Source organism: Cryptomeria japonica, chromosome 1 (assembly GCF_030272615.1).
Source record: "Cryptomeria japonica chromosome 1, Sugi_1.0, whole genome shotgun sequence".
NCBI classification, from domain to species: Eukaryota; Viridiplantae; Streptophyta; class Pinopsida; order Cupressales; family Cupressaceae; genus Cryptomeria; species Cryptomeria japonica.
In genome coordinates, this window is record NC_081405.1 from 531,937,133 (window position 1) to 532,009,221 (window position 72,089).

A 72,089-nucleotide genomic window follows, 5' to 3' on the forward strand; every position below is an offset into this window, starting at 1 on the left:
TTGTAGCAAACTTCACTTTATTATTTCAATTTGCCTCAACTTCAAGTTTCACAAAACTATCCTAAAATGTCTACTTTAGCTTCTAGACCCCCCATTAGAAAGGACCCTGCTTGGAAATATCATGAGGATTTTCCAGGGCAAGGGAAGGGGCAAATTAAATGTATGTTTTACAAAACAATATTCCATGGAGGTATATATAGGCTGAAATACCATATTGCTGGTGTGCGTGGACATGATGCGGAACCATGCCTAAAAGTAGTCCCTGAGGTCGTACGTGATTGTTATGTAATGGTTGAGGAGATTGAAAGAAAAAAAAAACAAAAGGAGGATCGAGCGGCCATTGGGAGAGAGACAGTTTTAGGAAGAGGGACACAGTTAGGTTGTGTTGGAGGCCCTTCTTCCTTACCTCCATATCGTCCCACTCAGTTTGCTACTGCTGGTGCTTCTGTTTCTGCTTCTGCTTCTATAAGTGGCAGTGCCACCGCCACTTCTCATGCTCCTACCACTAGTAGTTGTAGTGGGAATGTTACCATTGGACCTAGGATTCGTAAATCTAGGTTGGATTCCTTCTTTGTGCCTCGCACTACTCCTAGGTCCCAACCGTCGCTTGAGGGCATGGGTTGGAACAAGGAGGTCCATGATGCTGCTAAAATGGCAGTTGGCAGGTTTTGGAGCTACAGCTGTATTCCATTCTTTGTAGCCAGGTGAATGTTTTACTAACTTTTATGTTTGATAACTTTGATTGTTTTAATTTTTATACTTAACTTATCTCATTGTATTTTTATACTTATCTCATTGAGTTTCTTTGCAACAGGTCTCCTTATTGGCAACAAATGGTTGATGCCATTACCATATGCGGGGCGGGGTTCAAAGCCCCTAGTGAGAGTGATTTGAGGGGACCCATTTTGTCTCAAATGGTGGATGATGTGAAAAAGGATTTAGATGAACAACGCCACATATGGAGCACTAAAGGTTGCACCATCATGATTGATGGTTGGACAGATAGGAGAAATAGAACTCTCCTTAATTTTCTTGTTTCTTCCGCAGGTGATTGATTAATTTTAGTTTCATACAGTCTTTAATTTTTATTTTTTTTATCTAATGGTTTATTGAATGATCATTGACCTAGCTTTATTTTTTTATTTCAGGGGCACCCTTTTCATCAAGTCCATTGATGCCTCCGCCCATTGCAAGAATGCCACCTACCTATGTGAGCAGATAGAGGAGGTGATTGAAGATGTGGGTGAGGAGAACGTGGTACAGGTGGTGACCGACAATGCAACAAATTATGTTGTTGCGGGTAAACTTTTGATTACAAACTAATTTTGTTTGCAAATTAATTACTATCTTGTAGTTTGTACCTCCATTAATTACAATTTGCAATGCAACAAATTATGTTGCTGCAGGTAGACTATTGATGGAGAGGCACCCATCTATAGTTTGGACTCCATGTGCTGCTCATTGCATTGACCTCATGTTGGAGGATATTGGAAAAATCCCATGGGTCAAGAGATGTGTAGAAAGGGCAAGAAATGTCTGCAAATTTGTATATAATCATTCATGGGTGTTGGCTCTTATGAGACAATACACAGAGCAGAAGGAGTTAGCTCATCCAAGAATCACAAGATTTGCCACAAACTTCCTCACATTGCAGTCCATTCTTAGGTCTAAGTCTGCCTTGAGACGTATGATTGTTGGTGAGGAGTGGTCTTCCTCATCCTATGCTACTACCCCTGCAGGGATAGAGATGGCAGACTGCATTTTTGATGAGCAAGGCTTTTGGGTCCCTTGTGATGAGATAGTGAAGGTAATTTTTTTATAAATTCTACAATTTAACTTCATGTTTTATAACTTATTATATGTATTCTCTTATTTGCTCATTTTTCTAAATTACACAATAGTTTCAATTTTGCAGTTTGTTAAGCCCTTGGTGGTTTTGTTGCGAGTTGTGGATGGAGATAAGCCCGCAATGGGCTATATATATGAGGGCATGGATAGGGCGAAGGAGGCCATCAGATTCGTCTATCGAGCAGATGAGAGCAAGTATGGTCCCATTTGGGAGATCATTGATAGGAGATGGCATCATCAGCTTCATAGGCCCATCCATGCGGCAGCCTATTATCTGAATCCGGCATTTCGTTTTATCCCTTCTTTCAAGGCTGATGTGGAGGTCCTTAATGGGCTATATGCAATCATGGAGAAGATGGGACCTGCTGGTACTTCTCAGATAGACCTTTTTCGAGAGCTACAGATGTTCTCAGATGCACAAGGGGAGACCTTCTCTCGTCCTGTCGCCAAAGATGGTAGGACAACTATGATGTCAGGTAAAAATAAATTGTTAGGCTTAATTATAGTTTTATTCAATACTATATTGTAACTTGTTAAATGAGTTCATGAGTGAGACTGATTTTATTTATTTTTCTCATTTCAAACTCAGATCATTGGTGGAACTTTTTTGGCCCAGAGACACCAAATATTCAGAAGTTGGCCATTCGCATCTTGAGCCAACCATGCAACGCATCAAGTTGTGAGCACAATTGGAGTATGTTTGAGCACATACACTCCAAGAGGCGCAATAGATTATCTGTGGAGAAGATGAATGATCTCGTCTTTGTTCACTACAACCTCCGCCTGAGAATGAGAAAGAATGCAATAGTTGACATGTCTCCTATCATTCTAGATGAGGTTGATCTTGAAGTAGAGTGGGCCAGTGAGAATCAGACAGCTCCTGGGACTCCTACAGCTGTATTTAGTGATGATGACATTGATTGGATTGACCAGGTAGATATAGAGGCTGAGGCTGTAGCCATGGCAGAGGAGGAGCAGAGAGCACGAGCAGAGACAGGAAATACTGAGACTCAGAGTGACACAGTTGTTCTTGATGTTGGCGAGCATGACACAGCTGTTCCTGATGTTGGTGAGCATGGCATGGTGTCACGGGGAGCGACTATGGCTGCTGAATCATCCAGGACCTACTTTAAACGCCTTCACAGGGGGCCAGGGTGAGAGGGTGCAGTTGCACGGCCCTCTGAGCCATAGGCTTGTACACTTGTAGTTGTATTTAGTATTTACTATTTACCTTTGATATTTGTATGAAACATTTGATGATGATCATATGATGACAAGGATTTTTTATTCCATGAGTTTTGTAATATTGTATACATTTGACAATATTTATATATCTATGTTTGTTATTTTCTTTAGCTACAATTTCCAACATGTTGCAGGCACTTAGAGAGCTAAACGCCCTACAATTCGAGCCAAAGTGATGGGGTTCTTACTCCTAGTTGGATAAGTCGGAGAATCAGATCGAAGGCGAATTCAAGGCATGCAGAAGGGGCGGCTGAAGCTAAGGCCCCCGAGTGCTCGATAATAAATTATCGCCTTTAATGCTCTTCCTTCGCGACCAGAGTGGTGCCCCCCAGTATAATAAAGTATGTGATTGATGTATACTTGTGTATGTAATCAAATGAGCCGAGTTTGATGATGTTTTTGTGTCTTTAAGGTGTATTCAATAAAGGGTGTCTGAAACAAGTTTTAAATCTTTAAAAATCTCTAAATTTCTTGAGTTTTTCACTTTCCCGAGTCCAACCGAGTCTGGAGCCGAGTCTGATGCCAAGTCCCGAGTCTGAGTCCGAGTCCGAGTCGGCCTTGCCGAATCCAAGCCGAGTCTGAGTCCCGTTTCTTTGATATATACAAATCAAGGAATACGATCACAGCAAGATCGTATATGTAAATATCAACATAAGTTTGAACGATCATAAATACAATCATCATTATTGGTATAAGAAAAACCGATAATGCAATAACATGTAGAAGAGCAATTATAATTATCATCAGACAAAGGAATGATAAATGAAGTCTTATCATAGTCTATCGATGAGATAGATGATTGAATGAGAGACTTCACTTATCTCTCATTCAATCATTTATCTTACCGAAGCTATCATGTATCAACAGAGACAACCTTCTGGGTGAATTCTGCTCCAATATATAACCTATCAGCTAACAAGATATGAAATGACTTTGGCTATGACATGTGAGCTTAACATATTTTTAGAGAAATATCAAAATGGTGCTTATTGTCTGAGACAATATATATGTCATCTAGTTACAGACTATGTTAGCCCGAGTTTTCGGGACAGGGATGGCAGGGGACAGGGATGGCAGGGGACAGCAGGACGAGTTTCTGGGAAAGCAAATTATTTTGTCAATTTTAGGGATGCCGGGGGGATGGCAAAGGGGACGGCTATATAGAATATAGGGAAAATTTTAAAATATATAAGGAAATTTGAAATGTTCATATGAAAAATAGATTCAACATGTATATATACATTATATTTGTATGAAAACATGGATAAAGCAGGTTTATGTACATTATAGAAGCTTAACATACCACATTTGTGTTCAAAAATTCATTGTCAATACTCAATATGCATTCATAATTCAAAGTTCATTGTCAAAACACAATATCCATTCATAATTGAAATACATTGTCAATATGCCAACACTTGTTTGCATGTAGTTCATTGTTTCTTTCTACTTGGAGGATATTTTGATAGTTTTCCATTTCTATTATGACCTACAACCGCTTCTTTATACACTACAAAGTTTTGGGTGTTTGTGAAATTCTATACCAAATTGTTATTCATATTTTTGGGTGCTTTTGGCTATGATTCAGAACTGTTTACCTTTCATAATTGTGAAAAGTCCACCATTGCAGAGTCCAGACCTGCAACCACTTTTTTACGCACTATTGAGTTCTAAGTGTTTGTGAAATTCATTACCAGGCTGCTGCTCATTATTTCAAAGTGCTTTTGGAAATGATTCAAACATGTTTACCCATCATATAAGTAAAAATACAGTTTTATAGACCTGTAATAAAATTAAAAAATATTCTTTTTGAGCATTTCAGTCTTTTTTTTAAAATGTGCGGGGAAAATGGGAACGGCTGGCTGTCCCCGGGAAGGTTAGAGGATGGGGGGACGTCCCCTTTGAGAATCACTGTCGTCCCCAAGTTTCCGGGATATTTCCCACAAATTCTGCAATTTTAGGGACAGTGGGGGGATGTCCCCTAGCCGTCCCCAAGTTCCCGAAACGTCCCTGGTACGGGGACGGGGGATTTTAGTGCAGGGACACATCCCCGGGTCACGTAAGTTACAGATGATTACTATGGGCATGATGGCTTTCATGGGATACATTTCTCAATCATATCTTGCTATTATTATATAGTTTCCTCATTATCTTGTGCCTTGGCTTGAGAGTGAGCCTGGTTTGCAGATCTACCTACATCTAGATTGTCAAAATAAACAATGGACGATGGTTCATCAAATTTCTGTATAACACTATAATTATACCCAGTTTTCCACAGCACAAAATTGTCACACATTTATAGAGACATCCGCAACTTAGACAAGAATAATGTCCTACAAATGTGCCAGCTGCATAAAATAATTACAAATGAAAATACTAGAAAATTTGAGCCAATAAATACATTTTTTTAAGAGATAAAATTTAAATGACGATTCCCATTGTGTGCTCTTATTCCAGTTATGACAAAATGCTTGCATTTCAAGAAACTGCATCTTTAAGTCAATTGACAAAATCATATTCAATGAAAATGGGAAAGCTAAACCATTATACAAGTTTAATTACAAAATGATAACATATATTCCAGGTATATAAGAATGTTGATTTCAAAACCTTACAAAATATTGCAAAATCATGCAAATAGCATCCGATACAAAACCAAGCAGTAAAGATGAATAAATGCCTAAGGATCCTGTACATAATACTTTATCGGAAACTGAGCATTAGATGGTTTTTCAAAAATTTAGCTTTTCTTGGAATTTTCTCAAGGAAAGTTAAATGATCAAACTTTTACATTAACAGCTGCCAAAACATGATCATAAATGTCAATTGGCCTCTGAATCCACCTCTCAAAAATCATAGTTCCTGATTTTAGAAGCTGAAACATAGAAAATCTTTCTTGATCCTTGCTGTCAATTCCTATCAAAAAAATCTTGTCCTGCCATGCGGTACCACCAAATGAAACATACTCAAACATTGATGGAAAATGTCCTATTTTCCTCCACACATTTTCTTTCCAATCATATTCCTTCACTCCATTTTGAAAGTAATATAAACCACCAAATCCAGCTACACAATGATCAGGATGCCATCCGCTTATCCACATATTTTTCAATGTTGTCCATAGTCTCTTATTTGTGTCAAATATTTCAATATCACTGTTATAGTGGCTTATCACATAAAACTTGTCATGGTTGAAAAAGCCTTGACATCGAGTTATATTTTGTTGCATCTTGGGAAGAATCTCCCACTTGTCTTTCTCAACATTGTAAAACATTGTATTTTTTCTGCCATCCCTATGATATCCTCCAGCAATATATATGAGTCCATCGTGAGGTGATACTGCACAAGCAAATGCAGAGTGGAACACCGGCATATCAGAACCCTGCTTCCATATAGAAGAAGAAAAATCATAGACCAAAACAACGTGAGTAGGCTTATCCGTATCTTGCTTGTAAAGGCCAAAAAAAACCAGTTTATGGTTGATGGAAACACAACAAGAGTCCGTGTGTTCGAAACGATATCCAGTTGGAAAAGAAGGAGCTGCTTCCCATTTATCATGGACCGGGTCATATATAGTTACCACTTGACTAGGTTTACAATATTGAGTTGAGAAAGGACCTGCTTCCGATTGACCAAGTTTATGATGTGCCCATCCTCCATCCAAACGCTGAATCAAACATATAAGCTCCTCATACCTACCAAATCTTATTCTATCTTGATAAAACGTATGATTGTCAACCATGGCATTCCAGCTTTTGCAAACAGACATAAGCTTGTAATGGGATTTATATGTGACCCTTAACAGTATTTCTCGGACTACTTCTTCTGGGAATTCCTGAAATCACAAGTAAATTATTGATATTCAATTTTTGACAAAAAAAAGTACTGATTTGAAAACTGGTCAAATGTGAAATAGAAGTATCTAAATTTTTAGATTCGCTTGTGAAAATCTGTTCTTACAAATACAAAATATCCAAATGGTTTATAAATTTACAAACAAAATGTTAAAAAAAATAATTTAAAAAACATATTCTCAAGGTACGTGCATATTTATTTAGCACAAAAATTCCAAACAATTCATACTTTCCAAAGATTAGATTGGATACCCAGTAATCTCACATTTATCAATTTAATGACTGCTGCAACTTTATGGTTGTTCAATTCATGGGTTAAAAAATAATTGTTGAGAGAGATTTGAAGCTTGTTGGATCGTTGTTCATTAGCATTCAATCTCAGTTCTCTACGTGGTGAAGTGTTGAGGCGTAAACGCTTGCTGGACTGTTGCTCATTCACTTTCTCTCTCCCTTCCTCCATGTTTCTTGATCTACATTTCTCCATATTTCCAAATCTCCATTCCTCCATTATTCCTCAAAACGTCTGAAACTTCTACATTTCAAAAAAAGAAATTATTAGTTATTATACAACAGCAAATAAAACAATGATTCTTATTCTTAAAGTTGTTTAACTAGCACCTACACTGTTCAAGACAGCAGCGTAAATGTCAATAGGCAAAGCCAATGGGAGGTTATTACAAGACAGTACCAACAACAAAGGCAGTTATATCATATTTTATTGTTAGAAACAAATTATTAATTTGGTGCACAACTAACAAAGGCTCCAAACAATGCAAGTGATGCCAATACCCAGGTACAAAGCCCTGGAAAGAGAATCGATTTTCTTTGGAAAAATCACCAAAACTATCTTCAGAAATAAACTAAACGTCCAACCTACAAATTTATAGTTCAAAATATTGCAATTTGTTAACCAATATTTTCAGTTGACCAGTTAAATGGAAAAAATTGCAGTTTTTTGGAAGAAATATTGGCAGCATGGCAAGTCCTGATTAATCAGAATTTTTTCCAAACTTATACTTCAAGTCCCTTTGTGTTCAAGTTTTTGTGTTCAAGTTTTTCATTAAATTAAGTTGCTAACTCAGAGTACAATACACTAGTTGAGTAACTTAATCTAATATAAGCAGCAATTGACAAAGAGTAAATCGCTGAATATAAGTTATTTCTATTTCCACTAAGAGTTTATACAATATGGAAAAACTTTATAAAAGAAATGTATGTTGTCTACTGTTCTTACATGCTTCAATTCAGCTATTATATAACTTTACATTTGGAAACTAACTCAAAAATAGTACTAAGGGTTGAATGAAATGGGTAGTCAAATAGAAACAAACGTATCATTAAAAAATAACTTTTTGTTTGAATTCTTTAGTTTGGCACCCCTGCATTTTGGGATCATAATTCCCAGCTCATTGCTCAAAATTTAAAGTTTAGATATACATTGGAAAGCTTAGCTTACAAACTAATTAATTCACCTTGAAGCATAACGTAAGTAGGCTCCAAATGCTGTATTACCAAATTCCACAATAGAGGACCCCAAAAGTGCGAAGTACAAAGCATAAAAAATACCAAAAATAATTTTTTGGGAATTTTAGAATTCTATTTGAGACTGCGACTTAGATGTGTAGAGATGTTTTTCAAATAAGTCAGTGTTGTGACCTTTTCACACATCGCCCCATTGCAAATGGGGATCCCCTAAGTTTTTTGCTTTATAGGATTTTGCCTTGGCGTCACAACTACTAATCACCAATTTCGTCTTACGCTGAGGAGTTAGAGTTTTTGAGAGGTCATCCCAAGTCAAATGGGGAAATCATGCTCAGAATTGTGTTTGGACGTCACGGAAGTGCTCAGAAGGCCCGAAGGATGAAAATTGCAATTGCTTTGGGTCAATTCTGACACCTTCCTACTTTTTAGGGATTCTACTTTTTTGCTTTTTTTATTTTTGGCACTTTGGGACCAATCCGGTTAGCAGCTTTTTTGGCCCACTTTTTGCCTTATTGCTTTTTGCCTTTTTTGCTTTTTTCAGCTTTTTTGAAAGTTGACCTAGGATTGGGTCCCTCAAGTCATGGCAACAACATTCCTATCTTTAGAATCAAAAATTTGTGTCTCCAAGTGTAAAAAGCAGGGTGAAACTCTAGACAGGGTTTTGTTCCAAATGCTCCAGACAAACATGAATTGTTGATCAAGAAAATCATCCAAGTGTTCAGGGCAAAAATAGAGAAGACCATATCTCAGGCCAGTTCAAAGTTTCCCATCAATGGAGTTAACCATGTCCAAGAAAATGTCCGACCAATGAGCAAGTCCGCTCAAGGTAGGAATTTCCAACGTCCAAGCCGTCATGAAGTCCGCTCAAGGTAGGAGTTTCCAACGTCCAAGCCGTCGTGAAGTTTGCTTAAGGTAGGAGTTTCCAACGTCCAATCCGTCATGAAGTCCGTTCAAGAGAATGTCCAAGAAAACGTCCAAGCAAGGCTCAACTCCGCCCAACGAAAAAATTCAAAAATTCGTTGTGTTGATACCTGGGAGAATAAAATTTCGAAATTTTGTTGTCAACAAGATTCCCTAAGCAATGAGCAGCTCCGCCCAACTTTGGCTTGCTGATCTCAAAGTCCGCCCATGCAATGGGCAAGCATGGCCTGAAGTTCATAAAGTCCGCCCAAGCAATGGGCAAGTATGGCCTAAAGATCATAAAGTCCACCTTGGAGGAATGAGAGAAATGTCCTGCTAAACATAAGTTCGCCCTCCCAAACAAGGATTGTCCAAGGCAAACTGAACTCTGCCCTAGCATGAAAGGTGAAATGGCAAAGGTATCCTCAAGTCCACCAAGAAAAAGCAAGGTTGGAGAAAGCAATGTCTAAGTTATCCTCAAATCCGTCATGCATAGTGTCCATGCAGCTAGCAAAGAAGATGGCCAAACACTCATAAAGTCTGCCTTGGCAGAAGGTTAAATGACCAACCAGCTGTAACGTCCGCCCTAGCAAAAGGTTGAAATGGCAGGCCAATGATAAAATCCACCACAAAGTGGCTTGCTGATGACAAAATCCACCCAAGGGGATATGGCATAAGAAGTGCCAAGTCCGCCCAGCAGTTGGCTTGCAAATGTTGAAATCGGCCTAAGGATCAAAGCAAATATGGCACAACAATCATGAACTCCGCCAAAGAATGGCTCTTCAAGCACCAAGTCTGCCCAAGCAACATGCACAATGGCCTGACAATGCTAAAGTCCACCCAAGGGGAAATGGCAAGAGAAGTGCCAGGTCCGCCCAACACATGGCTTGCAAATGTTAAAGTCCACCAAGGAAAGACGAAGAAGAATGTCTTGCTAACCATGAAGTCCGTCGTGGCAAGATGACAATGTATTTGGCCACTCAAAGTCAAACCTAGGCATAAAGGAGAATGGCATGGAAAATATGAAGTCCGCCATGGTTTATGGCCAAACAATGATGAAGTCCGTCATGCCATGGCTTAAGGAAAGTGAAGTCAGCCTTGACATGTCCAAGAAAATGTCCAACCAAGGTTGAAGCCTGCCTTGGTAAAAGTGCAATGAACATGATGAACTCCGACCAAGGAGAAAACAAGGGCGATGTCCAAGACAAGTTGAAATCCGCGATGAGGGAGATGTCCAGCCAAAGCTAAACTCCGCCCAACATAAGGCACAACTTGGCCTAGCATATGATCAAAATTTGCCAAGAGGAGACAAAAAAATGACTAAGCATGGAGTTTTCCACAGCAAAAAGAGTAAAATTTTGACGAAGTGTTGAAAAGGAAACATGAAGAATGAAGAAGAATAAGGAGGAAAGGTAAAGAGAAAATGAATAAAATCCTTGTCCAAGGATGGAGTCTATCCTACTTAACACAAGCCAAATTCAAAATTAGAGGCAAATCCACAAGCAAAGTTTGTCTGAGCATATAGATGACCAAAATCTTGGCTAAAGTTGAAAGGTCCACAAGAGGGTGTTACAAAATGAAAATGAATAGCCAAAATTTGGCTACTTATGGGAAATACTTCACAGAGAGAATTCCAATTTCCTCCAATGTGGCAAAAACACAGGGGAGTTCTTCTCCAAATTCAAGACACTTGAAAGAACTTCAAGGCATCAATAAAGAAAAGTCCTCAAACTTGGTGAAAATATAGAAAAAAATTCAGACTTCTTGAAGGATTCCATCTCTAGAAGAATTAAAGACAAGCTCTCAATTAGAATCAGATGGTGACAAGAGGAGCATTCCAAACAAATTTCTATACTTGGACAATTTCTTGACACAAATTGGAGGAAATCCAAAGGAATAACATCAATCCAATTCAAGCAGGAGGAATTTCAAAGCAATTAGGAAAGAAAAGTTTAATAACTTCAAGTCCAGACATCTGCTCCAAGGGGAGACTTCCAAACCTCAAAGATTCAAATGCAAGTGAGAAGAAGAGATCAAAATCTCGAAAGGAATCTGAGATCGAAGCTAGGAAGAAGCAAGCACAAAGGACCAAGTCGTCGGCAAGGATAGACATTCTAAGTCAAGCACATGGAGGAAGAACACAGTGACCAAGGAAGGCATCCAACACACTGAGATGGCACCTCTTCATCTTCCAACCAATCGGATTGTCCCAAGTCAACATGTCCAAGTTCAATGAACCTGACTTATCCACAGAGGCTTCTAGAACGCACACTCCCCAATGCAACAACTTTCTGTTTTATTATTGGTTTATATTTAGCAAGACAAGTGTTCCCAAATGTAATTTTCTCATTGGTCGAGAGTTAGTTAGTTGTAACAAACCCTAATTAGGGTTTTATTTTGTAATCTCAGTCATTGATTTGAAATCAATCCTGGCCACTGAATTGTAATTGAAAAGCCTATAAATCGAGCTCACCCCTCATTTTTAAATCATGGGAGCATGTTTTTTTTTGTTTTTTGTTTTATTGGTAATTCGCTGAAGCCTAAATAGCTTTTGACTGGAGCTATGAACCAGTGGGGACACAGTAGGGGGCCCCATCCCCATTACAGATCTTTGAATTATTATTATTATTATGTTTGATTAGATTGACCCCAAGACCTTCCCATCCTATGGAAGGCCAAGAGTCACAACTTAGAGTTCCATTAGATTGACCCCAAGACCTTCCCCATCTTATGGAAGGCCAAGAGTCACAACTTAGAATTCCACTTCAGATGTCCCTATTGAGAATTGAACTTGGGTCTCCATAGTGAGAACCCAGTGTTTTAGCCAGTTAATCTCAACCCCTTGGACAATCATGGGAGCATGTTGTAAAACATGTTAAAATAAGTAAATTGTTGCTTACGACTGCCAAAGTAATAAGTAATGAATTGTTTAAATTGATGGTGATTACTTCCCTTATTTTGGAGTTTGCATGGTTCTTATCCCTCATCATAGTTTAGATTTTATTTCATGTATGTTAGACAAATACAAAATCTGATAAGTCTTGATTTATGGTGAATCTAAATAATTAAAAATTACAAAGAAGATCTACAAATTACAGCAAGTTGAAGAGTTGAACCAGCAAGGGTTCATCACATTTGCATGGATCTTATCCCTCATCATAGTTTAGATTTTATTTCATGTATGTTAGATGAATGCAAGATCTGATAAGTATTGACTTATGGTGAATCTTCGCTCATACTTTTGATGAACAGATGATTTTTTATCATTGTGTAAAGTTAGTCTAAGCTTACTTTGTGGATGCTTAACTTGTTTGGATAAATATTGTTCGATTTGATGGTAGTTGTTCATGACGTGAAAATAATAAGCACATCCCTTGAAGATTGACCTACTTTGTGTAGTTGTCCTAGCGTGGTGAAGCAAAGTGTGGTTATTGGTTTCACCTAGTCAGTAGCGTCTCTTGAATTCTTAGGAATATATTAGAACTTCTAAACCTATATCTCTTTTTCAGTTTTCTTGAAGTCCATGATCCAAGACCTAAATGATAGAACTTCATTGTCTAGACCTTCATTGTGAATTGAACAAGCCAAGCGTAAGTACCCCTTGTATTTCAGCAAACATCACCAAGGAAGCTATCCAACATAAAGTCACTCGTACGCACATATAAACCTTGGAGTCGCGTGGTCTTTCTTGCAATCTTGGCACACGTAGTGATTTTGTTCAAGAGAGGGTAGAGTGTCCTTGACATTTTATTCTAATGTTCGATGAATGATAAAAAGTACACCAATAGTTAGGTAGCCTTATTTAGTAAGGCTCTTTAGGGTTTTTACTTGTAACCTATTTTTGGAGATTCTTTCCAATCCTCTTTCTATTTCTAATTCTACTAGATGTAATTTCGAGTCCCATCAACCTATTTTGATCATTAATGGCTTTAATAATATAACTTCAAATTATCAAGATCTTATGAAGACAGCAAGTAGAGTAGGGAAGAAAATCTATCAAAAAAAACAAGCAAGCAAATTTGCAATAAGTACATTTGTAAAATTAACATGCAGAAAATAGTCAGAGCTAAATGGAGAAACAAAGGCAAACTAGAAAGTCTACATATTGTCCTTTCTAATTCTACTAGATGTAATTTCGAGTCCCATCAACCTATTTTGATCATTAATGGCTTTAATAATATAACTTCAAATTATCAAGGTCTTATGAAGACAGCAAGTAGAGTAGGGAAGAAAATCTATCAAAAAAAACAAGCAAGCAAATTTGTAATAAGTACATTTGTAAAATTAACATGCAGAAAATAGTCAGAGCTAAATGGAGAAACAAAGGCAAACTAGAAAGTCTACATATTGTCCTCTCCTAGCTACTAGCTACTACATTTGGAGGAGCTAAAGGGTTCAGTAAATTGAAAAATTCACTAATAGTTCAAAAAGAAAAACTTGGATCTACTTTATGCAATCCTCTTGAAACATCATTTAGTGTATTTGTCACCATGTTCTTACCAAAAACTGTGATATTTCTGCTGCTATCATTGCAAAAAACAGAATGATAATCAGATTTCTAGTTGAGACAAATACCTAAATTGGTTGTGAAAGTGGAAATCAAACTTATCTCAGATATGATTATTTGAGCAGTATTAATATACATCTCAAACTTACTATTTTACACATATATTGTACTACGAAAAAACTGCATACATTGAACTCTAGGAGAATGCCTCAAAAACTTGCTAATTAGTACCCTTCTCTGGTCTTCAACACTTGACAAGGATTTACATTAACTCTGGATTAGAATTCATCTAGGCCACCTGTTGGTGTCATTTTTATGCACGTTCAACACAGAATAAAGTACCTAGAACTATCCTATTCTCTCTTGATCAAAATCTTCTATGTGCTAAATAGTTGAACTCTGTGATCACAAAAACGACTCCAAGGTTCCCAAATGCGGACGGATAGTCTCAGTTGGTTCGTTGTAATTTGCTAGTAATCTCAAGGGAAACTTACATAATTGTTGAAGGAGTAAATCAATCTAAGAATTCTACTAATTGCCAACACTTGTAAAAAAAAAATTCGGAATGATTTTGCAATAGGCTCTTTCCAATCCTACTACTAAGACTTGAAAAAAAGGAAAAAGGGTGAGGGTTTAGGAAGATAAATCTAATCTTAAGCTAATCCTATGAACTTTGGAGACAGAAATTGCAAAAGTGGAACCAATTCTTGTTTCACCAAATTCAACACCTACACAAGAACGGTGCAATCTTCTAGGGAATTCAATAGATTTTCATATCACTGATATTCACCAACATATTGAACAGTGATTTTAGTAGTAGAAGTTAAGTTTTCATTTATTGGTTTAGGCCAACTCTGCAAATAATTTAAAATAATCCAATTATAAAAAAATATGAAAACATCCAACTCCACATTAAGCAATTTTATCAAACCTTAATTCAATCTATCAACTTGGAAATTAAATCTATTCTAATGAGAGCTGAGAAACCATGCTAACTTGCAAAAGTGGACAAAGATTCACCAACATATTGAACAATAAATTATGTCTATTACTTATAAAATATAAATACAACAAATTCTCCAAAATCTCTCCCCTTACAAATGAGAGGGAGGAGCCTTAAATAGAAGTACAAAATAAATGAAGGGCTAGGATAAATTTAGGATCAACTGCCAAGATTAAAACATTAAACCCTAATTAGGGCAAGCTACAACAATTATCCAAAACAGACAAATGAGAAATAAACAACTATTAAATCTAGCTTTCTTCTAGAAGTGGACATCCTTTATCTTTGTCTTTGGCGGTAAATTCAATGAACCTAGTCACTATGGAGTTGATCTCTTCCATTGGCACACTTGGCAAAATGTCAATCTTGTATTCCATCAAGTCCATCACATCTTCACATGTGGCAAAAGTGGCTATCCAATCTATTTCCAGTTTTCAAAAACCATCCTTAATGGACAAAAATGAGGATGCCTTGCTAAAATATTACTTCTGGGTTGGATTTGTGGAAATGAAAAAGTTGCTCTGAACTTTGGCCTTTCAGATTCTCTACATCCATGTCCTTGTCTCGGACTACTTTGATTGTTTCATCTTTTCTTCTTCTTTCCTTAGCCTTTCCTTGATGTCCTAGACTTCCTAATCCTTTGTAGCAAGACCTAGATCCACAGTCATCAGCTTGTAATCTTCAGAAGTGATGTCCTCTTTGTTTTGTCAACTTTTGGAATGGCCACCTATATTGAATGAGATCCCATACAAAAAGTCAGACAGCTAAATTTTGGAAATTGTGAAATCATGTCTAATTATGAAATTGCAACTAAAAATCAGACTTGTGAAATTTTGGAAAAAAATCAGACTTAGTGGAACTTTTGAAATTGTGAAGTTAAGTCTGATTGTGAAATTCTCTGCCTCCAAAACTGTAAAAAGAATAAAAAAAAGCAACATTGATCTGGAGTGAAATTTGAAGAATCTGAAATGAAAGTTCTCATACAAGTCTGGGAAAATTCAGAGTAAAAGAAATCTTGAAGTCTGAAAGAAATTGGAATTCTGAAAATCTGCCTTCAATCTTTTTGTAAACCTGAAAATTTTGAAGAAATTCCTTAATTGCTTTGAGGAATTGCTTTCAACTTCATTTCCAAATGTAAAAATTAACCTGAATTCTCCAAGGATTGCCTTGCACCTGCAATTTACTTCAAAATTTTCCTTGAAGCTTGAGAGAAATTCTTTCCTAAGCTTCAACTTTCAACCTTGAAAAACAATTTGTGAGTTGAAAGAATGCCAATGCTCATGTTTTTTTGTTTTAATGTTTTATTTGGAAACGAGTCCAGTCTTATTTTGAGCACCAAGTTGAACCGTCCCTTTCTTTTTTGCTTTAATGAGCTAAAAAAGCGATCTCTTGCTTTCCTCTAAAGTTTCCTCACATACCGAAGTTTATCTTGATTTTGAACTTTCAATACTTAGCCAATCTAAAAAAACTCCTTATGGCAAACTTTATCCATCAACACTGTGCCAAAAATTTCCTTATCCTCTTTGGCGAACTTGCTTCTTATTTGAGGAGTTTTCCAATCCACCACACTTAGCCAAATTTTCTCAACCTCAACTTGGGCAGACTTTGCTCTGGGTTGGGATTTTTTCTTGTTGCATAGAGGGCAGACTTTGCCTTAATTTTTGACTTCCATGCTAAGCATAGGTCGGACTTCGCATCTTTAAAAGGATTTTTCTAATGCTTGAGTGGACTTGGTGATAGAACAAAGACTTTTCCAAGCATAGGGAGGGCGGACTTAGCCTGCAAACAAGGAATTTTCCCTAAGGAAGGGCGGACTTCATGTTTGGACAAGGAATTTCTTCCTTGGAAAGACGGACTTCATGGTTGGCTAAGGAACTTTACTTAATTCCCAAGGCGGACTTCATGTTGAAACAAGGAATTTCTTCCTTTCCCTGGGCAGACTTCATGGTTGGCTAAGGAATTTTCCTTAATTCCCAAGGCGGACTTCATGTTGAAACAAGGAATTTCCTCCTTTCCCTAGGCAGACTTCATGGTTGGCTAAGGAATTTTCCTTAATTCCCAAGGCGGACTTCATGTTGACACAAGGAATTTCTTCCTTTCCCTGGGCGGACTTCAAGGTTGGCTAAGGAATTTTCTTTAATTCCCAAGGCGGACTTCATATCGAAACAAGGAATTTTTGCCTTGGTTGGAGAGCGGACTTTCCATGGAAACAAGGAATTTCTTCCATGTCCAGGCAAACTTCACCTGGAACTAAGGATTCTTGGTCAAAATTCCATACTTAGCCATTTTCTTGTGATCTTCCATTAAAATTCGTTACAACAAACTCTCCTGGCTTGACACCTCTTTTTCCCTAGAAAAGGAACAATCGTAACAAGAAATGAGTGAGCAATCACTAAAAAAAACAGTTAAATGCCTTGACAACACCATGGACAGAACAGACAACAGTACAACCCCTTTGGGAAGTTGATCAATAGCTAGATAGAAAAATAACTAAGTTACTGATTCTTCCCAAAAAGCCCTAGATCCTGATCCAGATTCCCCCCGGGTCCTGGTCCGAGCCTGATTCTCGATGGATTCCTCCTGGGAAGGACCCAGGGGGAATCCACGAGGAACCCAGGCGGACCTGGGCAGACCAAATGGCTATCATTGCAAAAGCTTCTTGGTTATTAATTGCACTTGTCCACTTTGTTTTGTCAGCAAATGGCAAGAATAAGGTCAATAATCTCACTGTACTTCATGCTTTTTACAACTATCAACAATGAAACAAACAATTGAAAGTCACATTGTATATTTCATATTTGTATGGATTGTATCATTGTAATAATCAATAATGGTAGTGATAGTTTATAAATTATATAATTATATTTTATAATTTTGATGTTTATATATAATTAAAATATATGTATGTATGTATGGACATACCCGTACCTAGACCCAAGGAAAAAAAAATTGCCAAATCTGCGAATCCATACCAGATTCTGTATCTGTACCAGAAAACAAAAATTGCCGAATCCATGAATCTGTACCAGAAAAAAGTGTTTTACTTCTGATATACTTATTAAAGTAATGGAGCATGTTAAGGAGTGAGGAGTGTGCACATTCTAGAAGGGTGGTTCTACCACTCAATTCTTCTTTGTGAGAACCATGCTCACAAATTTCTTCCTTAACATGTATAATGCAAGAGTGTCCAGGTTCATGAGCAATGCTTTCGTCACCAAAAACAGTAGTTTGTTATGTTTTCAACTTTATTAAGTATAAGCTTGTTGCTTTGAAGGTTTTGCTAAATATGATGTCTTGAAGTCCTCTACATATATCCCATAGGCTACATACCTACGTGTATTTGTTCTTCAGGTCGCCTACAGGTTGCTACAGACCTACGTGTATTTGTTCTTCAGGTCACCTACAGGTTGCTATGGTGAGCTGCTACAAGTGTGAAATGGGTTGCTATAGTTATTCTCTAGTGTGCTACAGGACAACAGGTGTTCTATAATATACTACAAGTTTCTTGGTGACCGATTTTGATGTTTAGAACCTGCTATTAGTATGTTGGGAACTGTTACAAATGTTATTTAGCCTGCTAGAGACAACTTGATGACATGTTACAGGTCTTTGGAGACAAGTCATAGCTCGGTTAATTGGCATGCTTGCAATTATTTCTCTATCTAGCTACCAATTAACTTCCACAAGGTGTTGCACTGTTGGCTTTTCTGCCCATGGTGCTGTCAAGGCATTTAACCGTTGTATTTTAGTGACTGCTCGCTCATTTCTTTTCACAATTGTTCATTTTCTAGGTTGGCATCATTTATTTCTTTGGTTGGATTGTCTTCTTTGCTAGGGACAATTTGCTGGGCTGCATGATTCATTTTCTTTTTTTGATGTCTATTCTTATATTCTCAATATGGTAGGCTGTTAACTCGGTTGTTGGGACTTCTTTATTGCTGTGGACCACTTGGCATTTCTTTGATGGTTTGGATGATCTCTCTAACTTGCTTGTGATCATCTGCCTGTAATGTCCCCTATTTTTATTCACAAAGGTTAGAACAAATTTAATAAAGGAATATTGAGAATAAATGAATAATTGAAGAATGAGCCCCAAAAAAGCTAAAGTCTTGTGCAAACTATTTTAATTATTCGTTATGACTTAAGTTGGGGCCATTTTTAAGTTATAACATTCTCTCTCCTTGGAGACCATACTTAGGGGTCATTTAATAATTAATACAACTTATAATATTTGCCTAAGTTGCTAATGAGGAATCTTCTAGAGGCATTTGATGGCTTTTTGGGAGTGGCTGGAGTTATCATTTAAAGGGATCGACTTCCTTATGGATTATTATTGATCAATGTTTATTATTTTCACTTGCTCTGCAAATCGACCTTCAGCTATTATTTTTCAGGATGGAACCCCTGGAGAGGAAATATTTCTGGACGAAACCCCAGAAGATTCTCATAGAATCAATACTGCAAATCAGTTCTTTCCCCAGCGATAAGAGGAGTTATTCCAGCATTGAAGGCAACAAATTTATCTACTGGAAATCGCAGGCCAGCTACAGCAGATTGAAGGCAGATTTCTGTGTGTTTTGGGACAGCTTGTATTGAAGGTATTCACAACCAAACTTCTTAAGGTGTAGACTGAATTATTCCAATTTCCAGTCGCAGTGAATTATTGCTACAGAAATCGCTGCATACAAGGATGATCTGAGACGCCAAAAGCAGTCTGAAATATACAGCAATTAATAACTGATATCAGCACTTCAAAATAAATTGATACAAGTATGTAATACTTTTGTTATTTTAATAATAAACTCAGAAAGTATGCATTTCTGCTATTGCATGCACAATCAATTTATGTGGTGTCTATGGTGTATGCAAGGTATTGCAACTACTAATAAAACACCATGGGATGTCCAAAGACTAAAAACATCATGATGTGTTTTTATACAATGGAGGAGCTTTTGGAGGTGGATTTACTGAAGGATGCTTGGATAAGTAGTGATATGCAAAGTATTGGCAATGGCAAAGAAGTAAAGCTGTCAGCAATGCCTATGGCAGACGAGTTGGGATGTACTTAAAAACCGATAAACCAAGTGTAAAAGAAGCTCCAAAATAGAGAGTATGACAAAGGCCAAAGCAAATGGGAGAGCTAGAGAGTGAGTTCATGTGAGGATCAAAATGCAATTTATAACTAAGGCATCCATTTGAAGAATATAAATAGGCCAAATGGTTTGGATTTTGAACATTTGAAAATGGTTCATGACCATGGTCATTAGCCCAATTGTGGTGACAACCTAGGCCACTACCATGATTGTGTTAGTGTCCCAATGAACAAAAACTACAATGAAAGTCAAAAATGGATAGCAATTGAAAAAAGGACTGAAATTGATATCTCAGTGAGGGGATTAGAGCTCAAGAGCAAGCTAAACACATCCTTAAACAAGAAGGGAATGGACACTTAAATGAGTGCTTCATATAGAGTAGAAATTGCTAAGTATGTGGAATCCAACTCTTAAATAAAACATTTAGTTAATAGTTGTGATTCCTATCCATACTAATACTTTGACATCTTATATTTTTATTACTTTTGGCAAATTGCTACAAAGGGGGTAGCTCCCAATATATTAAAATAGAGAAAAAGCATCGCTAAATGATGATAGATAAGTTACACAATCAATTCCTTCAACCTCAAAAGCTGACAAGTAGAAAGAAGATAAGGATGATCAATCATAATTTTTTGAAATGGATAGAAGTCTCTTAGAAAAATGCCTTGCCTCTCTCATACTATTCCAAACAAGTACTCAAATCTATATTGATTTTCAGCTCTTGATGGTCAAAGATCCGGTCACGGGCCCAATAAGTTTTCTTGCAGTTGTAAATTGAGATGGTCTTGTGGGCTTGCAAAATCCATAATGACTACAAGAAATTACTTGCAACCAAATTTCACTAGAATTTTCTCACCAGTTAGATCAACATAATATCCCAAAAAGTCCTCAACCGTACCATGATCATGAATATGGCGACTAGCCAATTGTTGGATGCCAATCACCTCCATAATTGCCACTTCCATCTATATAATCCTTAGATGGAACAATTGACACAACTGTGTTGAAACTTCTTTGTCTCTGTATTCACAAACAACATAAGGAAATTCCACCCACTACACTATCAATGCCACTAAACAAAGGAGCAACTCGCCTTGTATTTATCAAATGAAAGGAGAACTTAGTAGGCCGAATGTCCACCATCAAAGGGAACCTCAACTAGGTCTAAGTCCATTGAGCAAGATGGTCCCTCTTAGTACTACACTGATCTGACACAAGTAACTCCACAGACTGTTTGATGCCATGGTTGGCCAACAAATCTATTGAGCAATTCACTTCTTTAAAAAATATGTCAAACAATAAAATCCTTTAACTAGCAAATCAAGAGATTATCGCCTTAAAATTGTCATACTTTCTAGTTCATAGTACTTCTCTTCTGCACAACATGAATACCTAGCATTGTGTCTCCCTCGATATCAACATTGTCTAGATTTTTCTTTTTGCAAAGTTCTAAACCTTGGTATAATGCATCAAACCCTACCTCATTGTTCAAGTTAATTGAAAGCTGTTTCGAAACAGCCTATAAAAGGCATTCCATTTCATTCCTTATAATTCAGCCACTTCCAATGACCCCAAGATTGCCACACGAGGCCCCACCAAGGACCATTCCTTGGCCTCTTATATTATTAGAATTCCAATTCGGAATGAAGACAAGAATGTAGAGGCAAATGTCATAGTTCAGCTTCTCCTTAACAAAAATACACAAAAACATTTCTTAGACTATAATTGAAAAGAAAGGTGAGTAGCCATGACTAAGGTGATTAGCATGTTAAGCTATGTTAAGACCTTAAAAAATGATTTTTAAGGAGCACTACAATGGAAAGGAGTAACAAAGGAATGGCAAGATGGTATATAAAATGTTCTAGAGAACCTAAACAAACTTGAGAAGACCTTGACAAAGAAATCACCATAGGATTTGCGCCCCAAAACACTGGTGAAAAGTATTCCACATCTGAAAAAAATACCAAAATAGGAAATGGAAACGAATATAGTTTCCAAACCACCAAAGTATAATATTCTGGTTAAGAATAACTAGCTACACAAGAAAATCAAATTCTGGCAGCAAGGTTCCCAATGCCAAGATACAAATATAAAATCAAATGTAATGTCCCTTTTCTGAAATAGGGTTTAATAATAAATAATAATAATAATAATAATAATAATAATAATAATAATAATAATAAATTAAATATAAATAAATAAATAATAAAATATAATATACTATAATTACAAGTTCATTTGAAAGAAGACAAGGAGGGAGAGAAAAAAAGGAATGGAGCATAGGAATTAAGGAAAGGTAAATGGAAGGAGGAGGAATGGGAAGGAAATAAGGAAGTGATTCTCTCAAAAGGGCAGTAATAATGAAGGGTTGTGATTCTTTCAAAAGGTGATAATTATAAAGCCTGTGACCATTGCAAAGGGCAGTCATGATGAAGAGGTGTGACTCCTCCTCACTTGAAGATATAAGCGGGAGGACAACTTCAATTAGAGAGGGGGAGAAAAAAGGAACAGAATAAGAGGAAGCAGCATTTAAACTATAATCAGAAGTGCAGATCTGATTTGAATGATAAGGCAAGCAATGAGGAGATACGACTCTTAAAATAGGTGTCTCTTTTCAAAGGGATGTGTCTCCTCCTCAATATAGTATGAAATTGTAAAAGGAAACAGGCAATTGAAGAAGAGCATAAGTACTCATAAATCAAACAAAATCAGGGAAGAAACAATCAGTTTCAAAGTTAATAAAAATAGTTGGCAGGCTTATATATTTTCAAGTGATGGGATCTAAATCAAGATTTAAGGATTGGCAATTTGCATTTCCTAAATATACTTCATACCTTTTTGGGATAACTAGGGCAAAATATAGGAAATCCCAAAAGGGGGCATTACATCATAAAAACTTTTATAATTTGATAAAAAGAAACTCAAAAGATTCTATGCAATATTCGAATACAAGCAGATGTACACAATATAGCTATGTGTTATGACGTATTCACACATCACCCCATTGCAAATGGGGACCCCTACTTTTTTGCTTTCTAGGGTTTGCTTTCTAGGTTTTTAGGGTTTGTCTGTTAGCCTTTGCATAGGATGGCAGGCTCTACTTGAGCTAGGGTGAGTCCACAGGGCCCCAGAATTAGGGTTTCTTTGAGAGTCTTCCTTAGGGCATGGTTTTGCTCTTGTTGCTAATTGTGTCTTGCTTGGTGAGTGAGTATCATCCTTGAAGGTCTGAGTTAGGTCAAATTGGTGAGTGATGAAGTCTGGAATGTCATCCTGATCTTCAAATACCCTGAAATTTGGCTAAGTCTGGAATGTCTTCCTAATCCTGAAATTTGACTAAGTCTAGAAAACTGAAGAATCCTCCCAAAACTAGATTTTGCATTATAACTCCTGGTGCATTATAACTCCTGGAGGTCCAAAACCACTCTCAAACATCCTGACAGTATATATGGAATATAACTTAAAGTATAAGTGACATTTCCTTATATTCCATACATGAATCCTGACGGAGAGACCAAAATGTCAAATTTCGCTCCTGACTCTTCCAAAGGGTCCAAAGCGAATTTCGCTCCTGACCCTTCCAAAGGGTCCAAAGCAAAATTCTCCATAAGACATTCTAGTTTGACCCAAACTTAGAACTAACTCATTCCCAGGCATTATTGAGGGCAAAATACTTGTTTGGATGAAGAAATGTGAGAAATGAAATCAAGATTTGAGCCTAAATGTGAGTTTCGCTCCTGACCCTTCCAAAGGGTCCAGAGCGAAATTCTCCCTAGACACCTTTTTTCTCCTTGTTTGCATTGGAAACCTTGATTCCTTGGGCATGGTAAGGGCAAATTGACATATTCTTGCCTTAGGAAGTGATTTGAAGTGTTTGAAAGTGTGGATTTTGTCTAAAGTATGAATTTCGCTCCTGACCCTTCCAAAGGGTCCTGAGCAAAATTCACCTTTTCCTTTATTTTGCTCTTTCATGTGGCCAAGTTTTGGATTTTTGAGGCATATTTGAGGAGACTTGGATGCATTTTTGCCTTGGAGAGGAGGTTTAAGACTACAAAATGATGGAAATTAGCCTAGAGGAGGAATTTCGCTCCTGACCCTTCCAAAGGGTCCAGAGCGAAATCCTCATCTGACCCTCTATTTTGCCTAGGACACTGGAAAGACCTTGCTCTGAGCCAAGTGAGTGGTAAACGGACTTGATGGTGGTAAGGAGAGGCAAATTTGATCAATTTTAAAGATGGATTAGATGGAAGAGGTGTGAAATCAACCAAGATTGTGAATTTCGCTCCTGACCCTTCCAAAGGGTCCAGAGCGAAGTTCTTGAAAACACCCATTTTCTTCCTTGTTATGGCCAAGTTTTGGACTTCTAAGGCATGGTTGCAGTGACCTTGAGGTGTTCTAGCCTTTGAAAGAAGATTGAGGCGATGAAATGGTGAAAATCAACCTAGAATGGAAATTTCGCTCCTGACCCTTCCAAAGGGTCTAGAGCGAAATCTTCCATTTGACCTTCTAGCTTGCCTAAAATGATGAATAGAGTTTGAAAGGACCTTGAAATTGATTGAGTTTGAGAGAGAATTGGATAAATCAAGATTTTCGCTCCTGACCCTTCCAAAGGGTCCAGAGCGAAAATCCTCATGACCCTCATTTCCTTCCTAATTTTGGCTAAGTGTTGGTCTCTAAGGCATGTTGGAAGGTGGATTGGTATGTTCTTGCCTTGAGAGGGAGTTGGACGCTTTGAAAGATGAAGATTTTGCCCAAAGTATGAATTTCACTCCTGACCCTTCCGAAGGGTCTAGAGCAAAATTCATTATAAACCTCATTTGCTCCCTTGCTTGGGCTTCAAACCTTGTTCCTTGGGTGGAGAATGATGTAGTTTTGCCTTACAAAGAAGATTGGAGTTGAAAGGATGAGATGTCAGGCCTAGAGTGTGAATTTCGCTCCTGACCCTTCCAAAGGGTCCAGAGCGAAATTCCCCAAAACCACTCTTTTCCCTCAAGTTTACGCCAAGTCTAGGGTGGTTCAAGGTGAATTAGGATTGGGAGTGTCCTTAGGTGTAACTTTGACTTGCCAGTGATTATCAAATTTGAAGGAATTGAGCCAAATCATGAATTTCGCTCCTGACCCTTCCAAAGGGTCTAGAGCGAAATTCCTAAAATCACCTATTTTCCTTGCAAATCAAGTCAAGTTTTTGTTTTTTATGGCATGGATGGAAGTGAGAAGGTATGTCCTTGCCTTTTGAAGTTGATTGAGGTTGAAAGAATGAAGAAATAAGCTCAAAACAAGATTTTCGCTCCTGACTCTTCCAAAGGGTCCAGAGCGAAAATCCTAAAACTCATCCTATCCTCCAGATTTGTGTCAAGACAAACCTTGATCAAGGTGAAATTGGCTTGGAGATACCCCTGGGCATGCCTTTGAATGGCTTGTGGTAGCCAATGATGAAGATGTTTGAGCTTAGACTAGAATTTCGCTCCTAACCCTTCCAAAGAGTCCAGAGTGAAATCCTAGATAGGTCTTGTCCCTGGCCATGTTTTTTTAGCAAATTTCTCCTAGCAAGCCATTTTGAGGTCAAGCAAGTGTTGAGGTGAGAAGCAAGGTGGAGAGAAATGGAGTTGAGTAAGGGAAAACAAGCAAAACAAGAAATTCGCTCCTAACCCTTCCAAAGGGTCCAAGGGCGAAATTCTTCAAACCACCTATTTCTCCTTGAGTGAGGTCAAAACTTTGAGCCCTATGGCATGATTGGAAGGAAAGACATGTATTCTCACATTGCAAGATAGATTGGAGTGAAGGAAATGAAATATCAAGTCTAAAACTTGAATTTCGCTCCTGACCCTTGCAAAGGGTCCATGGCAAAATTCACAAAAATATCCTTTTTCTTTCAAATTTGTGCTAGGCCAAGACCGTGATCAAGGTAGATTGGGCTTAAAGATTGTCACTAGCATGCCTTAGAGGGGATTGTGAGTGAAAGAAGTGAGTATTTTGAGCTAAGGGAAAAAATTCGCTCCTGACCCTTCCAGAGGGTCCAAGGTGAAAATCCCAAATAGGTCATGTCCTTGACCAAGGTCCAGGGCAAAATTTTATGGGGCCTGTCCCTAGGGAAGATTTCAAGTAAACTTCATTTTGATGTCTTCTTGTTGATGATTTAAGGTAGAAAATGCTATGTTAAGATGAATTTATTATGTGTCCTTAATCATCTTTTGGTTTGTTTTGCAGATGAAAGAAGACCAGGCCAGGACAAGGACGACCTCTTCCAGTCCATCATCATCAAGGACGTTCCACATAACGGAGGATTCAAGGTGCTTTGAAGCGTTGGAAGGCCAGGGGTGTTCAAGGAGTTCAAGTTAGCCTCAAGACCTCATTCTACCACAATATGACAAAGAAAGGTTTCGCCAACACTTCAAGGCAAGGTATGCTACCGGAGAAGGAAGACTTGACAATATCAAGCACTTGGGAGTAAAAGAGGTACACCATTCATCAAATTGAGACAGAGAAGAGGATCAACCAAGTCACAAGCGTTTGACAAGGTGGCATCCCAGTCATCATTCTTCTAGTTGGATTGGTCCATCTCAGCATGACCAAATTCAATGTACCTAATTTACCGAAGGCGGCACAAACTTCGATGTACCTACCCCTCCTTCCTATTGGTCCTCGCTCCTGAAATGTAATTTTCTAATTGGCTAGGGAAGTTTGTTGTAACAAACCATAATTAGGGTTTCTATCTTGTAATCCTAGCCATTGGTTTAAGACAATCAGAGTCGTCTGTTTGTAAAGGGTTCTCTATATAAAGCCCTGGCTTCTCATTTGTAAAGGGTTAATAGTCGGTGAATAGGTAGTAGAATAGAAAATAGAATAGTAATTAGAGTAGATTAGGAAGAGAAGGCAAGAAATTGTTGCCTTTATTGTAAATGAACCCCCTTTTCATTGAAGATATGGTGAAATGTGTCGTTTCTTTGCAATACGCATGGTCTCTTGTTGAATCTTCATTGTAGATGATAAATGATTAGATTGAATGAAAGAATTTATTGAATGCACTCGCGTGGAATCCACCTAGTCCAAACCACTAGCCTCTTGCTAACTGTAAGAGCGCCTTGCATGGTCAACTAGCATAGAATGAGCTTAATCCCGAGTCATAATACCTCTGTTGTTCATGCATTATCTTGAATGGTGATCAATATCTGATGGTGTATGATTTGGACATATTTGAAACATCCCTTAGAAGATCGCACTGCGTTGGTGTCGAATTGTTCAACCTGATGGTGAGACCCAGCCCAGTAGGACTCCATCTAGTCATTCATCCATCTTCTTGCATTCTAGGTCTTAGAGTAGACTTCCTGAACCTTGTATCTTTTACCCTTTCTTTATCTTCCAGTTTGTAAATAGGACTTGTGATTCCAGCAAATCAGACGTTCAGGTCATCCAATGTAAGTCCCCTTGGGATTCCATCAAAATCACATCGTACCGCAAATAGCTTATCCACACGTAGAGAACCTACATAACAGAACCTTGGAGTTTCTCCGACTGATCCTTCGGCAAGATCTTCAGTAGTCGGGAAACTTTGTTCAAGAGAGGATAGGATACCTCTGGGTATTTTATTCTATGTTTGGTCGTGTACAAAAGACACATCAACACTATGTTACCCCGAGTTTCAGGGATGGGGACGGCAAGGAACGGGGGTACACATTTCCGGGACGGATATTCTATTTTCCAATTTTGGGGATGGCAAAGGAGACTACTATATAAAAATAGGGAAAATTAAAATATATACGGAAATTTAAAATATTCATCTGAGAATATGGATAAAACATGCAGATATGCATTACAGAACCTTACATATAAGAACTAGCAGAGTTCTTATGGCAAATTTGAGTTAAATTGAGAGTCAAAGTCAAATTGCTTATATAATTCGTTGTCAAAATTCACTGTCTATATGCAGAATTTATGGGGACGCATCCCCAGGTAGCGTAGCAATATAGTAGTTGACCCATATAAAAGATTATATTATGCAATTTCAAAGGTGAAAATGAAAAGCTGATGTAGAAAAGGTTGTAGTAAACATACTATTAATTTTTTTAAATTCAAATTAAAAATGTGATGTCCCCGATTAGCAAGGTCACCTCTTTTCTTTGCTAGTGTTTGTTTTCATAAATAATGAAAAAGTAAATAAATTAATTAATATAATAATAATAAATGAAATTATTATTAAATATTAATAAAACATGGACATATACATTACAGAACCTTAACATATAAGAACTAGCAGAGTTCTTATGGCAAATTTGTGTTAAATTGAGAATCAAAGTCATATTGCTTATAGAATTCCTTGTCAAAATTCACTGTCTATATGCAGAATTTATGGGGACAAGGCCCCAGGTAACGTAGCAATATAGTAGTTGACCCGAATAAAAGATTATATTATGCAATTTCAAAGGTGAAAATGAAAAGCTGATGTAGAAAAGGTTGTAGTAAACATACTACTAATTTTTAAAAATTTAAATTAAAAATGTGATGTCCCCGATTAGCAAGGTCACCTCTTTGTTTTGCTAGTGTTTTCTTTCATAAATTATCAAAAACTAAGTAAATTAATTAATACAATAATAAGAAATGAAATTATTAAATGTTTTAAAATAAAGTTTACTGGGCAGACTTGTGAGGAAAATCTTCAATAAATAAAAACTTAAGGCCGACTGTACAGATCTGAGTTTCATTGAGTCTACAAGCTGTACAGATCTGAGTTTCATTGAGTCTACAAGCTGGCTGGAGTTGACAACTGTATGAAGTTTTGAGTATGAACTTCTGTTGTAAAATCTGCTAGAAATTGTCTGTTGAATTGTAAGGCAGATCTGATTTCTGTAAAAGATTTCTATCGTAATGATAAAACTAAGTAGATAATGCCCAGACATGTTCCTGTGTATTTTCATTATCTATTTGTAATCTTGATGCAAGCAAGAAATTAGTTTTACAACTGCAATTTGAATTCTTTATTAGATTGCAAGTTATGTTTGGGTATCTTTCAGTGGTATCAGACCCACCTTTTTGCCAACCTGTGGATTGATGAGTGACAGGGATCAAAGATATAAGCAAAGAGAAAAGAAGGCCATGGGTGACAGAGATGAGGCAAAGCCCTAAGAGTTCATTAGGGAGATCATAGAAATCCATAGCAGCATAAGGGTTAGTATGAGGGAGATGGTTCACCTTTTAAGATGAATGAACCAGCAACTAAGTACTGATAGGCCCGTTCAAAATGATGTTGAAGGCAGCAGTTCTGGTGGAAGAAAAAATTCAGCTGTTGATGAAAAAATTTTAGCTAATGGGGGGACAGCTACAATTAATACAATGACCTTTAGGGCTAAATTTCTTGACAAAAAAGCAGTTGAAGGTATTGGGGAAGAACATCATAATCCAGAAGAAGACACTAAAATATTTCATGATGCATACTATGCCCTCAGCCCTGTCGCCCATACAGATCTGATTTTCAGGGACTATCATGAGATGAAGAAAGCAACTAGGCATGGGAGGAGAAGGTATAAAGAAAGAAAAAACATTTAGCACCATTTGAGAAAAATCACTGTTTTGACTTTTGATGTTGCTGGTAATTCCTAAGAGAGGGCTTGGTTGCAAAAATTAGATACATATTTCTCATTGAACCCAATGCTTGAAGAAGAGGCTATCAAACTTGCCACCTTGCATTTTGAAGGAGTAGCTCATGAATGGTGGTACCATGGCATGATAAACCAAGGGCATGATTCTATCACCACCTTGAAAGACTTCAGCCAAAGATTGATTGAGAGATTTGATAAGAAGGATCCAGGGACTCATTTTAGAGAGTTAGCACATCTGAAGCAAGAGGGAAGGATGGAAGACTATGTAGCAAAATTTCAGAGGCTACCGGTAATGATTTCTGATGTATCAGCAAAAAAGCTTAGTATTTTTTATAGAAGGCCTAGTCGAACCCCTTAAAGGGTTAGTGAGGGCACATGATCCAAGCTCATTGCAGAGGCCGTCAGTTTTTAAGATTCAGTGACCAAGGACACGTTGAACTTCAAGCAAGCGTCACCTATGCAATTAAAGAGATCCTTTCAAAAGAACACACTACCCCCTAAGCCCAGTCCAATGGAGGTGTCTAAGAATGAATAGCATGGAGGAAGCTATGCTTCACATGCAGACAATTTTGGCAGCCTAGTCATCAGCGTTTGGGAAAAGGACAGATTCACTACATAGAGGTAGTCTCCAATGAGGATGCAGAAGATGCAACTTGGAAAGGCGCACCGGCTGGACATTCAAATCAGAAGTTGCTTGATGAAAAGCAACATATGGGATGGGTGGACTGCGATGTCTCCAATTAGGAAGGTCACCTCTTTTCTTTGCTATTGTTTGTTTTCTAAACAATATAATATTAAAAAAATTAATTAATAAATGAAATTATTATTTATTTTTAAATAAAATTTATTGGGCAGAATTTTGGGGAGAATCTTTAATAGATAAAATCTTGACCCCGACCTGGGTTTTTATGGTGATTATTTCTTGTAGCCAACCTAGCTAGGAGTCATATTTATATGGGTATTGTTGGTGAAGATGGGCACCGAAGAAGTTTATTATCTGTGCATTACACGAATGCAACCACTTCCTCAGATTTAAACCTGAGAGGTGTATGCTGGGGGGACAAAAACCCTGCCACTCGGAGAATATTCCATTCTCAAGCATTACGTGAATACAGGAAAGGAGCTTAAGTTTCTCATTCCTGGATCGACCAACAAGAAGCTACAGGAGGACTGTTAATAGCAGTTCTGTTTATTTCACCAGCGAGCTCCACGAAAGGACAACATTACTCCAGCAATCAGCATGGATGCAAATGTGCAGGTCTGAGTTTCATTGAGTCTACAAGCTGCTGGAGTTGACAACCATATGAATTTCTGAGCATGAACTTCTGTTGTAAAATACGATAAAAATTGTCTGATGAATTGTACAGAAGATCTGATTTCTGAAAAAGATTTTTATCCCAATGATAAAACTTAGTGGGTAATGCCCACACATGTTCCTGTGTATTTTCATTATCTATTTGTAATCTTGTGCAAGCAGAAAATTAGTTTTACTACTGCAATTTGAATTCTATATTAGATTGCAAATTCTGTTTGGGTATCTTTCAAAAAACTTGGCTAAAAAGAACAAATTATTTTTGATCCCTCATCAATCAAAATGGTGAAAAGATGAAAGAACCTAGTATATGCATCAAATTCAAACCACTCATCACGAACAGTTTGACACAATGAGAAATGGAAAACGCGGTGCAATACTAGGTTACACACAAAAATAATTGTACAATACTTAGTCCATCTCAGCGATCATATTCTACAATTATAAACTGATAAAGGAGACAGAGAAATAATTATATATATAAGAAATCAAGTTGACATACACAGTTAAAGAGCAGCTGATTGTCAAATAAGGTTCACGTTACACAGTCAAACAAAATCAAAAACACCCTAGTGACTTGGCAAAAAAACAAAAGAAATTAATAAACAACTCAAGAAACTTTTGAAAGGCTATTTCAAAGCAGCCTACAGCGGTCCAACATTCTTGCATAAAATAAAGATGGCACTATCACAATGTGTAAAGACTATAAATCTCTTGACAAAATCATAACAAGAGACAATCATCTACTTCCAAAAATGGATAATTTCTCAGACACCCTCACAGGGGAAACAATATTTTTTTCTGAATTGATCTCCTATGTAAATAACACTACTAATCAACAATCAACAAAACAGGATAGTTGAAAACGGTACAAATTCTTAGGTATGCCCTCTTTACTTGATATGCATACAAATGAATGAAGGAAATATTCAGTAAGTGGATGAATTACTAGGAGTCCTTATTATGAAGGTGCAAGCTATTCATCAAACCCGTTTGCTAAGCATTTAGAAATATAAAAATTGTAATGGATCAACAATTTTATAAAACTATTAGAATTTATAAAAAATTGTTCAAACTATTTGAACAAAGAGAGGAAAGCAATATATCACTCTCAAAAGAAAATTACATCACCTTCCAAAACAAGTGAAAATATGAATTCTACCCATCTCTTTGAAAAAGTTGGCCCAGAATTTTAAGAGGGCTCTTTTGTATTCATAATTTAGAATCTAAATTTATCACAACTAGATGGAACTCAAGAGTCAAGAGTAAGGCAAACTCCTATTAGTGTATTGTTGAATGCAACGAGAAGAAATTCATACCAACATTTTAAGCTGCTGCGTGCTACAACTTTCTATACTCCAGGGGTTGTTCTAAAGAAAACTGCAAACAGAAGAAAAGAGGTTAAGGAAAACAAACAACTCAGAAAGCTTTTATTCCATGACCACCATAGCTATTTTTTTACACTAAGCAGCGTAGAGGCGTCTACAGTGACATCAAAAACGTGTGTCAATTTATGCTTCAGTTTTAAATTGACATCCCAATGATGGTTTAAACTTTAAATCTACAGCTAAAAACGCCAAGATAGTAAATACAGTTGTTGACTTCATTTGGAACTGCTGGAACATCAACATTTCATAACTGAACCGCGAAAGAATTGCCGTGTAACTGCAACTGAGAATTGAGAGGGCACACCAAGTGCATATTGAATAGAGATTACAGAGAAAACGTATTTAATAGGAGGTATCACATGTGTCCTTTCTTGATTGCTTGGTTTCGCTCAAAATGTTGTAATTATTTTTGCTTTGTTTCACTGAAATTTCAAGTGTAAAGTGCACACTCATACCAGGAGTTTTCAGAGCAATCGAGAGAGCGTGGCATGTTGGAGGAAGGGGATGCAGTGGAGAGTGTAAAGGAGGCAGTGGATGGGATTGTTGGGTTTTGGGGAGAACGCAGAAGTGTTTTCAAGAAGGCATGTGCTAATCTTAACATGTCGATAAAATTGCTCACACCCATAGGTTTGTCTAAGGACCTCAAGGACAGGGAGCCGTTGCCACATGAAACATTAGAATCCCCTCACGTGCCTGCAGGAAGCTCTCAATTTTGCCAAGGAACTGCTCAGGTTTGGCCATAAAAGCAACAAGTTGTATCACGTGTGCCCCCAGCCCCTCCCCCTTTTTGGGTGTTTGTTTTCTGATGTTTTTATACAGCTTTTAAAAAAATTGCATATACATATTTTGAAATACAGATCATTTCAACTGCTTTATCATGTTTCCTGATATATGCACCCTTTCAATCAATTGTACCCTAATCCAGCTTAAAATCTAATCATGTTTCTTGATATGCGTTTTGACTTGGTTGACTTTTTAATTGCCTTGGCTGGTGGTTACTAATTTTGCAAGCAGCTTCATGTTTGCCAAGTGCATGTGGCACGAGTGTTTCCAAGCTTGATTGGTCAGGTTTCTCTTATAGTTGCTTGGTGGGGCCTGCATGTACTAGGCAGGGCATATTGTGTGATGTCCTCATCTCTAACCCAGAAGTTAACAACAAATAAGCAATCTTGATAGCATTTAAGCAATAATAAATAGTTTAGAGTTGGGAATAAGTACATTGTGTAGCATTAATCATTTGGGGAATTAATCAGCAAATCAAAAGTATAAGATTTGTTGAAAAAATCGTATTTACAAAAAGTCATTAAGAATTAGAGGAAAACAATCGAAAACTATTTTTTGTAATATTTAAGGACATTTCCATAGCATAGAGATATTGTACGCAAACAAAAAATAGACTTCAACACATGGATTGCAAAATTACATGATCAAGAATATGTGTACAAGAGTATCCGTTTCAAGACTCTCTAATATGTATAAGACTGGTATATATGTGTGTGTGTCTATAGGTATGTATATACATATATGTGTGTGTCTATATATATGTGTGTGTATGTGTGTGTCTATATATATGTGTGTGTCATAAAATAGTTTTGAATAAAAATAAAATAACTAATATAGCTAAAATAAAATTATAATAAAATAAAGTACACCCTGAGTTGTCCTAGTGGTGGAAAACTTATGCTATTGAAACAGAGGTCACAAGTTCAAATCCAACAAGGGGGTAGGGTATGTACATCTTATCGGCTTTGGCCCATTACCAATAAAATAAAATAATTCATATTTTGCATAAATATATATAAGTTTCTAAAAGTTTTATTTTACTTAGAAATATTTTAATCTTATTTTATTTTATGTACATTATTTATTTTATTTATTTGTGAATGTATATAATTAATTTTGAAATAAATTAAATTCTCATAAAATAGTTTTGAATAAAACTAAATTAAATAATATAATTAACTATTTAAATAATTTTAAAATAAAATAAAACAATTCATATTTTACATAGATGTATATAAGTTTCTAAAAGTTTTATTTTACTTAGAAATATTTGATTCTTATTTTATTTTATGTATATTATTTATTTATTTATAATGTTGTAATATTTTGAATTTTTTAAAAATATGAAAATTAATTTTAACTAAAAGTATAATGTATCTTAATTTTGTAAATATTAATAAATATTTTAAATTTTAGTTTTTTTTGGAGTCATATTAAAAAGATACAAAGCTTATATCATATCTATAAAAATAAATAGGTAATTAAATAGTTTAGAAAAATACAAAGCTATTTTCTTTTATTTTAGAACTAATTTATTTCATAAAACTACACTTGTAAAATCATTATGATAAACAAAACAAAATATTTTTACATACTCTATATTTTATAGAACCAAAAAAAAAATTCAAATTGATATATTTTTTATTTATTATAAAATGTTAATTTTATGATTTTATTTAGTTAGGAGTTATTTATCAAGAGTTATTTTATTTTTATTGTAGAATTGTTTTATTATTTCTAGATGTTTTCTTTAATGACAAGCTTGAAGTGTAATGGTCTGAATGGGTTAATAAAGAAAACATCTAGAAATAATAAAACAATTCTATAATAAAAATAAAATAACTCTTGATAAATAACTCCTAACTAAATAAAATAAAATAATTTTTAAATCAATAATTAATATCAATTAATTTTTTTATCTTATTTAAAATTTATTAATATATATTTTGTATATAAAACAAACATCAATTACTATTACCAGTAAATAAATATTAATAATAGCTTTTAAAACAAATCAAAAATACTTTAAGGACCAATTTATAAATTTTCCTCTAATATACCATTTAACTTTAGAAAATAGGCTTTTTCGTGAAAATCAATCTTGGACCATTCTGTTAATTACATTTGCCCTGTCAAAAGCCTACTTCATGACGCATAAAAAAAAACCTTGCGTATATCACTATTCTGTTGACTTTTCTTATGGGTTGAAGTCGTGTTTTTATAGAGAGGCGTAAACCCTACTTCGCAGCGCTAAAAAAAACCCTCGAAATTCATAAAATATGCCAATGAAATCTGTTAAAAACATTAAAATCATGCGTAGATTTTAACCTTCAGAAGAAACAAGTTGAAATCGTGTTTAATCGTAAGCAAATTGAGTAAAAAACCAGTCAAAATCGTGAGTCAAGCATTTATTTTTAAAAAATGCGATTTTAACAGGGAAAAAATCGGCAAACATCCCGATCCGCGATTATTTCCGTATAATCGAGATTTTTTCGCAATCTTTGCTTCTTTGCTTCATCTACAATAGACCAAATAGATATGTTATCCGATAAAGATTTGCAAGCATCCTGTCATTATCTGTGATAACAGATCAGTATCATAAAATAATTGAAGGTTAATATAAACAATTAGAAGATAAACATGAGCTTTAGAGTTATCATGATGCTTGATCTTCTTAGGCACAAATGCCATGTTGGGAGAGTGACCTATAATTGGGTGTCTGAAGCTACCATGTTGATCGTTCGACATATAGGAATCCAATATTAAATCGAAGTCATCATTATGTACCTACAGCTGGGCACAAGCTATAAGGAGAAAAATAGATTATAACGTTGATGTTATCGTTGGTATGGACCCGAGAATTAAAGGAAACAATGATATTGTTATTAAGGTAGTGATCTCATTATCTCTAAAACAGGTGAATATATTCTATCAGGGATTAATCGTCATCAACCAAGGAGATTAATGACAAAAGAAGCAGCGATATGCATTTAGTTGTTAAGAAGGATTAATCAAGGGACATCATCCTAGAACCAGAAAGGATCCTTAAAATGAGGGAAAAGAGATTGAGGAATCAGCTCATTCCGAAATATTTGATCAAATGGAAAGGCCTACTTGAAAAGGATGCAACATGTGAAGGAGCAGAAATTTTTGAGCACCCAAACCTTAAATTGCTTGTTGACAAGCAATCTTAGGGAAGGGTGGATTGTAATATCCCAACATTAATATTTTCATAATATCATTATTACCATTCTTTTCCTTGCACTTAACATATGAATTAATGATGAAACAATAATTTGTAGATGAATTACTATATATTACAAAATGATATTAAATTTTTATCATTTAACATATATTACTTTGTACAAAATTAAATATTTATCATTTAACATATATATTACTTTAAACAAGTACTACCAATTAAAAGGAAATGGTGCCCAATATTTAGGTTGGGCTCTTACTCTGTTGGTTAACATATTTTGTCCCTTTCTTGAAATTGTAACATTTGTTTTCTCTAAATAATTATATGACTTCTGCACACCCCTTAATGAAAGGACACAAATAAACCAACAGTTGGATGAACTAATCAAAATCCATCCTCTGCATTAGAGGGCACCTCCTCATATGATTTGCAATGAATTCTATACTGAAAATCTTTGAAATGAAGATGCTTTTAACCAGAAAGCATAGAAAGGCTTTAGCATTCATCTATCAACACAAAGGAATGCCATTAACATAAAACAGAGAGAATATTTTGAAAATTAAATAAGAGCTCACAAACTCTGTTTCTCCCACAGGTTCATTTCATAAATTCAAAGCAAAGCAAGTACAAAGCAATATTGATTCTGATCGATACTCTCACATGCCTCACAGGGCAAGGGGGATCAACACAACTCAATCCACAATGAATCTGCTAACAAGTAATAATAATAATGGATTCTACAAAACATAGTATTAATTGATATGAATAATGGTATCATGCACATAGCAGATTTTCTAGGAAAGATCGCCAATCTTTAAATGCACAGATTAAAAGACTGCACACCATAATCATTTTCATTCATAAATCAGTCATTCCAGTTCCAAGGAATTCAAAACATAAATAGATATTGTTTGTTGCTCGAAAAATCACAGTTTTTCGGACCCTTCTAGAGTCTCAAAAACATAGTTATATAGCCACAACCTGGCCAATGGTTATAACGGGAAACACGGAAAGCCAACAATTTCTACCTCGCAAAATCAGTGAAACCAATATTAAAAGAAAAATAAAATTGTCTTGCAACTAACAAGTGAAAAGTGTTAATGCATGGTAGCTTTGGTAAGATAAATGATTGAATGAGAGATAAATGAAGTCTCTCATTCAATCATTTATCCTATCGATAAACCATAAAGAAAACTTCAAGCTATTTCATTTCATAATCATTCCTCATTTATATATCAAATCTACTTAGTCGATCAATATCGATAATCATATTATAGCATGGCATATCGGTTTGCATTATAACTGTGATCACCGATGATTATCAGGTTAACCATGTATCCCGATTAATATCGGATGTGTTCTCAGCAATAAACAAATAATGATTATCAAGTTGTTATCGAGTGGCAAAATATGCACCGCTTGATATATATAACCATTAGTTAATGATCGATATCGGTTAAGACACCGATTGACAATAGTTAATATGCCACGCAAACACCGATTGGCATACCACGTGAATACCGATTGGCATGAACACTAAGTTAAGTAGACCCCGATTAGTATCAAGCTGGTGATTAATATAAACACAGATTGATAGTATATATCAAAGGGTGCGATCAAGTAGTGTCTTGATCGGTCATGTCCATAAGACATGATCGGTCAAGGCACTGCTTGATCCTCCCCTCTTGCATATATATATCAATTGATATTTGTGAAGAGGATATTGAAATCGATAAATACTCCTTTCACCTGCCAAACAAAGAAGATAGTCAGATTTATAATAGAGATAGATAATACATAGATATAGAGAATACAAATTAGAATACATCTTGCATATTGAATTGAAAATTGAACATCATTTATAAAAAGGACCTATCATCAACGAAAAATATTACTATGCAGTTTTGGTAACTGCTTCTTTCTTCCAATCCGCATGAGCAATGGCAAAGTGTTGAATGATTGTGTTATGAGGTAATCCCATGTGTGCCATTCGTTGCTTCCAGACCTCTTTTTCCCTATGAACCTGTGCAACTTTGTCAGAGTGACTATCCAGATGTCCAATGCATAAAAACAGGAGCGATTCAATCTTAGCAATAACACTTAAGTCATCTGGAACTAAACCCTTAACTTCTTTCACATAATTGATTTTGCCCTTAAATGATTCCGTTATAACCTCAATCACCTCAAGGTTTCTTCCATCATCTTTCAAACATTTTATCCCAATGCACACGAGTTCATTTCTCATGGAGGTAACTAATTCTGCGAGTTGATTTATCAATTTTGCGAAGTCCTCATAAGCCTGTTTTATCAGGGAATTTCTCCATTCAATGTTCCTCTGGCACACATACAAAATACTATCATCCAAGCCTCCCACAGGTTTTTCAGCAAGAAACTTCAATACCCCATAATTCTGCACTTCTTGCATTTGTACAGCTTTTGATGCCCATTTAGCTTCCTCATTTTTCCAATTGATGATTTCGACCTCCAACTCCTTCATCACTTGTATCGCCCCATCATATACTCTGCTTAAATTAACAAAGTATTCTGCGCCAGACTTTTGAATTCTTTCTAACCACTCCATCACAATTTTGTGATCAACCTACATTTTTGTATTTGTTCCAGAGTCTTCTGATTTGCAAGGGACTTAGGATCGAAGGACATTAGAATCTGTGACAAAGGTTGAGGGTTCAGATCATTGATTGCTTCAATATACTCTGCCATCCTCCGTAACATCTCTTTCATCTGATGCTTATCTTTTTCGTCTTTCCAGGTCCTGGTTATGATCTCCTTTGTTGAAGCCTCAAGGTGAAGAACATTTGTGGCTCGAGAAGCAGGTCCAATGTTTATCTTTTCAACAGCGAAGTCCTGAGTTGTAGGATTTTTTGTCTTTCCATATGTTAATGGACGTGAAATCTCCACGATCTAGTTCCCACTATTTGCATTAAAATCAATTTTCGACATAGTTTTTGATTTCTTCGCTTTAGGAGTTTTTCCCAGGCATTTACTCACCATGTCTTCGATTGGAATCGAGGTTGGAACAATGTTTCTCTTCTTGTTGCTTAACATGTTTTCTAACCATACTGGTCCAGAAGGAACTTGAGACTTATCTGGATCAGTTCTAGTTTCTTTTCCATCCCTTACTACCATAGTAGTAACTTCATTTAAGGCTTCCTGTTCCTGCTAATTATTACCCTCATCAACCAGGCCTTGTTGTTCTTTGTTTGGATCAATTGAGGTGGCATCCATCTCAAGGTCAACCACCACAGTATCAACATGCAAGGATTGTCTTTTGCCCCTTGTTCTGGAGCGGGTGACTCCGACAGAAGTTGTCTCCTCTTTGATTTGCACTGTCTTTGCTCTCTGTCCTCCTTTTCCTTGTTTCTGCGAACCTGCAGCACAAGATGGGACAAGAGAATTAGATACCAAGACCTCAGTGGGTGAGGTTGAATCTTTCCTTGAGCTTCTGCTCAGCCTTCGCTTTTTAAGCCACTTCTCTGTTCTTTGAATGACCAAGATTGTCTTGGTTTGAATTTGTTCTTCCTCATCTTTTTTCCAGTCAATCTCTGGTATTACTCCTTGCTCCCTATCATCAACAAATTGGGGATCAAGCAAATCATTTTCATCATCCACAATATTTGCAGTGTTTATCTTCAAATCATAATCCCTAATTTGTTGCACTGTGAGTCTCAGGTGAGCTCTTTTTCGAACTTCATACTCATCCACACAATCCGCCCAAAAGCCTTCTAGATCAAGTACATGTCGAAAATTCTCCCTGAATGTAAAGTGTGTCATTGCAAATCCTTTAGTATCAAACTCAGTGCGGGGAAAATACAACTGAAAGTTGAACCTTTTGAACTCTAATTCCAAATTCAAAGCATCCGAAACATTGTTACAAGTGTAATGTGTCAGTTCAATGGGAAAAGAAACACATGTTTGGTGTTCTTCCCCATATTTCTTATCTATATGAGCAAGTTGCCTGCAAACTTCAATTAACACTTGCCTATCAAAGACATATCTCAGCAATTTGTAGTGTTCTCCTTCAAAACCACCAACCCTCAAATAAGTGAACCTGGAGAACTAAATATAGAAGCTGCCATTTATATTTATAAATTGCATAGCTTCCTCAATTAATCTCTTATGAATATCTCCTTTCAACTCAAATACTAACCTGCCAAGGAAAATATTATGAACCTTGTAATAATTTTCAGTGACCCTGTGTTGTTGCAAATGCGGGTGATATTCATATATCCTCGTATCATTCTGCCAAGTTTCATGATACAAACCTACCCATTGACGGGTGCAGGCTAAACAGTATATGAGGTAAGAGGACATATGGAAATTTTTGTTTCCAAAACAACTTAAACCCTCATGCATTCTTTCTACAATTAACTCTGCCCAATCTATGTATCTTTTTTCGCCAAAAATGACCTGAATAAAGAAATACATCCAATCCTCCCAATAAAAGGCTATATGATTTCCCCACATTCTATGTAATAAAATGACTATGTCCCTCACTTCTTGAATTAGATGCTCTGGGGATAATGGGCTTGGAAATCTTGAACCCCCCTTTTGAAATTTCAATAACCAATTTCTTGCAATGACACTCCTATAACATGACTTCTTCTCAGAGAAAAGTCCTTGCGACTTGCATACCGTCCAGTCCTCATATTGCTCCTTCTCTGGTATTTTCATTACGGCGGAAATAACCTCCCAACTAATTGCAAACAAAACCTTACCCTCTGCGTCTCTTATACACCTTTCTACAGGATCATATCTGCTCATACATTCCAAAACTACTTCTGGACATGACACAGCTAGAGGAAATGCTGCATCTTCTACCAACCCACAATCTGAAATTTTCTGCATCAAAGGGGAACTAGCAAAACTTCGCACTCTTTCATGGAATTCCTCTAAGTCTACTGACGGCAGAAAAGTATCTCCTATGTGTTGTGACCATTTCACACATCGCCCCATTGCAAATGGGGACCCCTGCTTTTTGCTTTTTAGGGTTTGTTTTCTAGGTCTTTTAGGGTTTTGTCTATTGGCCTTTGCATTTTGAGTGTCGCCAAGGGGATCACCTGGATAGCAGGTCCTGCTTGAGTGATGTCTTGATCCTGAAATTTGGCTAAGTCTGAGAATCTTGATCCTGAAATTTGGCTTAGTCTGAAAGTCCTGATCCTGAAATTTGACTAAGTCTGGAAACTGAAAAACCTCAAAAAACTAGATTTTGCAATATAACTCCTGGAGGTCTGAAACCACTCTCAAACATCCTGAAAGTATATATGGAATATAACTTAAAGTATAAGTGCACTTATACTTAAATGTTATATTCCATAAAAATTATCCTGATAAAGAGTTCAAAAAGTCAAATTTCCCTCCTGACCCTTGCTGATGATCCAGAGCGAATTTCGCTCCTGACCCTCTTAGGAGGTCCAAGGCGAATCTCGCTCCTGTCCCTCACTAAGGGTCCAGGGCGAAAATCAACCTAGGACTCATTCCTGGCCTTATTTGACCAAATTTTGATTTGCAAAGCATTTTGTTTGGACTTTGGAATTGATTGAACACGTTGAAGAAAATGATGAATTTTGGCCAAGGTTAGGAATTTTGCTCCTATCCCTTGCTGAGGGTCCAGAGAAAAATTCATTGTAGATTTCATTTGCCAACTCGCTTGAATTTGAAACCTTGTTCCTGGCCTTGAAAATGATCTTACCTTGCCCTGTGAAGTGATTTGAAACTAAAAGATTGAGCAATTTATCTTAGATTGTAAATTTCGCTCCTATCCCTCTCCAAGGGTCTAGGGCGAAAATGTTGTTTAAGTTTATTTCTCGCTAATTTTGGCTAACTCGTTTTGTGCAGGGTTTTCCGGAGAGAAGATTGGACGTTACTGGATGCATTTGAAAGTTTGAAAGTTTGAAAAATGGTGAATTTTGGGCAACAAAGACAAAATCGCTCCTATTCCTCATTGAAGGACCAGAGCGATTTTCTTTATATACATATTTTTAGACCTTTCTTGGACTTGAACTCTTATTCATGGCGTGTAACAAGATGAAATCTTCCCTAGCAAAGACATTCCATGATGAAAGACGAAGCATTTTGGCCTAGAAGGCAAAGGTTCACTCCTGTCCCTCACTAAAGGTTCGGAGCTTGATTTTCAAATTTGCACTATTCTTGTAGGATCAAAGTGATTTTATGATCAGAAGAGATCAAGGCAAGCATGTTTTGTCCGTTGAATATAATTTGAGTAGTCCACAAAGGAGGAAATCAACCCAAATGACTAAAGGCGCTCCTGTCCCTCTCCAAGGGTCCAGAGCGATTTTCTAAAAAGTGCAAATTTCTTGCAAAGACAAGGCAAGTTTTGTGATTGAAATGATTGGAAGAAGGCATGTTTAGCCCATTGAAGATAATTTTGAAGGCTAGCAAAGGACGGATAAGCTTGAAATTGCAAAATCGCTCCTGTCCCTCACTGAAGGACCAGGGCGAAAAACCTAATATCCAGTCCTTCTCGCCAAGTTTGGACAAATCTAAGCCAAAGCGTAAGTTTGAAATGATGTTTAAAATGCCTTGAAGTGGAATTGAGATGCAAGGATTACAAATTTTGATGACAATTTGCAAATTCACTCATGTCCCTCTCTAAGGGTCCAGGGCGAAGTTGGTAGCATTTTTTATTTTCACCATATTTGAGCATTGATATCCTCCAAATTGCATTAGATTCCAAATTGCTAAATTCAAAATATTTGGAAAAATTAAATTAAATTGGCATTTAATAAAAGACACATTGACATTTAATAAATTAATTTTGAGCCTTAGAAAATCGAATTTTTATTATAAAGGCATTTAAAATTAATTTTTGTGAAATTAAAATTAAAAATGGAGCGCTTGAGGTATTATTTTTATTTATTTTATCAAAGTCGGCCTCTTCTTTTTGCAACTTTATTTATTTTTTAGGCCTATTTTGCCAAGTCGGCCTATGGGAGGCAAGGTGGTGAGCGCTCTATATATTGGAGGTGTGTTTTTTCATTATCCAAATCATTCACTCATTGCTTTAAGTGCGAATTTGGAGAGCTAATTGAAGGTGCGAAATCTAGCTGGAGTGGAGCAAATTTCTACTAACTGTGGAGACTAAGGAGGGCGAAATTCATTTTGAAGGCTATTTGAGAGGCGAATTTCTTGCTAGATGGGAGGATAATTTCCAGATTTTTGAAGAGGCTAGTGGAGTTTATTCTTTTCCAAGCTAGGGGAGGTGCAATTTGTTCAAGAGAGGGCTTTGATCTACACTTTGCCTAGCGAAATCTATTTTTTGCATCATTTCTTAGAGTTTAATGCTCAAAGAGGAGGTATGGCGAAATCATCTTGACACCATTGTTGAAGATTTGAATTTTGAACTTTTATTTTGAAAATTCTAAGTTTGGCATAGTTAATTAGGAGATGATGACTCAAGATTTATCATGAGGTTTCCTAATTAAAAACTTAAATCTTCCTTTTAAGTTTAATTTCTACACTTCAAGATATATTACTAATTGTGAAATGTTGTGTAGGTATCAAGATGGCGATTCCAAAGCCCGGAGGATCTACAAGTCGGCAGGTTCCCATCAAAGACGATCAAGCAAGGATAAGGGCGACCTCCTCCAGTCTAGCATTGACAAGGACGACTTTCTTCGGTCAAACATCATCATGACTAACCTCTTCCAGTCCAGTATTCCAAGGCGGGGTACATCATCATCCTGCAAATCAAGGACACAAGAAGTCAAAGCAAAGGGTTCGTTGAAGAAGCAGATAGTTTCAGAAGAGTCAATTAAAGCTAGCTTCCCAGCAACATCAAATTGACATCAACCAAGTGTCAGATGAGTTGGCATCCCAGTCATCACTCCTCCAGTCCGATTGGTCCACCTCAGCATGTCCAGATTCAATGTACCTAACTCATGGAAGGTGGCACAAACTTTGATGTACCTACCCCGGCTATCCATTGGTCGATTTTTCCAGAGAGGACATGTGTCCAAGCAATACAATTTTATCATTGGTCAAGCATTAAATGTTATGTAATGGTTGTAACAAACCCTAATTAGGGTTTTCTTTGTTGAATCTTGGCCATTGATCTCGAATTGATCTAAGCCATCGAATTGTATTGAGGGCACTATATAAGCCCTGACTCTTCATTTTGTAAAGGCAGTTGGAAGCAGTTAGAATAGAGTTAGTGAATAGAGAGTAGTTAGAAGGTGATTAGCAGTTGATAGAATAGCAATTAGAGTAGAGTAGAGAGAGAAGGCAAAGATTGTTGCCAAGAGGTTGTTGTAAAAGACTTGTGAAACTTCATTGAAGAAATGGTGAAATTTATGGGTCGATTCAACAATTTGCATGGTCTCTATACTTCTCATGTTTGATTTTATGTTATTAGATGAGTGGAAGAAATGTGTTTGATTGATGGTGAAATTCGTACATCCATACTACTAGCATTTTGTTGATTGCAGACTTGCCTTGTGTAGTCAACTGGAATCATTTAGCTTAAGCTTAACTTCAATTGTCGCTTCTTCATTGATATGCATCAACCTGATGGTGTCTATGCCTGCAGTGATGATTTGAACATCATAAAACTTTCCTTCGAAGATCGCACTAACCTTGTGGAGATGGTCCTGGGATGTCAAAACAAGACTTAGTTAGAATTTCATCTAAGATCATTCATTGCTCCTACATTCTTAGTATTAGGATTAGATCCTTTCCTCGCCCTCGTCTTTTTTCCTTTTTTTCAAATCTAAGGCAGTAAAATCCTGTGTTCCAGCAATATTCAAAGCAAATTAGAAGTTCAATCATCAAGTGTAAGTCCCCTTGTGATTCCAGCAAAATCACATCATACCACAGAGAGCTTATCCACATGTAGAGATCCTACAACGAAGAACCTTGAAGTCACCCTGATTGATCCTTTTCGCGATATCTTCAGCATTCGGAGGCTTTACTCAAGAGAGGATAAGGTACCTTTAGGTATTTTATTCTGTGTTCGCATGTGCGTAAAAAACACGTCAACACTATGTCAGGCAGGGAACTAACTAACCAAGACTTCTAGTCTATTTGAGGTACTTTCGGTCTCATTTTAGCTTTACAATTAGAAAATGCACAGCAGGAAGAATTGATTGAACCAACTGAAGTATCAAATAACACTTTCAAATAATGAAAACCAACGAGAAAAGAGGAAGAACTTGAGCTCACCTTTCATGCAAAACTGAGAATTCACAGAGTCGGGAGCAAGAAATGCCGCTTGTGCTAATCTTCTACTTACCAAATTGGGCAAATAATAAAGGCAAGTAACTTGTTTTAAATAAAACAGATCTTAGGGACTGGCCTAAAATATTGGTCACACGATTCGTCGTGATTTGAAAACTGCATACTCATCCGTGCCAAATCGTGTCGAAAAGATTAAATTCTGACAGTTTATTAATAACAAGTCTTTTCTCCTCCATATCCTTTACTTGAAATGATTACTTGGAATGATTATTCCCAAGTACGGATTTTCATCACAATTTATTTTCTCGAGGTTCATCTTTTAAATCCAGAATATTCCCTATATGTTGACACTTGTCCACTTTATCTCCAAAGTCACCAATCCTCGAACTTTGAACCTTGAACCACTCTAAAGGTTCACGGTTCAAGTTCAATGAACTATGACCACCAAGACCTTTAGCGCCTTATTAAAAACAAAGCCGTTATACCACATACCACACTTGAACTTGAACCTTGAACTCTAGAACGGTTCAAGCAAGAGGTTCAGTTCAAGAAAAATTGCAAAGGGGAAAACTTTAAAGAACGCAAAAAAGACATAATACAAGCGCGGACTAACATAGTCTAATCAATCAACAAGGAAAAAAAGACATCCCTTGGCCAGGTAAACTTCTCCTTATGAAAAGACGTGTTTATTTGCAAACACCAAAAGGTATTTAGGACTGGGCAAACCTCTATCAAAGGCATCGAAAGGAGGAGAATATATATATTATCACCATCGATCAGATCAGAACATAATTGTTATGGAGTTACAAGCAGTAACATCCTTGTTCTTGGCAGTATGCATAGGAAATGTGCTTAATACGTATACCTAATATAGGAAGCCTGATAATGCATGTATGCAGAATTTATCAGTAATGTTAAAATAACATGCAATAGGTATGACTATATGAGTCATGTTAATTTTATATAATGGCAGACCAGATCTGATGCATGTCAGATCTGTCTGAATTTACAGTCACAAATATACTAATAACTAATATTTAAAGTCAATAGTGGTATTAATAATTTGTACAACAGGTAATTAGTAAATAAATTTATAATTGATTATATATATATATATATATGTATGTATGTATATATAAAGAATAATTGTAATCTGTCTAAATATACATACAAGATTAAATCAGTAATCAATTCTGAAGAACAAGTAGACAGTATTAACTAGATTCACAGTAACACAAATTCATCAAACATAAATAAAGTAACGTATCAAGAACGTGACTACAATTAATTAATTATAACAATCCAAGATAACAAGAGTGAATTAACAATCAATAATTCCTGTAACAGAAGGCCATAGAACTGTCCTAAACTATAATCAATTCCATATATTCCTATTCCCCAAGGGAGATGGGTGCTGCTAGGGAAGTGCAGAGTAAAACCATCCAATAGAAAGCCCCAAGGGTGAAAGACTCCTCCTGAAATCTAGGCTGCAGGCCACAAGGGTGAATGGACTGAGTCCGGTAATCTGGGCTACATTAAAGAGGTGGTGTCAAGCGCCCTAGGCAGCCAAGCCCTCTTCTGGGAAAAGGATCGGATTGGTTTAAGTTTAGGCCTAGTTTTAAGAAGTTATGTTGCAGGGCATTAGTTAGTTATACTTAATTAATAATGGAAGGCAGTAACATAGATTTTGCTTTTGATAATTGACAGTGTATAACTAGGGGACATTACATATTGCAGTTCTTGTGGTCAACGAGGAGTTTTGTGCACAGGGTTGTTAGTGGTAGCACCCAGCCCTTAAGCACCTAGCACCTAGCACCTAGCACCTAGCACCTGGTGCCATGTGCTCAGAGCACTTACCAAAGCCACACCGCCCTCTACCACTCAACACTACCACTGTGGGTGACACCTCTTTTAATAATAATTTTGCTTCAGCGCCCAAGGAGATCATGTGGTGACCAACCGTCAGACCCTGGGGGGCTATTTTGTCCCCTAAGCCCGAGACAAGAGGGGTTTTATTTCTTTTTCTCATAACTTGGGCACATGGAGGACATTGTTCAAAAACGAAATTTGTTTACCAAACATTTCAGTGTTATGGTGCTGCATACAGGCTGAATATGCTTAATAAAAAAACCTAATATCTTATAAGGATGATATTATTGTTGTGGTGCTGCATACAAAAGTTGAAAATGCTTAATAGAAAAAACAATCATCTTCAAGGGTTGAAAATTTTGTAAAAGATCTGATTGACGTGTTTTTTGTGCCCGTTGAAATTCTGTTTTCCAATCTACGTGGTGGGCTTCAAATTAGCTGTATGCTATGTTTTCTTTGTCATCAATGCTTTGGAAAGTTGAGTTATTTTTGGCATTCTCATTCAATGGAGTTTACTAGATGTTGCAGGAAATAATATCATCATGTTGTGTCATACTGTTATTTTATAGATAGTTCTGCCAAAATGTTCTGTTTGAATTTGATTCCAGCTTGTCATGTTTCTAATGTTTGAAGATTTTCTAAGAACTATAAATCCTCAATATAGTCATTTTATTTTTGTATCTGCCTGTTTTTTAACAATAATTTATCTCGTATTGCATATGAATATATGATTCTACCTTGGACTGACGATCAATCTATTTCAGGATCTTATGAGCCCTTTTATTACTAAGCTAGTAAGCTTTGAACTCACAGTCACATTTTAATGTGTGTGGCAGATAGAGGGAACAATGACTGTTTCAACAACTTGCAAGACTCGTGATCCATACATCATTGTCAAAGCCCATAACCTTATAAAACTTTTGTCAAGGAGTATACCAGCACCACAAGTAAGTTTGCTGTATAATCTAGCCACAAAATAACTTTATCTTCTTTCAAGCTTATGTCTCTCACATTCTAGAGACAAGTATTGCATTAGAGTTATTATGCATTTGTTGAGAAATTCAAAATTTTGCTACTGGCCTACACATGGTGTTGAAATTGGGAAATGTTTGAAAATGTATTAATAAGTCTATATAATATCACAATTTTTGTAAATTTCTTTAGTCTTCATTGAACTGAGATTCGAGTTGTTATGGTTGGTTAGGCAATTAAGATACTAGATCATGATGATGAGATGCAGTGTGATATTATCAAAATTGGTAGCATCATCCAAAATAAGATCTTACTTGGTTATTTTACATGGGTTTGTATTATTGTTACTTATATTCTGTGGCTTATTGGAAATTCAATTGTTCCTATGCCATGTTTGGTTATAATTGGACATCCATAATCTGCCATCCCTAATCCAGCTTAAAATTCATAGTAACCCATCTCTGAATGCAATCCATGTAATAATGTATTATGTTCAGTTTATGGATAATTTTTACAAGACAATCCTGGTTTTTAGTGAATGCAACACCTTTGATCATTGTTGTGTTGATTCCATGGATAGTTGTTATAACCTTAATGTTTAGCAATGCATAAAGGATCGTCTTTTGTTTTCTTCTTTTCTTGTGATTTCATGGATAAATGTTACAAGGCAATTAAAATATCATTAATTGCATACTTAAAATTAACTATATAGTATAAAGAATAAAAATATCATTAATCACAAACTTGATAAATTTTATCTTATTTCTATAATATAATAATAATATTGTTTTAAAATATTAAATATTATAACAAGTTAGGAGATATATCTATTATGAAGCTTGAAGAGAATTCAGGTTTTCTAATAGATACATTAATCTTTTTCCATGATTCTACTTAACTGTATAGAAATAACATGACAAAGTTTCAATGTTTTTAGGACAATGTTTCTAGTTGGCAAGCTAAAAGTATATGCAATTAGTAAGCTAAAAGCTTATGTAATTAGTATTTATTTAAATTAATCATTAGAAAACTTACTTCTATACAATCCTATACAATCCTATGATTAAGGGCATAAATATTTGAATTTTTCTGATATCTCTCAGTGTACTATACATAAATTTTTAAAATACAGGTATGCTAGTAACTATAGAACAACAAAAAGCAACGAAGATAGAAAACTCAAGAAGTTGTATCCAGGTCACAAGCTATGTGAGTCAACTCCCATTAGATTGGACACCTATTTGTTTCCCAGCATATGTTGCTCCTTTAAGTTTTCAAGCATAGATGCATACTTAATTTTGAGTTGTAGAATGGCTTAGCTTTGCTGCTATTTATCATTTCTATTCAGAACATCTAGGGTCATGCATACAAGCAACTCCTCATAATCGATCAGCACAGCCTGATCTCTTCGAAAAATATTCAACTCCCCCAGCAAGAGGAAAGAAGGATCCTTCACTAAAGTTTGCGTTCCATCCTTTTATCCAAAAAAATTGAAATGCGGACAGTCTTGTCTTACACCACAGCCCTTCATAATTGACTCCAATAATCCACTGTAAGTGCTATTCCCTTCTTTTTTTTAAGGGTGAAAATTTACTTCTTTCTGTGTAGATGCTTAAACAACATTATGCCATTCCAAGCTGCATGCTTTTAGAACCATTGCCACTCCTGAAGCAACCTCATAAAATTGCAAAAACCCACATACCCACCTTAGAAATCAAAGGGCACAGCAAGGCGTAACGAATAACTACCCAGGGCACCCTCCAGCAGCAATAAATGAGCCGGACTCCTAACATATATAGTCCTAAACATACAACTGACTTACATATATCAAAATTAACATACCCCACATATACTTAACTTAATACAAATCTAAATTATAATAAACACATACAGTCCCAGACATGCAACTGACATGCATTCATAAAAGCACTCACACTCACATATTCCTCGCACTGATGCAGAGCTTATAGAAAAATAATTAGTTTTATAGTTATTGCTCACAAAATTGAGAAATAAAAACAAGGTGTCTAACAACAAAACGAATGGATACTAAAGAAAAAAGACGGATTAGCGAGTTGCAAAGGAAATTGACCTGAAAATCTTCGCAGGCGGAGCTTCAGAGCATTAGAGGCGCCCAGATACTCTTCTTAGCAACCGACTATCCCAACACACAGAATTTCAGGCTTCGACAAACTGTAGTAAATTACACCTAAAAATCTCAAAAAAGAGAAACCGAAAAACAAAGAATGCGGAAATGGCTGTACCTTTTGGAAAACTGAACCAAATCGGTGCCGTTTGCTTTGTTAAAAGAGACATTATCAGGAAACTTACGATCTTGGTAAAAAAGCATCCACCCAGAGATAATGTCTAACACGATACAGTTGAATATATTTATTCCAACGTCAGACTGATATACCCCAAACCATGAAAATGAACTTTAGGAGAATACAGCGACCTTTACACGTCCAACGATTTGAAGGAGTTTGCACTATTAATAGGGGTTAAAAAGGTCAGAGAAAAAAATTACAATTGGGCATACACTATTAGCATACCTATATTTAAACCAGATTAAATCCCAAGCTAGCCATTAATGAACGCGCCCAGAAATATTCAGAGGAATGAACGTGATTTTCATGGTTTAGCGCTACGACACACTGGACTGCATAATGCAGGAAAATGGACAGAGGTTTATCCATTAATGCTGCAACCTCACTTGCACGACAGATGCCTCTGCATTTTCTATCTTGAGAGGTTGGGTGACTGAATGCTGATTGTGGTTGCATTTTCCATTATCCATCATGCATTTGCTTATTTTAAATCCGTTTGAACTGGGAAAACATAAAGAGGGGCGTTACAACAGTACTGTAGCATACATCTGTACAAACACCGACAGATTTCAAAATATGATTTATGAAAAATAGTTTCTAAGCTGGGGTCTCATGGCAGGGCCTTTCTTAAAAATAAAAAATAGAGGTGTTGTTGAGATTTTAGGAAAAAATTTAAGTTGGTGGTTCCATAAATTTTATAGTGTAGTGTAGCTGAAAAATTTAAATTCTTAAAAAATATATTTTTTATAGGATGTGTATAATAAAAACAAATAAAATTAATTCATTTTTTTTCAAAACTATTTTTAATAGAAATTAAATTTAAAATTTTGGCAAGTGGTAAATAACATGTTAAGTTGGTGGGGCTATTTCATTTTTTTCCAAAACTATTTTTTAATAGAAATTAAATTTAAAATTTTTGCAAGTGGTAGATAACATGTTAAGTTGGTGGGGCAATTTGTAGCCCCACCCCTTTGGCACCTACTCAAATTTGCATGCCTAAAAATAGGGGATGCTATTTCTTCATGGGACTCCCTCTTCCACAAAAATAGAGCCCAAGCCCCTCCCATGGAACCCCAGCGTAAATAAAATTATTTGCATATATAATATTTTCAATTGCATTCTATTAATTTTTTAAGTATCAAATTTAAAATTAAATTTTTTTGAGCAAAATTAAAAGTAGAAAATAAACATTTTCAATTCAAATATTTGATTGAAAATAATGATCTTACAAGTAGAAGTTCTTTGTCAATGTTTGCTTTTGGAGCACATGGACAATAATATTTAATCTCATTTACCACATTTTTCTATATAATTTTTAAAATCAAGTTATATCTTGTATTATTCAAATAGCAACTTATTGTCACAAATAATGACATCTATCAATAAAATTAACATATAATAAGAAAATATTATAGATTAACATACATTAATAATAAAAATATTAGTGTTAAATCATCAAATTCTAACATAAAAGTTTTAGGTTAAAAATACATCCTAAAAGAATCATAAAACAAAAACAAAATTGAAAAAAACTAATAAAAAAGAAATACTCAAGCGCTCCATCATTGTTATCGATTCTCCCAATGCCATTGTAAAATGGAGATATGTTAGGCAAATAGATATCAGCATTGAAGTGCCCACAAAACCTAGTCCAAAACCCATCATGTTGCATATGCAATAAAACATTTTCTAACTGGTCAATGCCAAATTCACTTATAAAGAGTAGCACAAATTGTTGTTTCATGTTTGATATCCACTTTTATGGTGGTTTTTTTAAGAAGGGAGATCATTTTGTAACTGTAAAAGTTGTCTTCTTAGATTCTTCTGGGTCTCCCTTGAATGCTTCTCATCTATTTTTAATACTCAATATCTACTTTGAATCAAAATGAAAATGTAAGACATTGTCTCGATGAGATGGTAACTACAAAATATGACATTTAACATGAAAAAAACATGTTCAAAATATGAGTATTATCTCACTATGAATTAAAACCATCTCAATGAATTTGAAATGATAATTTGATAATTTAAAATAAACATAAAAAATGTTTATAGATTTAGAATATTTTACACTTCCCATTAAATACTTTATGTAGGCGTCTAAAAATGGCCAATGTTTGTGGTGTCATACTTTAACCTGTATTTTCTTCCTATTATTAGGTTTCGCACTTACTAACACTTTCCTCTACGTCTCGCATTTGATCCTTACAATTTGTTGGCATTGTGTCATTCTTTTGTATTATTTTCCTATTTGATTCCATCTTCTCGAGTTTGGGTTAGGTCTTGACAATATCAATTTCGATTCTTAATCAATGATTGCGAATAATCTTTTGTATCAATTGGACATCATTTTAACCCTAATCGGTTCAATTAGGGTTTTGTCCTAAATCTTTGTCATTTGCAGTATCAGTCATCTTTTAATCAATTGTTAAGTGATTTGCATCATTTCCAACTTTTGACCATCTATCATTATTAATCTTGATCGATTTGTCATCGATCTTTGTCAATTATCAATCAATTAATCATCAATCCTTATCAATCATTGGTTGATTTGTCATCAATCTCAATCAATCAACAATTCCCATCAATTTTGATCGATTCATCATCAATCCTTTATCAATTATCATTTATCAAATCAAGTTTCTTTTTCATTTTCGATCGATTTGTCATCGGTCTCTATCTTTATCAATTCAATCAACATTAAATTCTCTTCAATTATTTCCTTGATCATGATCATCATTACCATTCATTTATTGCTTTAATTGCATCATGACATTGTTTTGACCTATTTCATTTCTTTTCTCTCTCTTAAGGTTTGTGATTCTTTGATCATTAAATCCTCACTAACATCTTATCTTAGGTTCAATGAATTTATTCATTCATCTTATATCTTGTGTCACGATTAAATTATTTAATTTAATTGGCAAATGTCCTTTTGTGAGGGAAATTAATAAATGAGAAATTATTAGTTTTTTTTTCCACCTGTTTCTCTCCTAATTTTCTCCTCTAATTTATCCTCTAATTTGGCTCCTCTTTTTGTGCTTAATTTGTCATAATCAATAAGCATAATTTTCTCCTCAATTTTTCATAAATTGACATAGTAATTTGTCATATCATGTCATAGAAATATGTCATAAAATTGGCATAGCATTTGTCATAATTTGTCCCCCAATTATAATATTTTTGAATCAAATTACCTCTTTCAATTGTTCATGCCAATTTGGCGATTAAGTCTCTAATAAATTGAACCCTTTTCTCATTGATTTTCAACCACATTTCGAGTATCCTTACACTATCTAAATCATCTTGCTATCATCTTGCCATCATATTACCTACAAAATACAGTTGCTTTCTAGATGAGATCCACCCACATTTGAAGGAAAAAGAAGAACAATGGAAGGGAATGGAAGGAATGCTTGTACTGGTTTGCAATGATTTTATGAATTTTGTTTTCATACTTTCATTGATTTTGATTAGGGTTATTTTCATGGCATTTGTGCTTTTGTGGTTGGCTTTATGTTTTTCCCTAATTCCCTATCTACATTTTATGGTGAACCTAACGTGAACATGCATAACTTGTGCCTTTTTTAATATTTTTTATTGATCGCAGGTCCAAGTACCATCAAAGAATCTTTTTTGTACCTTAATTAGGACTTCTATGCAATTGTATCTAGGAATTGCACATTTGTAGCCCAAAATTGTGCAATTGCTTGAGATTTTTGAGAAATCGCTTGAGATTTTTGAGCAGTTGCTTCAACTTGTTCTAACTTTCAAATTGCCATATAATCTTATCTTATAGGGTTAGAATAAGGTTTTTGACATGTTAATTAAGGCTTAAAATCAACTCACATAGCTTTAACTAGGTCTCGAGCTAAAGAACGGCAATCTTTCACCTTTCCTTTCATGCAAATGGTTGTTCAATCTTTCACCTTTCCTTTCATGCAAATGGTTAAAATGAACAACAAATTTCACTAAGTATTAGCTTAAAACAAATCCAATTCATGCAAATATAATTCAGTTTGGTCATATTTGGTTTAATTTGGTCTTTGAGAGGACAAATGAATTCAAATAGTCTAAATAGGGATGGAAATGAACAACAAATGTGCACTTTAGCTTGATTAGGGTTTCTAGAAAAGTAACTTGTGCATTTAGTCTAAGGACATTCAAAAGCTTTCAATTTCTCTATCTAGGCTTTTGAATCACTTTTATAGGCATAAATTGACCTTTGGATGTTTGGAAAATTAGTCTTACATTGAATTCTAAGGTCAAATAGGAGTCATTTTTGTCAAAATTGGGGTTTTTAAGGTCAAATTAGGTCTATACTTGGCAAAATTGGTTTATTTGTTGACTCTGCATGTATAATTTGAAAGTGATCTTTGAAATTGCACAATTGCAAGACCTTTCTACAAGATTGAAAGAGGAAATTGTGTAGTTGCAACTCTGAACTATGCAGTTGTACCCTTTGCACTACATAGTTACCATATCTATTCTACACAATTGCAGCTAGAACCTGTGCATTTGCAAATGCAGAGTGTTGCGTATAATTTCTCAAATCAATTTTGAATCATTGTTGAGTCATTTAATTATCAAGTATTAGGGTTTTCTATTATTGATGATATGTGCAACAATTTGGCTCTCATTGGGAGAAGACATATATCAAACTACTAATGTATCCTAATGTAGGACATTGTTAAAGATTGAAAACTTGAAATAGAGTGTCTTTGTTTTAGCAGTTAAATCACAATTCAATGTGGTCTTTAAAATGAATGTATGTTTTCTTTGTTTGGCACACTTGTGTGTGTGCGGACCCACTACTAACACACACTATCCTATCCCCTTGGATTTTGTGGTCCTAGGTGCACAGGAAAAGTGTTAGAAATGGTCAAGTTTTCTTTCTGTTAGAGGGTTTGCCTCCCGAGAAGCCCTTAAGACCAAGTGAGAGGGAATGACCCAAGTGGTAACAAATTGAAGCCAAGCTACTTTCGAGCCACTATAAAAAAATGTGTTTGTGACCAAAGTCACATGCAATAGGTGCAGATGTGTCATGTCAACGTAAGTCTCCCTTAGGTATCTGTGTGATATGTAAAAACTTGTAACAGTTGGAGGCCTCTTAATTGAGAGAAACATTGGACATATGGCCACTTGAACAAATGCCCTTACTAAGAGCCAAATTGTTTTAGTTGTCAAAATCCCTCTATTTGTTGGCGTAGGAGGTCGGACCTCTGAAGTTGTCCTACAATCTCGTAGTTCATAATTGAGATAGCAAGTTCCCCTAGATCTTTGGATCTTTGGGAATTCTAATTTTGGTGTAATAGAGAAGTGAGTGTTGTGGTGGGGGAGACAGCATCACCAAACTTCTAAGCTATCCATTCTGAATAAGTGCAGCTCAAACTTATTGATAGTGGAAATCCAACAAATAAATTCCTTGCCAAACCTTAGGATTGTAATTAATTATGCTTTTATTTCATGCAACAAGTCAAATAGCCAATTCTATCTTTTGTGTTTGTGGGCATATTAAAGCATCATTTCAAAAACAAAGGTCACATTAAAGAAAAGATTCGCAAGTCATAAACAACCTTGGTCATAAAATTCAAACAAAGATTTCCAAAGCTAAAACCTGTCTCAAAACAATTGAAGATATCATCCAACATTCAAAATATCTCAATAACATGGCTTATCAAACAAATGGACTGCTTGGGTTCAAAACCCATGTCATTTCAGGTTAGGTTTTGCATTGTCCAAATCTAGGTCTTGGGACATATTTATTGCTTTCATAATAGTCCTTTTGCATTATCATTATCCCTTTCACATCTAGGTTTCAAAATCATTTTCATTTGTCATATCATATCTTTGGTCCTTATAATTATCATTTCCAACTTGCATTTAGTCTCAAAATTAGGCTTTCCAAGCTTGAAAATCAAATCTAGATTATACCCTAAGTTGTTGTTAGGAAGCTTTGACCTTGTCCAAAGTTTATCCTTTTATCAACATTATCTCGTCAAACCTAGCTTAGTATCCAAGCAATAGGTGAGACATTGTCCTATCATTTTGTCCTTTGTCCTTTTAAGGTTTAGACTTCATTTCAATTCCAAAGGTTATACCTTTAGACTTGCATTCCAAAAGTTAGTCCAAATCTTCAAAAAAACAAAAAAAAGGTTGCATTCTTATCCTAGATTGTATTATTACCCTCTATCATTGCACTTAGTTGCATCTCATTATCATCTCAAAATAGTCTAAAAACATAAGTTGCATTCTCACTTTACGATTGCATTTGTTATCCCTTTAGTTGCATCTCATTGCATTCTTAAATCCATAACCCCCCCAAAAAAACTGCATAGTGGCATGCCTATTGAAAGAAGATCCCAAGTTTCTTGGAAACAAAAATATTCAACATACCAACCCATGTTTATTCCAATGGATGATACCCAGTTGATGCAATCACAACAATAGGGCAATACCATGCAACCAAGTCTTAATTAAAATGTGGGTCCATTTATAAACACCCAACCAGAATATGGTATGGTTCAATTAGGATCACCACGAAATTTTAAGCTAGTCTTCATACCAATGCTACCAGCTTGTTGGTAAACGGATTTGTTGCTTTAAGAAAATTTCTTGAAAAACTCTGTTTTGCCCTGTAATTAGCAACAAAGCGTTCACAACAGTTGAAGAATCACAAACACAAAAGAATGGTAATTCTTCTCTGCGTTTGAGAGGGGCAGCTCCCTCGTATAATGGGGGTATTTGGATTTTTCAAAAATCTAAAGAACGAACAATAAAGAAGGATTGAATGCCATATAAGGTATGAATCTAGATTAAAATAAATTCCATATAATCAAGTTTGAGATACCACAACTTGAAATAAACTTCTTCACATTCAATGTTAAAGGGAAAAGCATTAGGTAATCATCGATCAAACATAAGAACATTGATAATAACCCATGAGAATAAGTTGAACACACATCCAAATTGATCTCTATTGCTTAATTGCTTGAATAATACTATCCAAGTCTCTTATACAAAGCTTGCGAAAAAGTGGAATCCCCTTTCATTGAATAATAATGAGGTATATATAGGAGAAGTGGTAACCACCTGAGGTAACTACCCTAACTACCTTTACAACTACTTTATAACTTCCTCAACTACTTGAAATAACTTCCTCAATTTTGGGAGAAATAACTACTTAGAATAACTACCCAAAATGAGAACTTAGGATAACTACCTCATATGAAAAGAGCCAAGATTATCCTTTATTACAATACAGAAATAGAGATGAGAGAAAAGGAAACTCGATCATGAGAGTTATTTACAAGAAAGACAAAAACATGATGCGAGTAACACAACAAAAATAAAGGCTATACAAAATGCAACTCTGCACTTATTCTAAGCTAACTCCTTGCGCTGCCGATGAGGTTGTCGCTTCTGTAGGCACATTATGTTGTTCAGGTCCTTTGTCTCTGAATATTCTGAAAAGTCTGATGGCTGAAGTGATGGATTTTCCTTTGGGAATTAGGATGTTAGCTATCCTCATTTTCCATGTCTTCAAGTTTCTATGAATGCCACTTAGTTCTGTCACCATGCTGAGTGTCTGAGGCATAGAAATTCTCAAGGAAGAGTAAATATCAATCAACCTTTCGATGGTATTTTCACTGAAGTTTGTCTTGTTAAAAAGCTGTTGATCTACCATGTTCTGGAAGCTATTCTGTAACACCTGCGAATCTTCCATCAATGTCACATCTGGGAGAAGAGTAGTGAGTTGTCCTTGGAGTTTGGTACACACTTGATCACATGAAAGCATGAGATTTTCTAACTCTGATGAAACTTGATCTATGATCACTAGTTTCCAGTTAATGCTTTCCATCCATATCTCTAGATAATCTTTTTCATTATTAGGCAAGATTTTCTCGGTTGCAAGGGTGTCCATTCCAATTTCTATCATTTGTTTAAAATCATTCACAATTTCTTTCCAGGCTGCCTCCTCTTTCTTGACATTCCTCAAGTCTTTCTCAATAGTATTTTTCTTTATTAAGGCTTCATCATGGATAGATTTTGCTTGGACTAGGAATTCACATGCGAGAGTTTTGACCTTTTCTACCCATCCTTCAGTTACCTTTCCATAGGCTTGGTACTTTTGAAGATTATCCATAACATTCTTTTCAATTACTCCTTCTGGTGTAATTGGCTGGCGATCTACACTTAGTGGCATAGTGGAGGTATCAACTATGGATCTCAAGTAAGAAGACAAAGTGTGCACCTGTTGTTTCAATTGATCCTTGGATTGCTTATCCTTTTCACTTCTCTCCACCATTCTGGCTGCCATCACATTAAAGTTCTGAATATCAGACTCATGAGAAGAAGGTCCCATATCAATCTTTGTCACAACAAAGTCCGCAGAGGTGGCTTCATTTGTATCTTTCTCAGATATGGGTTGAGCAATCTCTAAGCACATATTCCTTGAATTTGGATCAGTCTTTATTCTTGAGGATACTTTGAGTTTCTTCGGTTTCTCAGCTCTTTCAAAAAGATCAGATATGCTACTAAATTCAGGTACCACTAGCTTTTCTACCCTCCTCTTCTTCAATAGACTTTGTTCTAACCATGGGAATGAAGAATTTTCTGTGGACTCTTGGATGTTTTCCTGCCTTGCTACCAGTGTTGTAGTCGCCTCTCTGATTTCTTCAAATTGATCGCTTGGATTGCTTGGAAATGATGAATCCATGACTAAAGTATTTTGCTGTGCTACTTGTCGTAGGGATTCAAAAGGAACTGAGGGAGATATGGAATGCATTCCATCATCAAATCTTGTGTCATCTAGAATTTCCACTGGAACTTGATCCTTTACTTGACTTGCAATAGAATTTTCTTCTATGTCTTTTTCTCTGGATTTCTTCCTCTTTTGTCGGGGTTCATCACCACATGTGTTTTGAAGATTGTTCCTCCTTGGAGGGTCTTCATCTCCATCACTTCCTTGAGTATTCTGGTAAGAAGGAGTATCCCTAGCTGGAGTATAGGAAGAATGCAGCGACGTAGAGCTCTCAAGCTGACTTCCTTTCTTTCTTGGAGCTTCCTTTGTTGGTCTAGTAGCAGTCATTTGAGTAATCTTCTTCTTAATCCAGGCTTCAGAATTCTTGATTACAAAACTTGTTCTTTCTCTAACATCTCTCATTTCTGGACCTGCCCAATTCAAACTGGGAAGTGGCTGGGACTGGACTTGCTCAAAATAGATAGGATCAATCAAATCAGATCCATCATCTTCAATGCCTTCTATGGTCCAATCCATCTTGAAATCTTTCATTTGCTTCAAAGTTAACCTGGTCCAATCTCTTTTTCTAACCTCAAATTCGTCTTCGCAATCCTCCCAAAAGTCTTCGAGATTAGGAAAATGAAAATAGCCAGGGCCTAACTTTAAGCTGCTCTTGACATAATCCTTACTATCAAAAGGAAACCTCATCTGATATGGATACAAGTTGACCTTGGATAAAGCTTTTTCTGTCTCATCTGCTCTTGAACTTGACTCACATCTATAGTGCCCGAGACAAATGGGAAAGGCTACCCCTCTATTCTTTCTATCTCTGCATTTCTTTTGAACTGAAACCAATTGCCAACAAAGCTCAACTAAAATGAGCTTATCATCAACATATCTGGGTAGCTTGTGTGGATAACCTTCAAATCCTCCTACTCGAAGATAGGTAAATCTCGGAAACTGGATGAAGAAACTTCCATATTTCTTTATCAATTTAGCAGCTTCCTTTGATATCCTGGTGGCGATGTCTCCTTGTAATAACCTTACTACCCACATTGTGAAAGCATCATTCACCCGCCTGAAATACACAAAGCTTTCTTCAAGTTGCAATTGCTTGTAATAATGGTAAACTTGAGTTTCTTGATTCAAGACACCATTAGTACTCAACCCTGGCCATGACCTCAAATTAGCAATAGCATATATCAAGTAAGAGATCATATGGAAACGTTGACTTGTTTTAAAGTGCACTAACTGGTCATGTATGCAGTTGCTGATGAGATGGCCCCAGTCAATGAATTGTTTACCAGCAGAGATGACTGTTATGAAGAGATACATCCACATTTCAAACTCAGTGGAGTCAGGACTTCCTGTCACTCTATGGAGTAACAAAATCAAGTAACAAATCTCTTTGATGAAAAGAGAACGATGGAGTGTTTTTGGAAGCTGAGACTGTCCTCCCCGTGGTGCAACCATCCATTCTTTAGCCAGATCGTTAAGGCATTTGCTTCTATTGTCGTTGAAGTATTTATAAGCTTTTTGCTTATCAATGTGAGTGAACTTTTCCTTATATGGCAAACGAAGAATAATAGCTATTGAAATTCCGTCTAGTTTGGCCATTAAGGATCCATCTGCAGCTCTTATCTCTCTCGCATCGGGATTATATCTTTTTGAGCATTCTAGTACCAAATCTGGACATTGAATTGATATGGGAAAACATGCTGCTTCAATCAAGCCACTTCCCGCCACTCTGCAAGACAATTTTGATCTGTCACCTTCCATGAAGAACCTTTTGATCTCCTGCAAATTTATGTGCCCAATCTTGGTATCATGAGCCTCTGGAATCATGGTGGTGATCATCGGAGCGTACTCGTACTCCTGAGCTTTGTACTTCATGATGGTATTTCCACAAACCCTTTGTATTGAGGTCCTCTATGTCAATGTTACTGGAACTTTGAGACTTTGAAGATTTGTGACTGACTTGATTAAGTGACTATGTCTTGCCCATAAGCAAGATCTACCTACTGTCTTTATCATGGATGATCCATTTGTTCCTCCTTGAATGGCTGCTCATGATTAACCTGACAATCAATGACAAAATGTTACCTTCTTCAAACCGAGGTTTGTGATTGACCTCTCTGTCACTTCTTTGAATGGAAAAATGACTTTTCTTTTGGTTCCTTGGGGCTGATTATGACAAAGACTCAGACCATTATCTCCTCACTGTTTATTGAACTGCGCATTAGACCTATTGGGGTTGTTGTGATAGCTGTGACCATGCCTGATAGATTCTCGTCTCATTGATGATTTCTATCAACCATCCATGTTGTCAATGTCTTCAGTGTTGTGAGTCAATTGTCCAATAGCTTGGACTGCACTACCACTGTGTCTTGGTTTTGTTTTCTTTTTGGTCTGAGCCTCTTATCACTGTCTTTGCAACTTTATTAGGCTATTCCAAACTATCTTCTGTGTCTCACATGATGCCTATCGATGTGTCTCTGGGTCGCTGCACTTTGCTACCTGTAGATTGCTCACACAAACCCTTGTTCTTTCTCGTGGTGCTAGAAGTGCTATCTTCTAAAGATCCTAGGCATTCTCACTGAGATCTTCCTACATTCCGGTGGGCACCATTGCAACCATATTCGTTATGCAAAACGTGCAGGAAACTCTACAGCGCGGGTATTCTGCATGAACGATTATCGTAGTTGTTTTGGCTGCAGATAACATGTTAATAGTTACGCGCAGCATATATCCCTGATCTTTCATCAATAACTTGCAGAATGCACCACGAAAAGCAATACTTGATCCTTAAAATTTGAAAGTGCGAGTAGAGTTAAGGGAAACGATAGCATGCAAGTTGTCCAGAGCATTTGTAACTGCGATATCTGATATACATCTTCCTCCCAGCGATGGTTTGGTGGATGTTTGCAACCTATTCCATGTTTGCAGAGCCTGGCGCTATGTCTGCAATCCCATTTACTTGGAGATGAATACCTTTACACCTGCGTGAAAGGAGCCATGCAGAAATAAGGCATTTAAACACTTCTTATCCAACCTCTGCGAGTGGTCTTCAACTTGCGAGTGGAGTCTAGAAAGCACGATAGCAGGCATATATATCGGTAAAACAAACGGTGAAGGTAGTTATAAAACCAGCTTTCACATTCTTTTCTGGCCACGCGGTAGTTTTCTTTTGCCAAATGGACGTTCGAATGAGTTTGGTGGAGCGATTTCCCAGTTGTAGAAGGATCGGCATGTTAGCCAAACTAACCAAGCTGCCGATAGTAATCCGATATCTTTCATGCATAAGTGAGTTCGTTGCAAAACACTTGGTAACTTGATAAAGTTAGCCAACTCACCGATGAAAAGATGTCAATGTGAAAACCTTGCATAAAGAAACATATTGGTCCCTTGATAATTTTACCAACTTGATGATAGTTTCTCATTCGCAACTCGAAATTGGTGTTCATTGGTCCTTTTAACCATTTTACCATGTTGCCGCTAACACTTGGTCAACTATCAGCATAGACCGTTGATGATCGTGTTTACTTTAAACTCTTCGAGAATGCCAACAACAATCCTAGACAATACAATATTTTCATCCATTTAATGGCGATTCGAGGGATCATTTAACTTGGAGTTTTAGAGGTCAACATGTTACTTTGAATTATATCCATTACTTTGAAAACGTTCATAGGATTACAAATACAAATACAAAGAGTTTCTCGATTTTCTCAAAAACATGATTTGCAACCCTTCACCATCATGATGTGAAGTACAATTATAACTTGGGCGAATTTTGGGAATTCACATATGGTCCTCTTTTTTTTTTACGAATATATCCAAATATTCAATGAACCATTCACACTAAAACGACCCGTTATTACATGGAAACGAAGAAGAATCATAGTTGTCAAATTTACAATTAGGATCAACACAGCTTTTGGTAGTGTTCAAATTAGATCAAATCAAACAATCATTAAAAACCAAACCTCTAGTTTGCATCCAAAACATCAAAATCCTTGTTCGAACAAGATTAGTCCTAGCCCACATTTAGTTTGGTTAGAGAAAATGATAAGATAAGTTAACACCCTAATACCACCAATCATAAGAGAATCAGACTCAAAATCAGAATCAGAATTGGAATTTGAATTATACCAACCTTCATTTTCTTATGAGTCTAGACAAACATATCGACCTTCATATTCCAATCAAATCATTTCCCCTCCAATTCAATCAACATCAACATCATACAAACCTTCATCTTCTTATGAGACTCAACCTTTGCAAGTAACCTATCCTTCCTACCAGTCCAACTTATACATGGATCAAAACTATCCAATCTCCACGTTCCCATCATCCCAACCTCAAACACAAAATTTACAATTCACATCCTTTCCACCAACCTCAACAAGCGAACATGTTAGATCAATTCAACCAAGTCCCAAATCAAATCCCATTCTACCAAACCCTAATCCAAAAATCGAAATGTAACACCAAAACACTTTCAAACAAATCCAAAATCAAAATCCAACAATTTTAAAACCTCACAATGATTCAAATACCTCTCCAAAGAAAGATAGCTCTCTAAAATGTCTCCTAAAGGTTATTCTAGGCAATCTTCCAAGAAAGTGAAAAATCATTCACCTATGTCTAGCAATGGCTCATCCTCCCCTCGGGTAATTGCTCCTCAATAATCCTCCATATCCCCCATCATTCCTTCATCTTTTTAAGTTTCCCAAGAGCAATCTACATCATCTCCAACAAATCATACATCCACTAACACCTCCCAAGGGCTATCCACAATAAATCTCCATGCTAATCCAATTTATGATGCAAGTCCTTGCCATGCTTCAGAAATGATAGACCCAATACCACTGTGTGCTTCATTTCCCATCAAACCTATCTCATAGGATCCTATTTAAATTCCATCTCCCTCATGTCAAAAAATCCATTCGTTGCCAAAACCCCTTTGTGTATATCCAAATTTTGACCCCATGTCAAGAGAATAATTTAGAGAACAAAGGAATGAGTCCTAAAACAAATCAAGTTTGAAATCCTGAAACCTTATCATTCCATCCAATTGTTGATCAGAATCCCATCTTCCCATACACTTATTATGATCCCCCTATTCTTGTTCATTCTATCCAAGAATACAACACTTTTTGAATTCCCATTGGCATTCCACTCCCTAAGCAAGGTCAATATATCCCTACCATTTTTCTCAAGAATCCCATTGAAAGTTCATGAATCACCTACGTGCACAATGTGTTCCTCCACTTTGGTCTAATCTGATACACTTCATGATCCCACCATTTCTTTCATATTATATCCACCTCATAATGGACTAATGTCTTCTTCCTGAATAAAAGAGTATCTTATGGGTCAAAATATTTATAAAGGCAAAGGAGTAGACTTTCATAAGCAAGAACCCCTCCATATCAAAGGAAATATTAATGGTCATGGCCTCAATGGCATTCCTCAAGACATTGGTATCCCTCCATCAAAATTCAGACATATGTCTTCCCCTTCATCTTTTCCATCCATCTTAAGTCCTTATATCCCTCCACTCACTATGTGGGATCAACAAAGGCTAGAGAACCTTCCATCCATCCAAATGACCTCCATTTCATTCCTATCCATCCATACATTCCTTTCCTCTCCCAATAAATTTGGATTCCAAGAATAAAATTCATGTCCAAAAATCCACATACATTCAAGGATCAACATGTCCCATCTAATTGACATGACAAAAAAAAGCAAAATATGATCCAAAAAGAAAAAGAATTGTCCAAAAGGACACAAAGGCCCACTAAGAAAAATAAAGAAAATTCAAAAGCTATATGGGTTCCTAAGGCACTTGTGCAAGCAATGTGTTCCAAGGAACCACTAAAGAATGAAAAATTAAAAACTATGTGGATTCCTAAGCGACTCATATAAGCACAAAAATAAACACAAAAATTAGCATCCAAAATTGTTATTCCTCCATCCAAACCTTTTAAATATATTCCTCAATCACCTCCTTCATTCATTTTGGGTCCTTATGTCCCGAAATCCATAGCCTTTCCTCCATCCAGATCTCAAAAATTGAGATCCACTTTTCCTTCCATCAATCCACCACCCATCAAGGTGTGTGCCAATGTTGATCTTGCCAACATTTCCATTTGCTCAAGCATGATTCTTCCAATACCCTATCCATTACCCAAAGCATATTTTCCATCCTTTCATCCCTTTGGTCCAATCTTTTGAATAAATCCTTACCTTAGTCCCATCTCATTTCCATGTCATTATCCTACCAACATCTTTGAGCATACTTTTAATATCCATTTTTCAAAGATACTTTCCAAACAACATGGTGCTTTATTCCTTCTTTCATCACCTATCATGAGTCCATTTTTCTACTAAAAAGTAAAAAATAAAAATAAAAAGAAAAAAAAAAGAGTAAAGAAAAATAATTCGTCCACTAGTGAAAACCTGACAAATAGGCGCCTTGGGCAAGTACCATGATGAAAACCTAGCAAACAAGCATCATGTGTAACCCTTCATCTTCTTTCATTCCACACTTGGGGGCAAGTTTCATTTATGCTATCCTATCATATCCTATTGCCCTTCATTACTCCATTATCGTGTCATAACTTATCATCCTTCGTTATCCTTCATCGCTCGTATCCATTATCCTATCTATATCCATATTCCTTATTTCACATTTGATCATGACAAGGCTAGGAATTTTCTATAAGCATCATAAATCTTATGGGCTTCACCTTTTTTGTATCCCTTATCCTATCCACACTCTTTATCCATTTTTTATCTTGCTTATCCTATATGTATCCTATTGTTGTCCATACACTCTTTTTTGTCCCTTGATATTGATCTGACATAAGAATATAAAATGAAAAACATGTTTTCAAAAAACCTCTTGACATGCTCCTCATGCCATGCCATTGCTTTACAATGCCATATTCAGTTCCTTGTCCCATTGTGTGATAGCTCTTGGAAATTGAATCTGCTCTGTCTCCATATTAAATGGTCTTTGTCTTCCCTCTATCCACCAACATTTCAAAAAAATTATTTATCCATTCATCATATTCCTTCCCTTGATAGACATTGGGGGCAAATTAATGCATAAAAGTCTTGAAAAAATTAATAAAAATCAAATAACATCCTAAAAAAATCACTAAAAATCAAATAAAGTCCTGGAAAAAAATCATAAAAATTTAAAAAATGTCCTAAAAATAATCCAAAAAATTCACAAAATGTCCTGAAATAATCCATGAACATTGAAAATATCCTACAATAATCCAAAAACATTGTAAAATGTGTTTAAAAAGTAGAAACACATCAAAAAGTTCAAAAACCCTAAAAATTCAAAAACATCAAAATCCAAAAACAATCGTTTTCATTTTATTTCATCAATAAACTATCCCTCTTGTACATAGATAGACATTTGAGTAGACATCAAACAGAAAGCACGATAAAGACTCCACTTAATGATTCATGTATTAATAGATGAACTATTTGACAAACCTAACTTTCAAACTAATTGAAATTGTTGTAATCAAGCACCATCAGCTTCAACATTATCATGGGTCTTATATAGGATGTGGTATACTTGAAACCAGATTGTGTTCTATATTAGACAAAATGCTACATTCCCTGAAACCAAGAAGCATGATCGTCCTATCATTCAACACAATATTATCAACCTTGACAACGAAGATCAGAATGGTTGTTTGACTTGTTTGAATTTGTGCATCTTATCTTTCATTGATTTATAATTGATCATGTTCCTATGTTGCTCAATGATGTCATTGAGTGATTTAGAATAGCCAGGATGGCTCATGGTCATTTTTTTCTTTTTCTTTATGTTTACAAATTGTTTCATAGCATTTTGGGGCAAGTATGTCTTGGGTGTCTGTGTTGGTACATTCACATTGTGATTGTCACACATACCTCTACCTTTGACACACATAATGTCTTGGGATGATTGAACCATTCCTTGTATGTGATATGTCTGTTTTATGCAAAGGGGATTGCAATATTGCTTTGCCCTTCAATGCCATGATGCATCGCATCTGTTTTTGCCACATTAAATAAAGGCTCTCACCTACATATTTGCATTCATGAAAGCAATTTTTCTTCATCTTTTCTTTGTCTAATTTCCTCTTACTAACATTTATTTCAACAGTCCTCATAGTCAGTTGGGTCTAGTACTCTAGTCCACCCAAAACATTTTGCATCTTGCATACATGAGTTAGTACCCTTGTAAAGGCGCATCCTCTTGCTGACCAATCTACATATGCACAAGACTTTTGACCTCCTCATCCTCCTCTTCATCCCCATCCTCCTCCTCTCTCTTGTCCTCTCTCTCATCTCCATCATCCCATAATTATAATATTCATCCTTATCATCATCATCATCTTCTTCTTCATCATGCTCCTCACCCTCCTCCTCCTCATCATATATGTCATCCTAATCCATCTCCTCCTCTCTCAAGAACTCTTTTTGTGACTTAGGTATGAGAACCTCTGGATCTGTCAATGGTATCGAACGATGTTGTGCAAACCATTTGTCATAATCTTCTATAGTAATTGCATCTCCAACCATTGAATCCCATTCCCATTATATGGGTTCTCACTGAGAAAACTCTAAATAGGCCACATGCGGTGTAATCTATGGGCCCCATTGTCTAACCTCTCTCACTCAATTGAGAAAAGTATTGTTGGACACAAGATGTCACTTAGAGGGGGGGTGAATCAGTGGTTTTCAAAACTTAACCCCTTTTGGTCCTAAGAGTAATTATCGGTTAACAACCTAAGGACCAAGTAAACCTATCGATAAGATAAATCAAGACAACACAATGCAACCACACAAAGGCACATCACACTACACCAGTATATACAAGGAAAACCCAAGATGGGAAAAACCTCGGTGAGAAATGTTGTTGGAGTCTATTGCTCCAATCCAGCCTCACAGTAAAAACAATGTATTACAATTTTTAGGGCACCAACCCAAGGAGCACCACCCCCCTGTTGTTTATGGGTACCAACCCAAAAGAGCTACAACCCTTGCATCGAGCACCAACTCAGTGATCACAATGCAGTATATCAATACAAAAGTGATAGCCTGGTTACAAATGTGTTATGTAACCACTTGTGATTAAACTCTCTACCAGTTTCCCTTCTCTTCAGCTTTACCAGTAGTATCTTCTATCTTCACCTCGGCCTCCTCTCTATCGGTTCACACTATATCTCATACATTGTTGCCTCCTTTTGACCCTGCTGCTAACATGCCAGTATTGACACCATTGTTTACCTCAAGTTATTGGCTATTCTACTCATTGGTTTAGACTTTCTCTCCTTGTCAAATCTCCTTTGCAGCACACTCTTCACTATCTGCTCTCTATCGCCTTCCTTTTGGTTCCAACTCCACTGGTATGCTTGTCTAATTCACTCTTGCAGCTTACCGGTTACTCAAACCTAACTAATTGAACCCTTGTTAACCCCTACTACCGGTTTATCTCCCTTGCTAGCTCTCTGCTTCAGATGCTAAGTTACTTGACTCTCCTCAGTCTTATCAAATCTCTACTTTTCTCAAGTTTACTTAGCTCTGCCAACCAACATCAATCAACTTCCACCTTTAGTCTACATATTTATAGCCAGGTTTCTCGCCAAAACACAGATTTAAACATTGGTGCGATTCGTATTTCCTTCACCGACCATGAGGTATACCATATCTAATTGAATCTCATCAGATTTATTCTCAGAGGTAGTTCTATGCATATCACCACTATTAATGTGCCTTCTAGTGCACATTTCCTATCTTTAGTGACCTATATTCAATCTATCAGTTCACCTCTTCATCAAACACCATAAATGGTTAGGTGGTTTGCTTCACCTACTTCAATCTGTACCCAGACAACCTACATCAATTAGTGCAAGCCATGGATCTGATCTGATTTGTCCTACCTCGAGCCACAACCCCTTTGCAACTCAACCCGTAATAGTCACAGTCAACATTTATTATTGACCAACCGCTAACTACCTCACTGACATGGCGCTTCATCACCCTCTACATGCTTGCCACTTTAACTCCATGTGGCACCTCTATCGGTATCCATCTTAGCTTAGAGCTCTATGTCGGTTCAGTCAGGATCATTGACCAATCACTCAACCGGTATATGCTTCATACAACCGGTCCATGTTGCCCGTCGATTGTCAAACCCTGCCAGTTATACCCTAACCGGTAAATCTTCAAGTTTGCACTTTGCTTCTCTCTTGGTGGAACACCTTAACTGGTCACTTCACATGCCAAAGCATAGCATGCTCTTCTTCATCATACAAGAGCCTTTCACTTCTACTCTTTTTCTCGCTCACCAATTGTCCTACATACTAGTAATAACCTTGATGACACCATGCCATCAATCTACAATTGTCCCCATCTATATTTGCATTCCAGTTATATTCTATGTCTGCAGCTGCTTAACATTTCCTTTATCTTTATCAACCTGGACACCATCTCAACCGGTTTGTCAAAATGACAAACCCATCACTTCTTTAATCTTCCTCCTCTATCTCGGTGGCACAACATGCCACCCTAGCCAATCCGGTGCATATCTCTGGTTTCATGTACTTAAGACACCCTTGTGATTCACCAGTTCATCTGGTGTGAGCCTTCAATCACCTACCTTTAATTCTTTTGTCTTACCTCAGAGGACTATGATGCATTCCATGCATAATAGGAGATAAGCTCCACTTACCGATGGGAGTGGATCCTTGTCATCTCATTATTCTTCTGGCATTGTACTGACATGCATTAGCTGATATTGAGCATATACATCTTCAATCAGGCACACATAATTCAACTGGGCACACTCATTGCCAGTCTTCTCTTCATCTGATGGGAGTTCTGTAGATTGACATCCAATGACATATCAGTTTTATACATCTACATTAGCTCACCCTACTTGCTCATTGGTTATATGCTTGTTGGTTGGCAACCATTCACTTTGTTGGTTTGTAATCTCCATTTTATACATGCTCGCTAATTGGCAACCATACCCTGTCAACACATCACTTACCAGTTAACATCCTCTCCTTACCAGTGACAAGCTACATCGGTAACTTGCTATAGTAGTTGACATCAATGACACCATTTCCAGTATACAACAATGACAACATTGCTCATCAATCTCCCATACTGGTTGCCATCCTATATCGATTGACATCAATGACAACACAATGCCAACAAGTATGTTTGACCTATGAGCACATCTTGTTTCTCACCAGATTTTTGTCTCATCTTGTCTGGCAGTTGTATCTCAGATTCCCTCTATCGAGTGATAAGATGACCTATCAATAATCTCTCTTATAAAAAATATGGCAAATGCTATGCATCATCTAGCCATTCAATACAATCTCTATATGGTTTCCAAGTGAAATATTTGAGTCTATCCAACTCAAGTTGCCAATATTATGTATATCCATACAGACCTCCCTCTGTAGTTGTAAACATATGGCATGTCTGGAATGGTCAGTTTATCTAGAATAGGTCTAAATATTGAAATGTGCCCAGATGCCCACACCTAGAGTAATTTAAGTCTACAACTAAGTGTTTGTGTGCCCTTGTATGCACTCTACTAGAAGTATAGCATCTCAAGCATACATGTCCCCCATCCAAACATTGTACTCTTTGTGGCCATGCACTCGAGGAATCTACCCCATCCAATTGGAAATCCATGACCTTGTCTTTTTGGTGCAAGTAGTCCTTCTATCATGACATATAATCTCTCATAATCCTCTATCTCCCATCGGATCTTAAAATCTACAATATCCAAGTCATTAGGTCCACACTCAAATAATATGTATAGAGCATCTCTCTTTATTGTAGGATCATATATAGATTGCTTCCCATGTATTGGAATCCGTAGGATGTTCCATACATCCTATAGTGTAACTATCACCTCGTTGATCTGGAGATGGAATGACAATGTCTCTAAATGGCACCACTCTACTAATGTAGCGATGAGTAATGTGTTTCCCCTTATCTCGAGCATATAGGTGATGTAGTGAATCCTAAAGCTTGTAGAGTATCTCTTAGGAGTCCTCAATCGATTTCACAAGTCCATGCAATCCAGTCCGCTCTCTCATGTCATCAATGGGTCCTGGTGCATCCACATCTAAATGAGGCATTTGTTACTCAGTTTTAGGGTTTGTTCCTAGCCACTTCATTTTACTTTTTGGTTGTAAATAACATGCATTTTCACTCTAATCTGTCCTATTTAGTCCTCATTTTTCTCTAGGATCCTTCACACACCCACCAATCAGCACAATGTCTCACCAACTTGCTAATTAGACCTCCTTGAGCAAATACACAGTTTTCCCTATACCGTAGAACAACCATAGAAAGTGCACATTTTGTGCATGATTTTGCCCAGTTGCTCTTTTCCCTTGGAAATAGGTCCCCTAATTTCCTATATAAGCATGGACATCATTTTAACCCTAATCGGTGTCAATTAGGGTTTTGTCCTAAATCTGTCATTTGCAGTATCAATTAGATTTTAATTAATTATCAATCAATTTGGATTAATTTGCATCATTTCAAACTTTTAACCATCAATCATTATTAATTTTGATCAATTTGTCATTGATCCTTGTCAATTATCAATTAGTCAATCATTAATCCTTATCAATCTTTGATTATTTTGTCATCAGTCTCAACCAATCATAAATTCTCATCAATTTTAATCGATTTGTCAGCGA

General features: G+C 36.3%; 1 protein-coding gene across 10 annotated transcripts; it reads right to left on the reverse strand.

Annotated features, from left to right (window-relative positions):
- Positions 1-5,756: 5,756 nt before the first annotated feature.
- On the reverse strand, positions 5,757-51,150 carry LOC131048757 (F-box/kelch-repeat protein SKIP20). 10 transcript variants are annotated; one of them, XM_057982823.2, is made up of 6 exons: positions 50,817-51,146; positions 50,529-50,631; positions 50,357-50,422; positions 32,157-32,217; positions 7,213-7,479; positions 5,757-6,928 (listed from the first exon to the last, which is right to left on the reverse strand). In XM_057982823.2, exons 5-6 carry the CDS (start codon positions 7,453-7,455, stop codon positions 5,873-5,875), a joined length of 1,299 nt encoding a protein of 432 aa, XP_057838806.2. In that variant the 5' UTR covers positions 7,456-7,479; positions 32,157-32,217; positions 50,357-50,422; positions 50,529-50,631; positions 50,817-51,146; the 3' UTR covers positions 5,757-5,872. The 10 variants fall into 10 exon arrangements, 8 of the variants coding, with proteins under 8 accessions (XP_057838806.2, XP_057838805.2, XP_059075603.1 ...); XM_057982822.2 differs by having other exon boundaries at positions 50,529-50,719; XM_059219620.1 differs by having other exon boundaries at positions 32,161-32,217; positions 50,529-51,146.
- Between the last annotated feature and the right edge of the window lie 20,939 nt (positions 51,151-72,089).

Coding starts and splice junctions, on each gene's coding strand:
- LOC131048757 (XM_057982823.2), bottom strand. CDS start 7,455: ATGGAGGAATGGAGATTTGGAAATATGGAGAAATGTAGATCAAGAAAC. Junction 6,929..7,212: donor CAGTCATTAAATTGATAAAT/GTGAGATTACTG, acceptor TTGTGATTTCAG/GAATTCCCAGAAGAAGTAGT.